This window comes from Balaenoptera ricei, chromosome 19 (assembly GCF_028023285.1).
Source record: "Balaenoptera ricei isolate mBalRic1 chromosome 19, mBalRic1.hap2, whole genome shotgun sequence".
In the NCBI taxonomy this organism is placed as follows: Eukaryota; Metazoa; Chordata; class Mammalia; order Artiodactyla; family Balaenopteridae; genus Balaenoptera; species Balaenoptera ricei.
Window position 1 is genome coordinate 17,132,585 of NC_082657.1, and position 68,550 is coordinate 17,201,134.

At 55.0% G+C, this 68,550-nt stretch overlaps 3 protein-coding genes and 1 non-coding gene across 13 annotated transcripts; 1 reads left to right on the plus strand and 3 right to left on the minus strand.

The window, feature by feature from the left end:
- Nucleotides 1-6,313: 6,313 nt before the first annotated feature.
- Nucleotides 6,314-23,772, minus strand: HPN (hepsin). Of its 3 annotated transcripts, none has more exons than XM_059903557.1 (13): nt 23,612-23,772; nt 22,978-23,047; nt 16,909-17,010; nt 16,779-16,820; nt 11,530-11,659; nt 11,337-11,459; nt 11,149-11,189; nt 10,633-10,798; nt 10,341-10,531; nt 7,545-7,640; nt 7,209-7,351; nt 6,863-7,027; nt 6,314-6,576 (listed from the first exon to the last, which is right to left on the minus strand). In XM_059903557.1, exons 2-13 carry the CDS (start codon nt 22,991-22,993, stop codon nt 6,565-6,567), a joined length of 1,227 nt encoding a protein of 408 aa, XP_059759540.1. In that variant the 5' UTR covers nt 22,994-23,047; nt 23,612-23,772; the 3' UTR covers nt 6,314-6,564. The 3 variants fall into 3 exon arrangements, with proteins under 3 accessions (XP_059759540.1, XP_059759539.1, XP_059759538.1); XM_059903556.1 differs by having other exon boundaries at nt 6,314-6,645; XM_059903555.1 differs by having other exon boundaries at nt 6,314-7,027.
- A 1,494-nt stretch (nt 23,773-25,266) lies between these two features.
- Nucleotides 25,267-35,718, minus strand: SCN1B (sodium voltage-gated channel beta subunit 1). Its single transcript, XM_059905360.1, has 6 exons — nt 35,323-35,718; nt 33,457-33,623; nt 32,551-32,791; nt 26,643-26,784; nt 25,992-26,063; nt 25,267-25,904 (listed from the first exon to the last, which is right to left on the minus strand). Exons 1-5 carry the CDS (start codon nt 35,360-35,362, stop codon nt 25,997-25,999), a joined length of 657 nt encoding a protein of 218 aa, XP_059761343.1. The 5' UTR covers nt 35,363-35,718; the 3' UTR covers nt 25,267-25,904; nt 25,992-25,996.
- LOC132354428 (U6 spliceosomal RNA) lies at nt 30,168-30,274 on the plus strand. Its single transcript, XR_009499294.1, has one exon. It is a non-coding gene; the product is annotated as a U6 spliceosomal RNA (small nuclear RNA).
- Nucleotides 35,719-38,738: 3,020 nt separating the features above from the next.
- Nucleotides 38,739-62,775, minus strand: GRAMD1A (GRAM domain containing 1A). Of its 8 annotated transcripts, XM_059905353.1 has the most exons (20): nt 62,438-62,771; nt 61,319-61,628; nt 52,991-53,201; nt 52,877-52,897; nt 52,314-52,398; nt 52,081-52,184; nt 51,904-51,999; nt 51,064-51,144; nt 47,655-47,767; nt 47,332-47,482; nt 46,601-46,799; nt 45,437-45,580; nt 43,747-43,865; nt 43,512-43,654; nt 42,833-42,936; nt 42,572-42,745; nt 42,395-42,482; nt 41,077-41,184; nt 40,873-40,993; nt 38,739-39,198 (listed from the first exon to the last, which is right to left on the minus strand). In XM_059905353.1, the coding sequence occupies exons 2-20, from the start codon at nt 61,588-61,590 to the stop codon at nt 39,106-39,108; spliced, it is 2,427 nt and encodes an 808-aa protein (XP_059761336.1). In that variant the 5' UTR covers nt 61,591-61,628; nt 62,438-62,771; the 3' UTR covers nt 38,739-39,105. The 8 variants fall into 8 exon arrangements, with proteins under 8 accessions (XP_059761336.1, XP_059761334.1, XP_059761340.1 ...); XM_059905351.1 differs by having other exon boundaries at nt 42,572-42,936; nt 62,438-62,772; XM_059905357.1 differs by lacking the exons at nt 61,319-61,628; nt 62,438-62,771 and adding an exon at nt 57,380-57,505.
- Between the last annotated feature and the right edge of the window lie 5,775 nt (nt 62,776-68,550).

A 68,550-nucleotide genomic window follows, 5' to 3' on the forward strand; every position in this document is an offset into this window, starting at 1 on the left:
ATTTAAATTAATTAATAAATTAAAAATAATAATAATAATGGTTTGGGAGGCATAAAGTTGAAGGGGGACAAAAGCCTGACCAGAGAAGGTTCAAGAGAATGGAAAGACAGCGCCTGGAGGCAGCAAGCACAGACAGCTCTGGTGGGCCTTTGCTATAAAGGGTGTCTAAGAAAGGGGGCAAGAGCTGGCGGGGAGGAGGGACCGAGGGAGGTTTCTTAAGATGGGACATATCAGAGCCTGTTGGAATGTGGTGAGAAGGAGCCAGTAAAAAGAGGCAAACTGATATCGTGGGATTAAATCAGTGGGGCCCAAGCGTCAGCGTCCCCGAGGGCCTGGTTAAAACAGACTGCTGGGCCCACCCAGAGTGGTGGTCTGGGGTGTGACCCAAGAATTTCCACTTCAAACAAGTTTCCAGATGATGCTGCTGGTCTAGGCCCCCTTTGAGAACAACGGATGCAGAAGAGCGAGATCAGGAGCAGTCTCCGGCTGAGATCCAGGAACAGTCACAGAGTGGGGCTTAGCCAGGAGCACAGACCATCTCCCATCACCGCAGCCTGGAAGGCAGAGGGGCTCGGGCAGAGGGGCTCACAGAGGGTTTCTGCCCACGTTTCCCAGTGAAATAGGAAGCGAGATCATCACAGCTGAGAGTGAGGTGATGTGGTCTGAGGGGAGAGGGGGCCAGTAAAGGTAGTGGGGGGCTGGTGAGATGGCCCTTCAAGTTCATGATTCCAGGTAAGAAGGTGGCCCAGAGGTGTTAAGCTGCCTAGGGGTGACTGCAAGGTGGAGAGGGGAGCCTTCTGACGCGGGGTTTGCTTGGTGCGTGGGAGGGAGGGCACAGGAGGGAACCTGACATCTGAGAAGGAAAGGGATGAGGAGGAAGCAGCAGGGTCAGGGGGTTAGTAGGTTGGATGGCCAGTGAAGTGAACCAGTGGCTGGAGTCCGGGAACCAGGGAGTGGGAGCCAGAGTCTGGGCTGTGTAACGAAGAAAGGGGGTGGAGGGGTGTCAGCCTCCCTCCCGCTTCCCCTCCGTCTCTATTTTCTATTTCTCCTTTTCTGCCTCCACCCTCCCAATCCCCGCCCCGCCCCCCATCTATCCTTTTCTTCCTCTTTTGCTCTGTCTCTCTCCAACTGATGGTCTCACTCCCCTTGCCACCTCTCTGTCTTTCCTTCTCCATGTCTCTCCCAGTCTGCGTCTTTCCCTGTCTGTCACCCATTTTCTCTCCCTCCCTGCAGTTTCCCCTGTCTCTCCAACTCTCCCATCTCCCACTTGTTTTTATCTCTCACTCTTTCCCTCTGTCTCTGACTCTCTCCCTCATGGTGTCTCCCACTTGCCCAGGAAGCAGACCCTTCCTCCCTGGGCCTGGGCCAGAGAACCCCAGCCTGGGTCCTTCTCCCCGACCCCCTTCCTCACCTGGGGGCCAAGGGTCCCCCAAAAGAGAACTTGGTCCCAGGTGGCCACGAGCAGGGCGTGCGGGGTGGGAGGGCCATGAGGGAGGCATAGGCCAGGTCTTGGGCCGCCCGCTGCAGCAGTTCAGGCTGGCGGCTCTGCCGGTACCACACGTGGCTCCTGCTCAATGTGGACCCACCCGCCCAGAACGGGGCTGCAAAGGCCTGGCCCATCTCCAGGGGAAATGCCTCAGGCGTGAACAGGGCCCCAGGCTCCCCGAAGGACACCAGCCCATTGGTGCAGACCTGGGCGAAGTGGGGAAGGAAGAGACAGGCAGAAGGGTGTCATCAGGTCAGGGATCAGACGGGGGACGGGACCCAGGACCCAGAAGGAGCAAGGAGCAGATACAGACAGGATGAGGCAGGGGTGGGGTCAGGGTGAAGATGGGGCCCAGGGACCTCTGGTCAGTGGTCAGGGCACTCACACAGGCCGTCCTGAATGTGAACTCAAAGAGTGTAAAGGGCTCCTGCCGCTGCAGCTCCTCCAAGAAGCCGTCACCCTCAGCAGGAAGGGCTTCGTCCCCGTGCTCCAGCCCGTAGGGGCACAGGAGAGAGGCTGGGGACACCGAGACCACTGAGGCTCCCCCAGGCCCGCCAGGGCGGGGCCGTGTCCCTCCAGCACCGCGCATCCCCCCGGATTGGGCCATGTCCCTTCAGTCTCCAAGGTCAGGGTCAGGTCCCCACAGGTCTCCAGGGGAGGCCATGTCCTCTCAGACCCCTAGGACGCTCCCTACCTGCCCCCCAGTCCTGTCTCCTCACCAAGTTGGGAAGCATGTCCAGCCTCACCTCTGAGCTCCTCGCTCCAGGTCACTTGGCTCTGCAGGACTAAGGGGAGGGGGTGTCTGCTAAGGGCTGGGGTCCACCCAACACAGCTGACCCTTTTCCAGAGCCCCCAATCCCACTGACCCACCAGCAGAAGCCAGAGCAGCCCCAAGGTAGCCCCATGGATTGGCTGGCCGCTCTGGCTTATGCCTGGAGCGGAGGTGGGGGCCAAGTAGGGACCTGTAACTCAGCTCCACCAACCCATTGTTCATGGATCCAGGGGGCCTGGGAAGCACCCAGGGATGCTGGTTCTCATCCGGTCTGGCTGAGGCTGGGCCAGGCCTGCAGGTTGGGATGGGGCAAGGAAGGAGAAAGGAGGTGTCCCCAGGGCTTTCCCAGGGGTCAGGGTTGTGTCACAGGCACCCAGGCCCAGGAGGAGCTCCCCACCCCATCAGCAGGCCAGAGCCCGGGTCAAGCAATCCGTAGGTGAAGACCCTGGAGCTCTGCTGAGGCTGGAGGGCTGACGGTGCAGAGCGCCGCTCCTTCCGGGGCCCTGCCGGTTCTCTCCCCAGCAGGTTAAAGATGAACGCACAGCCTCCCCGATCCTAAGGGAGCATGTGCAGGGGGCGTGGTTGAGATGTGCACCTGGGGAGATGAAGGGGCCCAGGGGGACATCTGCAGAGAATGATGGGAGAGTCTGTGGTAGAAACTCATAGTTGGGCATTTGGGAACATGACTGGGGGATGGACCGTCAGAAGGAGAGATCCACCTGGAAAGATGAATAAAGGGCAGGCGACGGGGGCTCAGACCGTGCACGTGTGGAGATCGCTGGGGGCTGCCCTGGCAGAGGAGGTCCAGAATTAGAAAGTGGGGACTCCATCTTCAAAGTGGGGATCCCCAAGCCCCTGCTCTGGCTCCCCAAACCCAAGCTAGTCCTTCACATGGTCAAACCTGGTGGGACAGAGGCCCTGATTGGCAGGCTCCCTCCCACCCAGCATGAATGAGTGGCCCCGTCACCTTCCCCCCACTCTGAGCAATCTTTGGTTAAGGCCTCCCATCTTCATCCCCAGAAGACCCCCAGCATCTGGAAACACAGGTTTCCCTGGGGGCCCAGGGAAATCCTGGGGGGCAGTGTCCAAGCCTGGTCACCTGAGAGGGTGGTCACTCGAGGGGGAGTGGGCAGCTCAGTACCATCTCCTGAGATGTCGTGGTCATGGTCCCGGTCCTACCTTTGCCCCCTCACATGTGCCACCTTGAGCAGATTCACAGCCCTCCTGGCTTGTTGCTATTTTACACCACAAAGTTTGGGACAGTTTGCTATGCACCAGTAGAACTGGGACAGCTGCTTACAAAATAACTGCAGGATTTAAATAGTATTACTTTTTCTGCAGAAACTAAAACCCATTCTCTACTTACAGCACTATTTGAACATTCAGAATAATTATTTCTGAATGCAGATTTCATGGCCATCACAATCATTGTTAATTATGGTGGCGATTTACTTGCAGAATAACCATGGTGGAAAAATAACTGTACATTTCTCCTTCAACTTGACTGGGAGAATGCCAACTTATAAACCACATATGGAGCTTTCCATTCCAAGTTACATCCAGAAGGCTTTCTATATTTGAAAGTGAATATTCAGATATAAACACTCACCATGAATGCAAAGCCTTGCTTGTATTCCTGAGGTGGTTACATAAATTAGATCAGATGGGCCAAATACTTCTGGGTCAGAGATACACAGCAATGACATGGAAGAAAGAGTTTTGATATTTGATCTTTCTGAAGATCAAGATCCTAGCAGAGCTTCAAAGCAATCCTGTGATTGTTATTATTATTTTTCTAATATCTGCATGGCTTCTTGGGGTGGGTGACAAGGTTAGTGGGAGCAGGAGGAGAAACAGGCTCACTGATCCCTGGCCAACAAAGGAGACTGGTGAGCGGCTGTTGAGTGGATCACAATCTCCCAACCCCCTCCCCCCTCCAAGAGCAATAATGTGGGCAGAACCCAGAGTGGTCCCCTGGTCGACATCTTCCCAGTGGACGACCCGTTGGTTTTTAATGTCCAAACTTCCACCGTGTCTCCTAGAATCAGGCTGCAGCCCCTCAGGTCTCCCAGGGCGGGGCCATGCCCTCTTCAGTCCCACCCAGAGCAGGGTCATGTCTACTCAGACTGGCCCCCTCCCTGCCAGGGTGAGCTGTGTCTCCTCGGACCCGCCAGGACACGGTCATATCTGCTCAGAATCCCCAAGGTGGACCATGTTCTTTCAGAGTCCCCAAACTTCATAAAACACACATACAGTACATTTTTCAGCTAACAACAACAAAGGAAAATTTACAGTCCCATCCCCGTAACTCAATACGTTTCTAACAAAGCAATGTGTGGGTCAAGTCTCGAATTATATCTCCAGTATGATGGGTAGAACAGTGCAGCGGCATGCAGACGTTTGGAAAACTGCATGGAGATGTGGGGCTGGGGCGGTCCTGATGGACAAAGTAATGGTGGGGATCACCAAATCCTAAGAGTTTGGTCCAGGGAGGGATGCTTGGAGCATTTTCTAAATGGATAGTCTGTATGTTATTCAAAGGGGCTTTCCTGTGTCTATTTATGTTTTAGGAAATTGCTTGGGGGCTTGTAGCTGATGAGCAACACATTTAATTTTTACCATTGAAAGTCATGGGAGGGACCCCCTGGCAGCCCAGTGGTAAAGACTCTGCGCTTCCAATGCAGGGGGCGTGGGTTCAATCCCTGGTCAGGGAACTAAGGTCCCACATGACCCACACAGCACGGCCAAAAAAAAAAAAAAGAAAGAAAGAAAAGAAAGAGAAAAGAAAGTCATGGGAAACAGGCACCTGGTGGGTGTTTTCCTGCAGAGCATCTGGTGTCCAGCAACACCTGGACAAGGCACCAAAGAAACTCCTTAACTTCCCGTAGTTTAGGGGGCAGTAGTGCCCCCTGGTGGCCATTGGTGTCGCAGCAAGATCTGCAGATGCTCTAGGGAACAGAGTGGGTCCCAGGGGAAACTGAGAACAACCTCCAGCCCAGATGAAAAGATGGTGGTCTCAGGTTGTGTTCACAGGGCCTGGTGCTCCTGCCTCCTCCCTACAGGGCTCTGCTTCCCATGTTTTTGTTTGTTTGTTTGTTTGTTTTTATAAATTTATTTATTTTATTTTTATTTTTGGCTGTGTTGGGTCTTCGTTGCTGCATGTGGGCTTTCTCTAGTTGCGGCGAGCGGGGGCTACTCTTCGTTGCGGTGCGTGGGCTTCCCATTGCAGTGGCTTCTCTTGTTGCGGAGCACAAGCTCTAGGTGTACGGGCTTCAGTAGTTGCGGCTCGCAGGCTCTAGAGCACAGGCTCAGTAGCTGTGGCACACGGGCTTAGTTGCTCCGCGGCGTGTGGGATCTTCCCGGACCAGGGATCGAACCCGTGTCCCCTGCATTGACAGGCGGATTCTTAACCACTGCGCCACCAGGGAAGCCCTGCTTCCCATGTTGATCCACAGTGGATGTCTTTTTTTCACTGGGCATCTACAACCATTTTTTCTGGAAAGAGCAACCCATTTTCCTTTGGAGAACCCCTCACACTCAGGTCATGTAGCTCCTGAGGGTCAAACCTCCTCCTCACCCCATGCACAGGTGCACAGTGATTTGATAAGGGATGAGCATGTGACCCAAATCCGTCCAGGGAGATCCAGGCCTGGGACTTTTTTGCTGTAGCTGATGGGAAAGAAGCATTCTTTTTCCACTGTGGCTGTTAAGTCATCCATGGCATATAAGAGTTTCGGTGGGTTGGGGGGACATCTCTGTCTCTGACTGTAGGGGAGCCTGCTTGGAAATGAAGCTGACACAGAAAAGCAGATGTGAGAGAGGAAGTGAGGCACAGTCCTGATGAAAAATATTCGAGCAGCTGGATCCAGCAGTACCTGAAGCCAGACGCTCCAGAGCATTTCCAGTTAGGTGAACCAATTAAGATATTTTCTCTTAAGCCAGCGGGAACTGGAGGATCATACTCCCTGCCTGATGTCTCCCAGGCCCAATTGCTCTCTTCCATCCCCCCAAAATGTCCTCATTTGCTGCTTACATTTGCAAACTCAGAGACCACATTAATCAAAACCATCTTTATTATTTAAAGAGCATCCTGTCATCAGGGGCACTAGATGGGACTCCCCAGACGACAGAACAATATTTACATGGGGGTCAGAAGGGTGAGGCTCGGGTGGTCCCAGGGCTGAGTGGGCCCGCCACTGTGGAGGACCTTGGAGGGAGGGTATCCTTGGACCTGTGGGCTGGGCCCAAGAAGAAAAATGTTCCATCCCAGGGTGAACCCCATCATGTGGGGCTGGAGCCACCTAGATCAGCTTGGGCCCTGCAGGCGTGCACAGCGAGAAGCCACAGGTCAGAGCTGGGTCACCATGCCGCTGGCTTCGGAGTGAGTCTGGGGAAAGACAACTAGGGGCTTCCAAGGTCTGAGAGGCTTCCCCCAAAGTCCCACAGCTGAACTCCCCTCCCCAGGAGGCCTTTGAAGGTTATCCGTTCCCTAGGGCACCCTCTTCTAAGCCTGAGCGTTGGTTTCTGGAAAACCCTGGCTCCCTTTCCCCCTCAGAGTCCCAAATCCTCCCACCCTCTGGCTCCCATCTGGGCCCAAATTTCACCTTTATGGCCTGGAAGATCCACTCCCGGAAGTCACTGACTTTGGTGTAGACGCCTGGCTTCTGGGCCAGGGCGCAGCCGGTGCCCCAGCTCACGATGCCACACAGCCGCCAACGTGGCGTCCGAGAGATGCTGTCCTCACACACGAAGGGGCCACCGCTGTCGCCCTGGTAGGGGACGGAAGGCCTGGCTGGAAGCCAAGATGGCTGGCCGAGGGGCCCTCCTCGGATGATCGTGGGCTGTGGTCACAGAGCGCCCTGGCCCTGAGGTAGCGAGCCTGACCACCCACTGCCACGTGTCTCCACCCCCGGAGAGGGGGGGCCCGGGCTGCCCCTCATCGTCCCTCACCTGGCAGGCATCAATGCCACCCTCAGGATAGCCGGCACAGAACATCTTGGGTTTGATCTGGTTCCCGTAGAAGTCAGGGCCGTTGCAGACATCACTGCTGATTATGGGGACTCGGGCCTCCTGGAGTACCCCCGCCTGTTGGCCTGGGGGTGTGCAGGCAAGGCTGGCCGAAGCTGGGGAGTGTGCACACCCCGCTTCCTTCCTGGTGCCCACCCGGGCTCCTTAGTGTCCCTACACCCCTGGGCCATGAGGCCTTCAAGCAGGCCAACGGCCCCTCCCCAGCCCGGATCAGAGTCTCCCTTAACAGTGACTTCACAGGCAGAGGACGGAACTCACCGTAGTACTGTGTGTTGCCCCAGCCAGTCACGGTGCAGATCTTGCCGTCCACTAGGGCCTGCCCAGCAGCCGGGAGGCACACGGGCTGGATGTACTCTGTGAGACAGACCACGCTGGTCCCACCCCTGCCGGCCTGCCCCGCCTGGTACAGACCTCAGCCCAGCTGCCCCCGGTGCCCCCGGCCCACCCTTCCCTCTGTTCTTTTACAACAACAACAGCAGAAGTTGCCTTCTACTGAGAGCTCACTATGTACTAGGCACCTTCCTGGGTGAGTTCCTTTAATATCCCATCAGCCCAGGGAGGTAGGAGCTATTAGTACCCCATTTAAAGAGGGGGAAATAAGGCCATGTCATTTGTCCAAAGCCTCAGAATGAGTCAATGAGTCGATGGCAGAGCCAGAATTTGAACCCAGCTTGGCCCAATTTCCAAGCCTGTGTTCTTAACCATGGCCCATGGGGCTGCCCCTGCCTAGAGGGTACCTCTGTGAGAAATTTTACAAGGTACTCTCTTGAGATGCTGGACTTCCACCTGTCAAAAAAATCATCATAATAAACACACCAGTCCACTCTGCCCACAGTAAGAATGGCATCCCGGACACGTGACTCCCTTGTGCAGTGCACAACCCACACCAGTGGTGCTGGCAGCCCTACCTGCTGCCTGCTGGTGACTTCACCTCCCTGAGCTCAGAGCTCTCAGATGCAAAATGGAAAAAATAATCATTTCCCCCCCAGAGGTGTACAGTGAGAAATCGGTGATGCTTTGAATAGCATGCCTGGCTAATAGGAGATGCTCACATAACTAGTAATAGTAAAAAACAACGACAAGAGCAATGATTGTTAATATTAACGAGTGCTGGCATTGCTATAGGCTCTTGACTCAGATTAACCCTTTTCATCATTTCAATAACCCTCGGAAGTCATTTAACAGATGAGGGAAACTGAGGCATGAAGAGGTGAAGCCACGCACCCAAGATCACAGAGCTGGCAAGTACCCGACCCCAAAGCCCATGCTGTTACCCCTCAGCCATGTGTCTCAAACCCAGGCCCCTCCCACCCCATCCACCTGTGCCCCACGGATACCTCCCCACTTCAATCTTTTTAACCCTCTCACTCCATTCACTAAAGAGAAGGGTTTATTTTGTTTTAAAGAGAAACGTATCATTCAATACTCTGTAATGACCTATATGGGAATAGAATCTAAAAAAGAGTGGATATATGTGTGGGTATAACTGACTCACTTTGCTGTACAGCAGAAACTAACACGACATTGTAAAGCAACTATACTCCAATAAAAAAATTAATTTAGAAAAAAGAAAAGAAAAACATGTGTCGCTCCCTTAAATGGAAAACCAGCATCATGGATCATTCAAAAGAAAAATAACCATAAAAATAAGAAAAATGCAAACCAAATAGTACTGACTTCCCTGGCAGCACAGCCAGGGGCTTACAGGCACTGATTCCAGCGCCAGACAGCCTGGGCTCAAACCTTTGCCATTTGCCAGTTGTGGGAATTGGGGGGCATTATGTACCTTCTCTGTGTTGGGACCTTTCCCCTTGTAAAAAAAACAGGATCATAAGAGAACCCACTCTCCCCGGGCTGTTGGGACAATGAAATGAGCGCGTGCTTGGGACATGCTGAGGGCAGCGGCTGCACACAGGAGGAGCGTGCAGGTGTAGAAGTTCATCCTATCATCATTATTGTTGTATTCTTTCGTTATTATTATTACCATCATACTGTTGCCTGCTGAAGGCTCATCATCATCGCTATTTTCACTTCGTTATCATCACCATTACTATTTTTTTTATTTTTATCATTATTATGACTATTCCTACTACAGAGTGGCCTTCTGAAAGCTGAAGCCCACGGCCTGCTCTTAATCCAAAAGGCAGGTGTAGATGAGGCATTAAAGACACATTGGCACCCAAGTGAATCTTTCTCATTGAGAGCAAGGCAATGCTCCAGAGAACTATAACACGGATAACGCCTGACTTTCTGATTTATTCACATACTTAAAATTTTTTCATTTCATTTTTTTTGGGGGTGGAGAGTAACGGCTTTTCTGAGATATAATTCACATACCACACAATTCACCCACTTAAAGTGCACAAGTCAACGTTTTTTAGAGAGGTTTTAGATACAGGTACTAGCCTGCCTGGCAATAGGAAGGTGCAACCACCATCACAGTTGATTTTAGGACATTTTCATCACCCCTTTTACCTATGACCTCCCGACATCTCCATGCCCCACCGCCCCGGGGAACCACTAATCTACTTTCTATCTCTACAGGTTTGCCTGTTCTGGATATTTCATAGGAATGGGATCATATGTGGCTCTTTGGGCCTGACTTCTTTCTTAGCACAATGTTGTCCAGGGTCATCCATTGTGTACCATGAATCAGGACTTCATTCCTTTTGATGGCCTAGTATCATTCCATTGTGTGGATCTAGCGCGTTTGGTTTATCCATGTGTCAGATGGTAGACATCTGGGTTGTTTCCATCTTTTAGAATAATGCTGGTCTGAACACTCGTGCACCAGTTTTGGTGTAGCTATGTGTTTTCATTTCTTTTGGGTACGTACCTAAGAGTGGAATTGCTGGGCCAAATGGTGTTGAACTGCCTGAGGAATCGCCACATGGTTTTCCAAAGTGGCTGTACCAATTGTCCCCGTCTAATGAATGCCCAGTGTGTGCCCCTCAAGATCATCTCCCTCATCACCATGGATTCCTATGCCCCAGCCCCCTCCTCTGTCCTCCTGGCCCCTGGCGTCCCCAGGCCAAGGAGCAGCCCCAGACTTACCTGTGAGGGGCAGGGAGCTGGAGAGGTGGACCAGGGCAATGTCATTACTGTTCTCCTCGCTGTTGGGGTCTCGAAAGGGGAGATAGCCCCCGTGGTAGATTACTGCCTGCACCCCCAGCTGCACGCCATGGGGTGAGGTCTGGGCCACGGCACCGGCAAACACTCGCCATCGGGACAGGACCCGGTTCCGCCTACCAGGGATAGGAGGGGAGGGTGGCAGCCTGCTTGGGCACAGCCTCCCCGACCCTGCCGCTCCCCAGCTGCCCCCCTCAGCGCCGTGGGAGACACTCACTCAGGGAAGCAGTGGGCGGCTGTCAGCACCCAGTCTCTGGAGAGCAGGGACCCCCCACAGAGGTGTGCTCCATCGTAGCGAAGACTGACTTGCCATGGCCACCTGCCCAAGCTGGTGTCCTGGCCGCCCACGATGCGATCGACGGGCAGCTTCCTATGGCCACAGTCTGTGGGAGAGGAGGCAGTCAGGGGCAGTGGGAGGCCTGGACCCCCTGCCTTAGGGGGTCTGAGAGGTCATGCCCCACTCTGGGAAGCGTGAGTGGGCACGATCCTAACCTGAGGAGTCTGAGGGACATGGCTCCGCCCTGGGCGGGGGGTGCATTCTGAGGAGACACAGCCCCATCCTTGGGGACCCAGGGGGACATGGCTCCACCCGGGGGGGAGGGAGATATGAGGAGACACAGCCCCATCCTTGCGGGATCTAAGAGGATAAGGCCTGCCTGGGGGTATCTGACGGGACGTGGCCCTGCCCTCGGGGGGGGGTCTCAGAAGAGGACTCTGAGTTTCAGGGTCTCACCTTGGCAGATGGTAGCCAGGAAACGACCCCTGGGACAGTCGCTGTGGGAGAGACAGGGATGGGGACACAGAGGGAGACAAAAAGAGAGGCCAATTAAGACGCAAGAAAGGCACAGCGGGGAGCACGGGTGTGCGTGCCCGGGGGCGGGGTGCGCCCTGCCTGCCCGCCGCCCTCGCCGCCCTCCTCACCACACGGAGAGGACCTCGAGCAGCCTCCGGGCGTGCAGCAGCCTCCCCTCGTCCACGCAGAAGAAGCCCGACGTGCCGTTGGCGCCCGCCGTCCGCACATCCAGCTCCGAGTGGGCCAGCGCCCTGGGCGGGGCAGGGGTCAGGCCTGCGGCCCCGCCCCCCCAGCCCCCCACCCCCAGGGGCACCCCGGTACCTGAGGAAGCCCATCTCCTCGCAGCTGAGCCCCGCCACCCTGGCGTTGGAGCGCGAGGAGCACAGCAGGCGCCACGTGCCCTCTGTCTGGTCAAACACCGTGAGCCGAGCGTCGGCCGGGCCGACCTGCACTGCAGGGCGACAGGACCGCCGCCTGGGTCGCCTTCCTGCCCGAGCCCTCCCGGCCTCTCCTCCGACCCCGTGGGTCTAGTCCTGAATCCTGGCGGGCCCGATGGCAGCACCCCGGGCCCCCCACATTTGTGACTGCGTCTGGAAGGGCCCATGACTCAAGTTGAACCAAAGATCGGGGTCTCTGGGACTCTGGCTGCCCCGCCAGGGGAAACCAGGGGGCTTCCTCCTACCACCGGGATTCCTAAGCTGGTTGCCCATGAGCTGGAAATCTGGAACTCTGCCAGGAGATTTGGGAAGAGGGAAACTGTTTTAACCAAGCTCCCAGGAGAATGGCATGTGAGGCTGGGTCTGCTTGGGCCCGCCTTTGTCCCCAGAAGGGGAAAAATAAGCCAATGTGGAGGAAAGTCAACAGATTTCTGATAACAGTTTTAAAGTCCCTTGATGGAGTCAGGCTTGAAGAACCCCCAGAACTGTTGCTTAAGTGAGTCAATAATTTCCCTTTTTGTTTAGCCAGTTTCTTAGATTTTCCTTTTGTCTTTTGCAGCCTGAAGACCCTTGACTAATACATCACAGTGCCAAAATATTTAAATAGATTTCCTATAATCTTAAAAAAAAAAAAAAGAGAGAATAGCTATCTTTTTCTGCAGGACTTGTCAGAGCCTTGAATACACACTAAATTGCATGATAATTCTCCAAGCAGAGGATGCACTATTCATTCATTCATTCAACAAGTGTTAACTAGACACATACTCCATGCCCAGTCCTGTGTGGGGTGATGCCGGGGGATGTAAAGATGACCAAGACAGCCCTGGGCTGTGACCTCACCAACCAAAGTCCACCAATGGGAGAGACAGACAGCAGTTAAAAAATCACCCAACCAAACACAGCATCACAAACTTTGAGAAGAGGTAGGGCGGAGATACACAGAAAGGCTGGAGAGAGCTTACGGGGGATTCCTCCTGCCTGGGGCTTACTGTGTCCCCTCAGCCCCTCACAGGCTGCTCCTCACATGGTCAGAGGACCCTTGTCCACACCTAAGCCAGGTCACAGCCCTTAGCCGTATTTATTTACATTTAGCAAACACTCAGTATGTGCCAGGCTCTATTTTGGGCAATGAACAAATCAGACAAAACCCCCAGCTCTGAGGAGCTCAAAGGCCAATAGGTGAGATGCATAACAAACAGGACAGAGAGGTCAAATAGATGGTGTGTCACAAAAGAAGGCGCCAGGGAGATAAATCAAGCTTGACAGAGGCAGGGGAATGCTGGCATTGGGGGGAGGGGAGGTTGCACTTTCCAACAGGTGGGCAGGGAAAGCTGCACTGAGAAGGTGGTATGCAAACAAAGATCTGAAGGAGGTAAGAAGACAGGTAAGGGAACAGAGAACCAGGCCAAAGGAACCGCCAAGTGCAAAGATCCCAAGGTGGTGGCGCGTGGGTGGGAGACACGGGGGATGTTTAAGGAACAGCAAGGAGGCTGGAGCATAGTGAGCTAGGGGAGGGGAGATGGGAGACAAGACTAGATTGACACTAGGACTTCGGCTTTTACCAGGAGTGAGATGCAGCCCGGAGGAGGGCTCTGAGCCAGGAGGGCCCTGATCTGACTCAGGGGTTCACAGGCTCCCTCTGCTGTGTGTGGGGAGCAGATTGTAGGGGCAGATGGGAGCAGGGAGACCACGGAGGAGGCTGTGTGATGGTCCAGGAGGGAGAGGATGGAGGCTGGGCCAGGGTCAGGGCAGCGGGGCGGGGGGGAACAGAGTTTAGATTTAGGATAGATTCTGTGGGTGGAGCCCACAGGGTCTGCTGAGATTGGATGTGGGCGTGAGGGGAAGAGGGTCTGAGGGCAATTCCAGGGTGTTTGGCCTGAGCCGCCAGAAGGATGGAGCTGCCACTGACTGAGATGGGGAAGGTGGGGAGGAGTAAGCTTGGGGAAAGATCGGCTGTGAACTCCTTTTCTCCTGAGCCTCCTGCGTGGCTGGTGTTCTGAGAGCACATTCTGGGAACGTGAATCTGGTGCAAACTCAATTTTTCATCCTGGTAGGAAGAACTTGCTGAGGCCACACCCAAGCTGAGCAGTTTTCCCACAGCCCCACACATCTGGACGAGGGGAGGCAGGACTTCCAGGGAGAACCCTGTCCTGCTGAGGACAGAGAAAGACAGACAGAGGATGTGCACTCAGGCCTGAGTGACTCCAAACCCCAAGCTTTTAACGTTGCCCTAGACAGCCTCTCAAGTGACTTCCCTCCTGAGGGTTAAACAATAATGGCACAGTAATATTAACACTGGCTATGTTTCCTGGGGCTGTCAGTGGGCTGACCCCATGCTATGTGTCATATCTGGGGGGTTCTTTGAATCCCACCACCATCCTGGAAGGTAGAGACCATTTCTATGCCCGTCTTGCAGATGGGGAAACTGAACCTTGGAGAGGCTATACTTGCCCGGGGGAATATCGCTAAGAACCTGCAAAGCCAGGATTTGAACCCAGGCCTGCCTACCTGCATACACCCTGCTCCTTCTGTGGCTCTCACATGGACCCTTACCTGAGCCCACCCTAAATATACTCACCCACAGCCTGGCCTAGGAGCTTCCTGGCTGGCTTGCCTTAGTCATGGCCTCCAGGTGGGGGCCCAGGGATGCCTGGTACCTCTGCTTGGTGGTGCCCGCCACCCGCTGAGTTCCCAGACCAACACTTGGGGTCTGAAACACCAACTGCGGGTGGCAGTGAATTCTTATTTTTAAATGACTTCTCAGTGCTCCAGGAATGTGATTTCCAGAAAGTGTGAGGTTTTAGGAAAAAATTATCACTTTATGGATGGATTTGGAGGGAGGGGGGAGGGAGGGAGGAGGGAATATCAAATGCCCCCTCCAAGTATTTTTAAAACTATATTCTGTGCCACTGTTTCTCACTTTTAAACTCTTTATTCTTATTTGTATTATTTTAAGCAATGCAAAAAGTATGTTCTAGGTCACCTGGTTTGCTCCCCAAATTGTCTGATATATTTAGAGGTGTGAAAATCCCAGAAAAGTGAGGTGAGGATATCATTTCTGGGTTGTTTTTGTTTGTTCATTTTGTAATTTCCCAACGTTTCTGAAAAACTCGAGTATAATGGAAGGGCACGGTGCTGGTGTTGGCCAGAGCCAGGTCTGAATCATGGCCTAATTACTTTCCAGCTGGAGGCCCAGGACAACTTGGTTCATGTAGGCGATCTGTCCTCATGCTTATTCATTAAGCAAAGGTTTCCTGAGCACCTACTATGTGCCAGACACTGTCTGGGGCAGTAAACAAAATGCCCCTGCCCTCCTGAAATTCACCAGGAGTAAATCACGAACTGCGAGTGTGAGGAGGGTTTTACCAGGGGCAGCAGGATGGCTGTGGGGAGTGGCGGGGGGCGGGGGTGGTGGTGGGGGTAGGCGGTGTGGAGCCTGGGGGCAGAAAGGCCCTGCTCAGGAAAGTTACAGCCTGAAGCATGAGACACAAAAGCCCATGTTAACCAAGTTGGCTGAGAGTCAAGTGTTGCACAGATCATTACCTCCTCTAATTCTCACTCCCAGTTTCCAGATGAGGACTCTGAGAACCAGAGAGGGCAGGACAGGTGTGAGCCTCAGCTCAGCAGTGATGGTGCAGGACCCTGAAACCTGCCTCGGGGTGTGAGCGGGAAAGAAGGTGGTGCAGGGAGGGTCCTTCAAGGGCGTGAGAGCTGCCCATGCGCTGGAGCCTGAAGGGCACCGGAAGCAAGCATGAGGTGCAGATTGAGAGGGGCCCACACCCTAGGAGGCTCGGAGCCTGGCTTCTTCCAGCCCAGCGGCAGTAGTGAACTTCCGGCAAGCACATGACCCCTCTGCCCTGCCATTTATTCAACGTGCGGACTTGGACAAGTCAGTTCACGTCACTGGGCCTCAGTTTCCCCATCTGCAAAATGGGGATGATGATAATGGCCCCGACTTCACAGGGCTCTTGTGCAAAGGCTGCAGCCAGGGCCTGGCATGTGTTAGCCGTCACTATGGCAACCCACTTGGCTGTTTCTTGAGAAACAATAGAGTATAGTAGTTCTACACAAGAGCTGGATCCAGGCTGCCTGGTTCCGATCCCAGTGACCTGAGGCAAGTCACTTGGTCTTTCCAAGCCTCATTTCCCCATATTAAAATGGGCTGTGGGGAGGATTTAATGAGTCAATACCTGCAAAGCCCTGAGGCCTGTGCCTGGCACATGTAAATGCTCTCTACGCATCAACTGTGGTAGTTGACCTTGATGGTGGCTTTCCTTGTCTAGATGTTCATTTCTGCTCTTAATGTGAGCTGAGTCCTTTATGGAACTAGATGAGGCTTGTGGGAGTGAAAAATGCATCCCATCACCCAACTTCCCCATTCTTCCTGCTGCCCTGAGCCACAGAACGGCAGCTTGGAGTTGGCATTTGGGAAGATTCATTCATTCCACAATGAGTTTCTCCATCTATTTGTGTGGCCACTCCTTCCCACCTGCATGCAGATACATCTCTACCAGTCAAGTCAAAGAGCTATTCGTGGCCCCATCATTTACCAGCTGCATGTCCTCTCTGGTCCTCACTTTGCACATCTGTAAATGGGGATAATAACAGCAGCTACCTCCAAGGAGAGCTAGAAAAAGGTTGGCTGAATTCATACAGTACCTCTCAAACCTGTTTTGACCACGTTCCGCAATAAGAAACACATTTTTACATTATGATGTAGCCTTGAACGTCTGTTTTCTGGGGTGAACTATGGCATTGCTCTAAGCCTCAGTTTCCCCATCTGTAATATGGAGAGAATAACGGTCCCACCCTCATAAAACCAAAAGAAAACATTAACAGAACTTCTTCTTACTGAGAGAGATGCACTCTGATTTTTTAAATCTATTTCATACTTTTTAAAGTGTGGTTTTCAGCTCACTAATTTCATGATGCACTAACGGATAACACATTTAGAGTCTGAAAAACACTGGGTTAGACAAGTGAAGTGTTTAGAGCAACAATACGAGTGCATGAGCACTACCAGCATTCCTGCAGGCATTCACGCATTCATTCAAAAAAATCCTTTCATTGAGTTCCCACCAGGTACGGGTTTCCTCCAGGGCTCCCCAGAGGGTCTCAGCTCGCTCTACTCACCTGGATACAGCAGCTCCTGATCACTCCTGAGTAGAACGGTCACTGCAGAGAAGGCAGAGGTGAGGGCAGGTAGGCTGGGAACTGCAGGGGGCAGGGGAGGGTAGAGGCGCAGGGGTCCGTCCACTCTCACCAATGGCCCAGGACGCTGCCCCGATGCCTGTCAGAAGCAGCACGGTCCCCACAGTGAGAGCTGCCACCTTGGGTCCAGAGCAGCATGGCACGGTCCGGCCACCTGCAATAGACACCATGCTGGGGCCACTGCCAGGTCTGTCCTCATGGTGGCAGGATCTGAGCACGGGGCCAGCTCTGCCCTGCCCCCAGGCCAACTTAGCACGCCTGAGCCTGCCCTGCCCTGGGCCCAGTTTCCTGGGGTGAACAGTTGGCAGGGCCGTCTCTCCCCTGCGGCGAGGACAACCAGGTGTCCAGCCCCCCAAGGGTTCCAGCTGGGAAGAGCCGCGGCTGGGACAGCTGCCACTCTCCCTGCCTATATTCCTGGCACTTAAGGGATTTCTCTTCCCCAATGACGCTGCGCTTCTGTATTTCCTTTATCACATTGTGCCGTCTTTTCTTGAACGTCTCACTTCTGCTAACTTTCCCAGAGGTTCTTGGAGCCTCTTGGGGGCTGTGACCCCTGACCTTTGCCCTCTTGGCAACTCTCTTCCCTGCTGTTTGGCATTTCCTCACTGCCTCACTTCTCTCTGCTATACCAGAACCTCCGCCCCTGGGAACCCCCCAAAACCAGACCTCCCCCAAAGGACCCAGCTCCAAGGTCAAATTTGCCCCTGGAGGTTGAAAACCTACATTTGGAAATTTGCCAGCCTCACTTAAAAATACTGGCCTTGGACTTCCCTGGTGGTCCAGTGGTTAAGACTCCGCACTTCCACTGCAGGGGGTACAGGTTCGATCCCTGGTCTGGGAACTAAGATCCTGCATGCCGCGTGGCGCGGCCAAAAAATATATATATATTGACCTTACCCATTCCTATGTGGGACCTTGGGCAGGCGGTGTCACCTTTGAGCCTCAGCTTCCTCATCTATTTAATGGGCATTCACCTAGCACACACCTCTAAGTATAATGTTTTAAAGTTCTTTTAAATAATAATAATAATAATAAAAACCATACTCTTATCACATGTTTTATGTGCCAAACACTGCTCTGAACGCATTAACTTATTCAGTCCTTATCTAAGTTATGATTCCAATTTTTCAGACAGGGAAAACTGAGGCTCAGAGAAGTGGAGTCACCTGCCCAAGGTGACTCAGCCAGGAAGAGGCAGTGCCGAGTCCTGAACCCTGGGCAGATTTGGCACTGGGGTCCAAGCGTATAACCACTAAGCCATGCCACCCCTCCCTGTGCTATAGTGGCTGGCATATAGCAAGTTCTCAATAAATGCTTTTATTTATTTATTTATTTTTCGTTTTTTATTGGTCAATAAATGCCTTTAAATCATTAGAGCTGTGTGGTCCTGGGCAACTCCCTTCACCTCTCTGGGCCTCAGTTTTCTCATCAGTAAAATGGGACTTTATTCATTCATTGTCCTATTGAGCATCCACTGTGTACCTGGAACCATTCTAGGCTCTGGAGACACATCCCAAAACAAGACATATGAGATGCTGGTTCTCATGGAGCTCATATTCTCAATGAGTGTGTAAAGTGAGGGGAAAACCAAAACAAGTAAACAAGTAAATGAACTTGATAATTTCCAGATCGTGGCAAAGTCTATGAAGAAAATGATGTGGGTTGGGGGTGGCAGTGTTCCATGGGGTGTCCAGGAAGGGCCTCCCCAAGAAGTGACTTTTGAGTGGAGACCTGAGGGGTGAGACCAGCCAAGCAAAGACCACTCATGGAAGGGCACAGTGGGCAGAGGGCACAGCACAGGCAAAGTCCTTGAGGCAAGAATAAGCACGGTGGGTTAGAGGGCAAGAGAGGCCACTGATGTGGCCAGAATGGCATGAGCTTAGGGAAGGCAGTAGGGCCAAGGCTTGGGCCAGCTGGGGAGGGCTGGCAGCCCCCGGAGAAGAGGGTTTTTATTCCCTGTGCAACAGGGGCCCTGGGGCTGAAGAGCCAACCCTTTTGCTAGGGACCGGGAGGACCAAAGGGAAAAGGCCACTGAAAGCTTTTGCTGGGCCTGGCATGCACCCGACTGCCCTTGGCATCTGCAAGGCCCTCCCAGGGCTGCAGGACCTCCCAGCTTTGCCATCTGTGTCGTGGCAGTACGGCTGATGGGCACAGGGCCAGGCCAGCACCCGGAATGGAGCAGGGAGCGGTCCAGCACCTTCCTGGGATGGCTATTGTCTGAGTGTCTTAAGAATTTGAGAGCCCAGCCATTCCCGTCAAGGTGCTCCTCCCTCCAAAGAGGCCCCAGTGGACCAGGCCAGCCCAGCCCCGGCTGGCTGACCCCTTCTTGTCTCCCTGAGGAGAGAGGTCCCCACCTCCACCCCCAACCATCTTCCTGGTTCCAGTGGGAGGTCTTGGCTCCCCTAGCCGTCAGGCTCGTCCTGGTTCCTTTGTGTTCAGATGTGCCTGCAGAGCTTTGGGCCACTCAGAGCCCAGCCCAGAGGTTTTGGCACGTCTGCTGGGGCAGGAAGCATTGCCACCCCGTGTCTCTTAAGGTGAGAGGCAAACCCTGCTTTCATGCCTTCTGGTTCAGGGGACTTCGGGCAACCCCCAAACAGGTGCCTCTGGTGGGACAGGAAGCATCGTCACTCTGGGTCCCTGGCGTGAGAGGCATTCTCACTGCGAATCTTCGCTGAGGCAGGAAAGCGTCCTCACTGTGTGAGAGGCCGCAGCAGCCTTGCGTGATCCCTCAGGGGCGAAAGGGCTCGGTAAGCCAGGACCCCCGAGCTTCCCCCTGAGGCTCTGCTCTCTGTTCCTCCAAGGGCGCTAGGCTGCCCTTGTCTTCTCACAGGACAGTTCTTCTGTCCCCACCATTTGGCTGCAAAACCCTCCCAAGTGACATCTTTGGCTCCTTGTCTCTAAAACTCCGTTCAATCTACAGCTCCGTGTCTGTTTTCATTGTACACAACTCCAACTTCCTGAACGGAAGTCTCCCTCCGTCTCATTTCTGGGACACCGCCCGTGCCTGATTCTGATTCTCTCCCTACTTCTCCATCTCCTCCACACACTCCCTGAAATCTGGGGTCCCCAGGGCGGCCATGGCCTCCTCCCCCTCATGCCTCCCCACTCCCGTCTGTCTTACCCACCTCCACAGCCTGTGTCCCTTTTCTGTCCCCAGCCCTGGACTCTCCTTTGTCCTAGATCGGGGGTCCTGCAGTCTCTTAGATGCCTCCCACTTGAATCCCCAAGGTCCTTCACACCTCCCAGGTCCCATACTGGCCTCAATGTCTCCCCAGATCCCCAGGTCCCGTCTCAGAGGCCCTCATCCTCAGGACTGTCCCTCATCTGCAGGACGCCTCCCTCCCACCACAGCTACAGGCCTCCTGAGTGTCTCCTGCCCACTCTCTCCTTCCCTGCTCCCACCCCATCCAACCCCTGGGCTCAGTCTCTCCTTCTGGCCCAGCCTCCACATGGAACCCCAGGGGATCTTCCTAAACACCAAATCCAACCTGTCCCTACCCTCCATGACACCCCAATGCTCCCCAGGACAGAGTCTAAAGCCCTCAGTCCGTGGTGCCAGCCCCTCTAGGATGTAAGCATGGCTATTAGAGATTTGGGGGTTGAACATGCTTTCCTAAATTCCCACACAGCCATATGGGTCCTTATCAGACAACTGATAAGAGGTTCCAAAAAGCAACCAAAACGACAGGACTTATAAAACAAAGAATACCCACCAGCGCCATCTTGTGGAGAGACCCGGCACTGCCCAGTCATGGGCCAGCTTCTCACCAAAAAGAGTCCTAATGGATCTCAATCACCCTCCCAGCTCCATTTCCAACTTTACCAACAGAAATACCAAATTAGCTACGTGCCACTGCACACCCGGCAGATTGTCACCCCAGCTGTTAGCCTTGCTCTTCCCTCTGCCTGGCACACCTACCTACTCCCTCCTCATCCTGAGTGTCAACTCAGATATCACCTCCTCTGATTCTAAGTCTCCAGGGAGCACCGAGAACCTCGCCTTGGGTGCACTTCAACAGCAGAATGGGGCTTCCCTGGTGGTGCAGTGGTTAAGAATCCACCTGCCAATGCAGGGGACACAGGTTCCATCCCTGGTCCGGGAAGATCCCACGTGCCGCGGAGTAACTAAGCCCGTGCACCACAACTACTGAGCCTGAGCTCAAGAGCCCGTGAGCCACAACTACTGAGCCCGTGTGCCACAACTACTGAAGCCCGCACGCTTACAGACCATGCTCCACAACAAGAGAAGCCACCGCAACAAAGAGTAGCCCCCACTCGCTGCAACTAGAGAAAGCTCGCGCGCAGCAACGAAGACCCAACGCAGCCAAAAATAAATAAATAAATAGATAGCTAGATTTATTTATTTATTTTTTTAAAACCCAGCAGAATGGTAACACAAACATTAGCACAACTGCAGCCACAATGGTTCTCAGAAGCTACACCGACCTTAGCCCTGTCCTAACCCCATCCTGCAGTTTCCTAAAATCCTTGCAACTGTTAATGAGGAAGGTGTCATTATCACCATCCCCAATTTACAGATGAGGAAAGGAGGCCCAGAGAGGTGCAGCCACCTACCCGGGGTCACCCAGCAAGTAACCACAACACCAGAACTTTTCAGCATTCGTGTCTAGGTTTGAAACGACAGCCGGACTCCCCTCAAAGGCCAGGCCCGAGCTGCCTGGGGATGCACTTAAGCCCACTGTGCCTCGGTTCTCTCTGTCCCCAGGCCAGTCTCTGGCCATCCTTCAGCACATGCCCTGCTTTTCGTCCCTGGTTCATTCACCCATAGGCCCCAGGCCTGGTGAGATCCCTTCAGTGGGCTCCAGGAAGGAATGGTTCCAAAGGTGCAGGGCTCTGCTGCCCACCTGCTCAGCAAGGGCACAGCACCTTCTCCCGAGCCACTGGGAGCCTGGATTTACTCTGGGCCACAGCTGAATGATTTGGGCTCTGATTCGCTAGCTGTGCTGAGACCGAAAGAGGCAGTGATCTACACCCATCATTTCAGCCAACACATTCAGTGCTTCCTGCCTATCACGGCATGTAAATCCTCACACCATCCTCTGAGGTGGGCACTAGTACCGTCTCCATTTTACAGAGGAAGAAACGAGGCCCAGAGAGGGTAAGTCGCCTGCCCAGGGCCTCACAGCTAGAAAGTGATACTGCCTGGGACCAAACCCAGCTAGCCTGGTTCCAGGAAGAAGAGAGGGAGTCAGGCCCAGCTGGGGAGCGTGGAAAGGAAAGGCCACCCCTAACTGGGCCCTTCCAGCTGGCTCCCGAGTGTGGACGAGGGTAAGAAGGAGCCAGGGTGTCTGGAGCCCCTGCCAGGGGCTTCCATGAGCCCTCGAGTGCCCGCCACTCCGAGGATGTGGTTTCTCCCCACCACCCCTGGAGCAGTTTCTCTGTTGTCTCTCCCCTTTCCATCCATCCGGACCGAGTCCAAAGTCCTCCCTCTGCTGTTTTGCCCACAGTGTGAGGAGGTGGGAGGAATGTCTGGAATCGGTGGGGGTCTTGGGTCCCAGGACTCCAAGTTGGCCGACCTCTTCCACGACAGCTCTGGTGCACCGCATCTGTCTTACACGCTGAGCCCCATGCTGGTGCCTTGTGTGTGTTCCGTGCTCCCAACAACCTCACGTAGGTAGGTAGGTAGGTAGGTAGCATTAGAATCCATGCTTGACCCAGGGGGGAAATGAAGCCCAGAGAAACGACGACACTTTCACAAGATGGCACAGCAAAAAAGTGGCAGAAGCCAATTCGAATGCAAGCCTGTGTATTTGACTCCAGAGTCTGTGTCCTTAACTGTGATAGCTAGTCTCCCCGCCTTGGCCCCAAGTAGAGGACAGGTCCAGGGGTAGCTGAGAGACCACTGGGGGATGAGGGGAAACTGAAGCAAGGGGCCAGGAAGGTCATATGGGGTGGCAGGGAGGCAGGTGGTGGCACAGCCCCACAGAAAATTTGGTTAATAGTTAATCAGGTGGAAGAGGCTTCAGAAGCGGGTGGGGACGGGCCCCAGGAGGGGTGCCAGAGAGAGGGGGCTCCAAGTGGGTGGAGGGTTGGGAAGAAAGCACAGAAGGAAGGGCGCCAGGCAGAGCCAAAGTTGGGGCTCAGGGAAAGGGGGACTCACCCTCCTTCTCCGCCATGTCACGGCCTCTAGTTAATGATTCCCCGGCTGACCTCCTGGGCCGGGGCGGGACCTGTGGGGAGATGAACGGGGGGAGGCAGGGCCTGGGGGAGCCCAGGCCAGCCCCTGTGTCCCCAGTCCCAGGCGCCCATCCAGGGAGGCTGAGGGTCTGGGCCCCGGCCAGAGCACGCCGTGATCACGGACACAGACTGGGCTGGGTTCAAGGATGGGGTCAGTGTGTGACCAGCAGCCAGGGGGATGCCTGGATTTGTAGGCCTGGGGGACCCCATGCCTGGGCCTGGGTGAGGAGGAGACTAGGGGTCTGAACTCCTGGGTCTGAGGGAGGAGAGCTGGGGCCTCAACTCCTGGGTCCTGAGGAAAGAGAGGTTTGGGGGCCAGTTCTCCTTCGGAGGAGGGGCACAGGGGCCTGGACTCCTGGGTCTGAGGGAGGAGGAGACTGGGGCCGATCTTGGAGTCTGAAGAAGAGGGGGCTGGAACTCTGAGGTCCTCGGGGAGAAGCCTGACAGCCCACTCTCCGGGTCCCTGGGAGCCCTTCTACTGGGAGCGGAGCATTAGGGCGGGTGTGGGTGAGGGGGCCCACGTCCTGGGGACTGGAACTGAGGACCCTGGTCCTTACCCTGGGGTCCGGCAGGTGGGGGCGGAGCTGAGAGATGGTGCCGGTTTAGGGTCAGTCTCCAGGCCTGGGCAGGAGCATGGTGGGCCCTCAGCAGCGGCGGCCCCAGAGGCAGCGGCGGCGGCGGCGGGTGGCGTGGGGCCTGCTAGGCCTGGCTGCCTCACCTGAGGAGGAGGGGGCTGGGCAAGAGGCGGGGGAAGGGGCGGGGAGGGGCCGGGCAAAGGGATTGGCAGCGCTGGAGGCCACCTGGCTGGTGGGACGGGGTTTGCAGGGGCTGGACCAGGCCGGCCCAGCAACCTGCCTCCGGCCTGGAGGGGGCTCAGGTGTGCCAGTCTGAGGGGACGAGGAGCTGGGACTGGCTTGGCCTGAGGGCCGGGGTTCTGCGGAGACAGGGCAGGCTGGGGGGTGCTTACGAGGACCAAAGGAAGGAGCTACGAATTGGAGGGACACAGAGGGACGGCACCCGCTGCCCCAAGCCCACCCTGCCCCGGCCTCTTCGCCTGCCTCCTGCCCAGCCCCCGCCCTGCCCCAGCTCAGGCCGAACCCCGCCCCTGTCTACCCCTGCCCCTTCCAGCACCCTCTGCCCAGCCCCAGGCCCACCACTGCCCCTGCCATTTCCTGCACCTGTTGCCCAACTCCTGAACAAGGCGGTCCCAGTTCCAGGCCGGCCTCAGCCCAGCCCGTGCCCCAGACTCCTCCCGCACCCCAACTCCTGCTCCAGCCTCTGCCCCTTCCAGTGTCCCCAGCCCAGCCCCAGTCCCGACGCCTGCCCCGCACCTTGCTCTCCCTCCCCACCCCACCCCCGCCCTTGCTCTCCCCACCCCACCCCCTCCACCCAGCTGCTTTCCTACAAGTCACGGGGGCTGGTTTGCTTTGGCAGCCTCTCTGCCGCCAGCAGCAATGACCTCTGGAGCTGGGAAGTCCTAGACGGGAGCGCGGTGGCGGGGGGGATGGGGACCTGGCCCGGAAAAGGCAGCACTGAGTGCTGAGGCCCAGGCCAAGTGGCCGGAAGCGTCCAGAGGCAGATACACACTGTCCCGCATCAGACACTCTTGGCCAGCAGCCAAGAGTCATCCACGTCAGACCCCAGGGCCAGATAAACACCCAGACACACAAGGATCACCAGCAGACACCTGCCTGTGGACAGCCATATGCCCTCAGACACAGTCAGACCACAGCTGCTCACCCTAGATGCGCCGTCCCCGTACAATCGGACCCACCCGCTCACCCCTCGCACCCCCTGCACTCAGAGCCACAGCCTCCCACAGGGGGCCACACTGGTGCAGCCTTGGCACTGCCCAGCCCCTAGCCTCTCCTCCTCTCTCTCTATTCATGGCCCTCTCTCTCCTTCCCTCATCACGCCCCCCTGACACCGGCTACCAGTCTGCTTCCTTGGCTCCTGCTGGCTCCCTCGAAACTCTTGGTCCCCGCTGAGCTAATGACTCCCCAGACCCCAACACGTTAATCAAGTATCAAGTGGCTGCACCCGCTGAGCCTTCAGGCAGGCGCTGAGCCTGAGACACTGCCACCAGCTTATCCCCGAATGTGTGTGGAGAGGCCCTGCTGCCTGCCCTGGAGGGCGGGTCCCCAGGAACACTGAGGCTCCTGGATCTGGAGGGGGTGTAGAAGGTGACTGGGCTCACGAGAGAGACTATGAATCAAGTCCAAGAATCTTTATTTCATGAACAAAACTACTTGTGTAAAGAGAGACAAGGCAGAATGGGCCCCTTTCGAAGTGGCCACAATCCAAGGCTGGTGAGAGAGGGCGGGTTGGGCTGGGGCGAGAGTGCATCACAGGGAGAGGAGACCCCACGTCCAGCCAGAGGAAGCAGGAGGGGAAATGTCACTGGGGGTCAGAGTGGGTTCCAGAACCCCCTGCCCCAAGCTGTTCCAGCCCATCATAACCCTCACCGGGCGGGGAGGGGGCAGAGAGGGGCTGGGCCCCAGTAGTGCGTGTCCAAAGCGGCCAATGTGTGCAAATCAGCAAGAAAGAGGGGTGCGGAGCCGCTGCCCCCACCTCACCGCCCCCCTCCCAAACAGGCAGCAGAAGCAGGGATGGGGGCAGCGGCAGTATTGCTTTACCCATCATGCACGGCACGGGCGGGTGATGGGGCAGGAGGAAGAAGGCTGGATTAGGGGTGTGAGCCAAGCCCCCTGCCCCCTCCCACCTTGGAGGCTCCGTTGGCAGGACTTTGAGGCTTGTGGAGGCCCAGGAATGGCCAACCCCCATTGGGGGCAGGCTGTGCCCGGATGTTCCCCGTTAGGGCTGGCTCTTCCTTGAGGCGGAGCCCAGGGCCTAAAGATGAGGGAGAGACAGGGCATCAGGCACCTAATGGCTGACACCTCCCAGGCCCTCCAGCCCCTGCCCGCCCAGCCACCTTACCGGGGCTATTCGGCCACCTGGACGCCCGTACAGTTCTCTTTGCTTTCTGAGGTGATGGCCAGGTATTCCGAGCTGTGGGGGCAAAGGTCAGGGGTACAGCAACCCCGCCGTCAGTCTGGCCCACCCCCCGGAGGCCAAGGAGGGTTGAGGTCTCTGTCCCAGGTGCATAGGGCTCCAGTCGGAGAGAAGAGGGGGCTGGCTGGCTGGATCCCAGGGATCCAAAGGATGCCCAGGCTGGGGCTTGGAGTCCTGAATGTGAGGGAGGAGGTATCTGGGGGGTTAGACTCCTGGGTTCTAGCGGGGAAAGAGGTTGAGGGCCTGGAGTCTGAGTCTGAGGGAGCAGGGACTGGGGGGGTTCAGATTCCTGGGTCCTGGGGGGAAAAAGGGCTAGGGCCTGGAGTCCTGTATCTTTGGGGCAGAGGATGCTGGGCCTGAACCCTGGGTCCTGACAGAAGTGGGGGCTGAGAGTCTGAGCGGGGAGGGGCTGCGACCTCATCCCATCTCTGACACCAAATGGTCCCCTCTGGGGAGGACTGGCAGATGGCGCCCTGGGCTGCTCCCCTGCCCACCTCCCCGCTCAGCTCACGCTCCCCTCCGGGAAGCGCTGGCTGTCCTGGGCCGCCTCTCCCCCTCCTCAGCGACCCCACTCACGCGTTCTCTTGTGCAGCAGCCTCCGTGGCAGCGGCGATCTTCTTGTAGCAGTAAACCATCTCTGCCACGAGCCATATGGTCAACACCACGATGAGCAAGTACATCATGATCTCAGACACGATGGACGCCATGTCTCTGTTGGCTGCAGGGGCCAGGCAGGGTCAGGTGGCAGCCTGAGTGTGCCTTGAGCTTGCTGTGCAAGCTTGGGCAAGTGGCTTGACCTCCCTGGTCCTGGTCTGCAAATGAGGCCAGGCTGCTTCCCTAGAGTCATCGTTGTTACTGTGATTCTCAATAACCAGCCTTGGATGGGCTTTGGGATCGCCCTCAACCTGCCTCCCTGTGTAACTCGAGGGTGCCTCTGTGTCATTCAGGTGGTTGTAGGTGCCCAAGAGCTGTAGCTCTACAAGGAGAAGACTCAGGTTCAAATCCTGGCTCTACCACTTGCCAGCTGTGTGACCTTGGACAAGTGACTCAACCTCTCTGGGTCTCAGTTTCCCCATCTATAAAGAGTCGAGGGCTTCCCTGGTGGTGCAGTCGTTAAGAATCCACCTGCCAGGGGCTTCCCTGGTGGCGCAGTGGTTGAGAATCTGCCTGCTAATGCAGGGGACACGGGTTCGAGACCTGATCTGGGAAGATCCCACATGCTGCGGAGCAACTGGGCCCGTTGAGCCACAATTACTGAGCCTGTGCGTCTGGAGCCTGTGCTTCGCAACAAGAGAGGCCGCGATAGTGAGAGGCCCGCGTACCGCGATGAAGAGTGGCCCCCGCTTGCCGCAACTAGAGAAAGCCCTCGCACAGAAACGAAGACCCAACACAGTCATAAAAAAATAAATAAATAAATAAAATTTAAAAAAAAAAAAAAAAAAAAGAATCCACCTGCCAATACAGGGGACACGGGTTCAATCCCTGGTGCAGGAAGATCCCACATGACGCGGAGCAACTAAGCCCACGTGCCGCAACTACTGAGTCTGCAATCTAGAGCCCACGAGCCACAACTACTGAAGCCCATGCACCTAGAGCCTGTGCTCCACAATGAAAGAAGCCACTGCAACGAGAAGCCCGCACACCGCAACGAAGAGTAGCCCCCGCTCACCACAACTAGAGAAAGCCTGAGCGCAGCAACGAAGACCCCACGCAACCAAAAATAAGTAAATAAAATAAAATCCCCAAATAAAAATAACAACAACAAAAAAATAATTTAAAAAATAGTTGATAATCACAATATCTCTTTCATGGGAGTGTTGTGAGAATTAAACAAGCTCTAAAAATCCTTAGAATAGTACTTGACATATACAAAGCATTTGGTACATGTTTACTATTATTAATACTATTACTGTTATTATTGGGGCAGTACAGCACAGTAGTTAAGAGCAGGGGCTCTGCGGCCAGACTGTCAGGGTTCAATTATCTCTGCCTCTTACTAGCTGTGTGACCTCAGGCAAAAGACTCCACCTCTCTGGGCCTCTATCCTCCTTCTGTAAAATAAGGATGATAATACTCATGCCTTCTCACAGGTTGCTGGGAAGAGAAAACAAGTTAACATCTGTAACATGCGTGGATGTGCCCACAGTCAGCACTGTGTAAGTGTTGGCTATTCGCTGACGTTTTCTGGAAACCCTCTATCCTTTCCGCAGCCCTGGCTCTTGCCAACACCAGCTTCCTTTCATTGAGCCTAAATTTAAACTGTAAAGGGAGCGCGTTCAGCCAGGGGACCAGAGCGGAAGGCCACTGTGGCGTCCTCGGCCGGATTTCACAGGTGTCCACTCCGCATCCCTGGCCCCCTCCTTCTGGATGGTCAGGATCTCGTTTTCCCCACTGTTCCCACGTGGTCTTCCTCCCCTGGGAGTGGGCACTTTCTGCTGCTACACCCGGTGCAGATGGCACCAATGCTTTCTGGACCACAGGGAAGGGGGGTGCAGGGCTGGATGCTTCTCCCCTGCTTCCCTGCAGGAGGAGCTGGGGACAGGGTTCCACACCTCAACTGTTTGTTTGTTCGTTCTTTCACTCCAAAGATACCATGAATGCGTCCCATGCAGTGAACGCACGCTCTCAGCCAGGCTCTGTGCTAAATTCTTTATCTGAGCATCTCTCTGACTCTTTGAAACAACCCCAAGGATAGAGACAGTCCAGGATTCCCACGTCAGCTGACCTCCGGAAGCACACTGAGTTGAATATATGTTGGATAAAGATCAATCATCGGAATTCTCACCCCTGCCCCTGGAACTCAATGCCCAAACGGATTTAGGTAATCTGGTATCTCCTGCTCTCCCAATCAGATTAGGACCGTGACAGGTATGGCTCTGTAGCCCATTTGCAGGACAAGGTCACTGAGGCCCAGAGAGGGCAAAGTGCTGGGCAAGGATGCACAGCCAGGACTGCACTCAGAGCCAGGATTCAACCCTAAGTGTAACCGACTGTAGGGTCCGAGCTCTTATCTGCTCTGGAAAGCTTCCCCAGCCAAAGAGAGACTTGGAAATGGCTGGGATATGTCCAGTGCCATCTCCATGGACCCACACAGACATCTCAGGAGGTGGGACTCCTCCACTTTACAGATGAGGAACTGAGGCAGAGGGGTCACACTGAGGGGCAGAGGCACCTTCTCTAGGGAGACCTCTGATTTCTTCAAAAACCCCCCAATCTTCTGAGAGTTTCACCTGCCTGCCCACACAGGCAGCCCCCAGATCTGAAGCCCAGCCTGCACCTTTGCAGGCCGGATGTCTCGCCAGCCTCAGCGACTGCTTCACCTCAACACCTGCTCCCTTCATACTGGGTGTGTCCAAATAGAATTAGCCCGCTTGTCCCCAGCTGCCAGCCCCATCCCTGGTGGGGGACCCCCAGGTGCTTCCTACCATCTTCTGCACCCCTGCCAGGTCAGTGAAGGTCTCACCACCAGCGCCCACTGCCCCTCATTTGGAAATGACTCAGTTCATTGCTGAGGGATCATTACCAGGAGGCAATACAGACTGATGGGTAATGTTGAAACTGCAGTAAGACGGTGGATTACAATAAAAAAGAATATAGCAAGGCCAGTGATGCTAACAATGCAATAGTATCATGGGGAATGAAAGAAATACTGTAGAGTGATATGTAATGTTCAAAATAGCAACGCTGGGGCTTCCCTGGTGGCGCAGTAGTTAAGAATCCGCCTGCCAATGCAGGGGACACGGGTTCGAGCCCTGGCCTGGGAAGACCCCACATGCCATGGAGCAACTAAGCCCGTGCGCCACAACTACTGAGCCTGCGCTCTAGAGCCCGCGAGCCACAACTACTGAGCCCACGTGCCACAACTACTGAAACCCGTGCGCCTAGAGCCCGTGCTCCGCAGCAAGAGAAGCCACTGCAATGAGAAGCCCATGCACCACAACGAAGAGTAGCCCCTGCCTGCCACAACTAGAGGAAGCCCGTGCATGGCAATGAAGACCCAACGCAGCCAAAAATAAATAAATAAATAAATAAATAAATAAATAAATAAATAAATTTATAAAATAAAATACACTTAAAAATAATATATCAATGCTACAGTATGTTGTCACTTTGGCAGTACATGTACTAAAACTGGAATGACACAGAGAAGATTAGCATGGCCCCTGTGCAAGGATGACACGCAAATTCATGAAGTGTTCCATATTTTTTGGCGGCCGTAATAACTAATGACAAATTCATGGCTAGTGATATATAAAATAAAATTTTCTTTAAAAAAATACTACAGTATGATTGGTGATGATGAATATATACCAAGTAAAAATTTTAAATACTACAATATGATTGATAATATTTTAGAATACTATAGCATGGTGGCTAATGATAAAAATGTGATAATATGGTTGATAACATTAAAAATACTCTGGTATGATGGATTATGATAAAAAGTTATACGTTTGGTAATGTGAAACAGTATAGCATATAATATAATATAAAATACTACACTACAGTGAGTAATGTTAAAAAAGCAGTACCATAATGTGGTGGATAAAAAATACTGGGGTATGGTGGAGGATGCAGAAAATACAGGCTCTGGGAAGATAACAGAAAGAGTTCTACATGACGTAAATATAAGAACACAGGCTCCGGGGGACTTCCCTGGTGGTCCAGTGGTTAAGACTCTGTGCTCCCAATGCAGGGGGCCCGGGTTCCATCCCTGGTCAGGGAACTAGATCCCTCATGCCACAACTAAGAGCCCGCATGCCGCAACTAAAAAAAAAGAACCCATATGCCGCAACGAAGATCCTGCATGCCGCAGCGAAGATCCTGCACGCAGCAACGAAGATCCCACGTGCCACAACTAAGACCCAGCACAGCCAAATAAATAAATAAATATTTTTTAAAAAAAAAAAAGAACACAGGCTCTGGGAGGCAGTATAATGTGGTAGATAACGTTAAAAAACAGAGACTCTACTAGGTCACGGGTGTGCGTGAGCCCAGCCTCCACCGTGCAGGTGAGGACGGCATTGTGAGCAAGGGCTGAGCCGCAAGGTGGAAAGAACCTGGGTGCCTGAAGGGCATCGTGGAGCCTCCCCACCGCCTGACCCTTCACCTCAACACAGATTTGAGAGACAGGACTGACAGAGATTTTGTTAAGCCACAGTATTTGGGGTGTCTGTGTTACAGCTGTCCCCCCAACTCACGCGGGCAGGGCTCCATCATCTACATCCATGGGCGACTGCCCACCCAGCATAGTGACCTATGCCAAAGAGTCGCTCAGACGTGTCTCCTGAATTGAATTCTGCTGGATCACTTTGATAATACACTTAAAAATGCTAATTATCAAAAGAAACCCACAGGCTCTGGCTGACAGAGTATAGTGAATCATGCCAAGAACAGAAACAACAGTCACACGGGCTTGGCTGGGTTCAAATCCAGGTCCCAGCTCTGCAACCTTGGCCATGTAATCTTACCTCCCTGAGCCTCGATTTCCCCATCTGTAAAATGGGGATAGGAAGAGCCTCTACCCACAGGGTGGGTGGGAGGATTCAATGATGGACTCCATGTAAGGCGCTGAAACCAGCACCCCTCTCAGGGAAGGGTGGGCCAATGCACGTTGCCCGTGATGATGTGTGTGCACTGGCAGGCCCCTCGGGACTCACTTGCCCTGCTCTTTGGTGGCCCAAGGCCTGGGATACCTCCCTGACTCTCTAAGCCAATGGGCCATAGGGCCCTGGAAAATTCCAATTTACACCCAATCAGAAGATAGCTCAGGAAAGGGGTTCAAGGCAGCTGAAGCCAAAATGATGAAATGGTTCAACAACACCTTAGATCTTTGCTGCTCGGTGTGGGCCCAGACCTGCAGCCTTGGCCTCGCCTGAGAGCTTATTAGAGATGAAATCCTGGGCCCAACCCAGATCTGCTAAGTCAGGATTGACACATCAGCAAGACTGCCAAGTGGTTCGTGCACACAGTAAAATACGAGGAGCATCGCTCTAGGTGACACTCTCCTATCTCCTGCCCCACGTGACAGAGGGAGGCAGGGCTGAGGCTACTTGAAAATCAGACGCACCACCACCATTGCCCCCGTGTGCTGAGGCCCTGCTGTGACAGACACGCCAGCAACGGACACCCAGCATCTCGCTCAATCCTCACCACCTCCCTGGGACATAAGAATGGTTCCAGCAACACCAGGAGAGGCAGATACTATTATCATCCTGTTTGCTACAGGACGATCCTTCGGCTCAGAGACAGGGAGGCACCCGCCTGGAGGTCACACAGCGCAGGTGGCAGAGCTGAGTTATGCACCCAGCACTTCCACGGGACAGGCCCGCTGTGACCTCCCCGTGGCTGAAGGGAAATGGAGGCCGGAGCTGGACTCCAGGAAGGAGGTGCTGCTCCCCGCCCCCGCTGCCCAGGCGCGGAGCCAACCCGTCCCCTACTCGCCATCTGTCCCTCCATCTGGCTGCCCGTGGGCCGGACTCACCTTTGTTCACCACCTCAAGGTGGATCTTTTTGACGACGCTGGTGTTGTGCTCGTAGTTGTCGAAGAAGAGCAGGCGGTACACGTGGCACTCGTAGTCGCCCGAGTGGTTGTAGGTGACGTTGGTGATGAAGATGGACAGGTCCTGCAGGTCCTTGGTGCCCCGGCTGCCATTCCACACCACGCGGCCCTCAAAGCGCTCATCCTCCTCCAGCTGCAGCACCTCGTTCTCATAGCGCAGGATCTGGGGGCAGGGGGGGCGGGGTCACCGCTGGGCCACGTCCCCCACCAAGACCTCTATTCTGTCCCAGGCCCTGACACACACACATGCTGACACACGCGTTCCTCAGCTATCCTCCCGAGCCCCCATGCGGCTTTCCTGGCCTGCATTCTCTACCATTCTTCCCCGGCCCCCAGACACGCTCCGCAAGCAGGGAGAGAGGCAGCCTGATGCCGGCTGCTGTAGACCCCAATTCTCCAGCAGGCCCTCAAAGTTTATGGCCCCCCTCATACGTAATTCAAAATACACATAGCAAAGAGGAGGTCAAAAAAGTTCTGTTTCCTTCTATGACGACCATCTGAGACATTTTTGCTCATACTAAATAATGGCAATGACATTGATTTTGTGCCAACCATGTGCCAGGTGCAGGAACTCAATCAATCCTCATGCAAACCTCAGAACTAGAGACCACCTGCCCCCCATCTTTACAGAGGTGGAAACGGAGGTTCAGAGAGGCTCAATGACTTGCCCAAGGTCACCAGTCGGTCATGGTGGAGCTGGAATTTGGATCCAGGTCATCAGTAATAGCACATTATTGCAAACAACCAACCAACCCCTACCGGAACCCTGCCCCCGCCAACTCCCACACAGACGCCCACCCTCCACAACCCTGCCAGGCTCCCACACACCTTGACAAACTCCTCTGTGCCCTTCTGGCGGAAGGTCCACTCCGTGAAGGTCTCGGCAGTGGTCTCGCTGCGGCGCTTGCAGGAGATGCACAGAATTTTGAAGGTCATCCCGTACACGGCCTCGGTCTCTGAGTCCACCTCCACACAGCCTCCCCAGGCTGAGGACACTGCGGGGACAGCAGGCTCAGGTCGAGCCAGGGCACCCATCACCCTTGGCAATGCCAGGCTCGCTGGCTGTTAGTTCTCGGGCCCCTCGGAAACCATCTGTTTTCCCTCAATAATGATCAGGAATGGCCAGAACCAGATGCTGAGCCTGGCCCTGCCACCTGCTACGTGCCCTTGGCAAGTCCCTCATCCTCTCTGAGCCTCGGTTTCCCTCTGTGAATGGTGAGGGAATCGATCGTCTTTGCTTCTGGAGGTTGCTGGGCAGGTTCTTTAGGGTAGGTAAGGTCGCAAGGGGCCTGGCACACAGGACACCCCCAATCAACAGGGCTGTTACTGTGGTCAGTAGCTCAGAGTCTTTGCTACGCAAGTACCCCTTCTTCAGAAGCCCACGTGCCCAAAATACTGCAGCGTGTAGGTGGTGGGACCAGATTTCCAGCTGTGTTAGAAGTTCAAGGTGGCAGTGTCAGTTCTACCATTATTGCTCTGTTAAGACCAGCCAGCCCCAGAGAAATGGGTTGGGAGAAGGCAAGGCTTGAGAAGGAGGTGGGCACGGGAACCAGGGCAAACCCACACTCCAGCCCTGCTCCCCAGTCCCATAAGTTCCTGTCGTCCACCCCCGCCCCCAACTTCTGCCTCAGCCTCCTCTGCTCCCAGGCTCCTCACTTCCTGAAGCCAATCCCACCTCCTACTAGCTTCTCAAAACACTCTGAGCGCTTTCCTGCCCCAGGGCCTTTTCACCCTCACCGGATTTCAGTCCCTTTGAGTCCCTCCTCCACATTCTTACCTGCCACCTCCTTCCTGCTCACTAGCTAATGCTATGTCTCTCCAGCTCCGGGGCTTTTCCTTTGTCCCTGATTCTTTCCGCTGTTAATCTTGGGGTTTTCTGCCCTCCTCCTCTGCTGTCTCTTTCCATCTCCCTGAGCGCCTCTGTCTTTGTCTCCCCCTCTTTCTCTCTCTTAGGGGTCTCTCTAAAGGTCCCACCACTTTGTGTCCTTTTCCCAGGCTCAGACACGCTCTCCCGGCCTCTCGCTCTCTCACTCCACCTCTCCCTGTCCTTTTTAAACTCCATCTCTTTCTGTGTCTACCTGTGTCTCCATCTCTTTCTGCGTCTACCTGTGTCTCCATCTCTTTCTGCCTCGCTCAAGTTTTTCCTCTCTCCACCGCTCAGATTCTTAACTCTCTCTCCTCAATCTCTCTCTCTCAGGCACACTCTGCATCCCTCTCTCTTGGCTCCCCCCTTACTTCCATCTCCCCAGTCTCCCAGCGGAGCGCTCAGGAGTTCTTCTGTGTCTCTCGCCCCTTCCTTCCGTCTCCATCTCTCCCAGTCTCTCCGTCTCTCCGTCCCAATCTCCGGGCGCCGCCTCCACCCCTGCCCCAACCCCCACCTCCCGCGGCTGTGGGTGTCACATTGCAGCCTGCGGGGCTCCGGGAGCAGCTGACTCCGCGTTTCCTCGCCCCCGGCTGGGCGCCCGCAGCCACCAACCTATGCCAGCCCGGCCCCCGCCCGCTCGCGCCCACCCGCACCTCCGCGCCCTCCGGAACCCCGCTGCCCGCGCGCACAACTTCTGAAGAGGACTTAGCCGGGCCGGGGGATGGGGTGAGGGCGGCCCTCGCCCGCGGCCGGGAGTCCAGCGCGCGAATCCCGCCGCCCGGCCAGTGCTCCGGCTGTGCCCCCCGCCACGCGCGCCCCAGTGCACTCACCCAGTGCCGCGCCGACCACGAAGGCCAGCAGCTTCCCCATGGCTGCTATGCGCACGCTGCGCCCCCCTCCCGGGCCGCCGGTATTAACAGCGGGGCGAGAGGCGGCGGGACCCGGCGGCGGTCAGAATGTCCCCGGGAGCGCGCGGGCGCAGCAGCTGCGGCTCTGGGACCGGCGAGGGGGGGAGGAGGGGGGGCGCGGCCCCCCCGCTCCGGTTACCGCCGGGGGCCCAGCCCCGGAGCCCGGTGTCCGGGCATCCCCGCCGCCGCGCGGGCGGCGGCCGCTGCTCGGGCTGTTGCGCTGGCGCGCGCAGCCGAACACATTCGCCAGGTGCGCGGACCCCGGCCCCGCTCCAGCTCGGGCGCGCCTGGGCGCGGGCCGCGGTCTCCTGCGCACTGCAGCGGCGGCGGCGGCGGCCACGGGAGGGAGGAGGGAGAGGGAGGGGGCGGGATGAATCACCGCGGGGGGAGGGCGCGGCTGCCCAGCCTTTGCCGCAGCGGCCCGGGAGTCACCCGCTGCACCGGCCTCTCCCGGTGGCGCAGGGACCGCGGCTTCGGGCGTGGGGCGCGTGGTCTGGTTGTCCGACCCCGCCAGACTCCGGGGAGCCCCAGTGTTGGAGTCTGGGAGAGGTCACCCTCAGAGTTACAAGAGGGTTTGGAGAGCGGTTTGAGGGCAGGGCTTCGGACTTCAAATTATGGAGGTCATCCCCATGGGATCTCGAGGGGAACTTGGCTGGGACCTCCAAGTGACCGCCCCCTCAGACCCCTGGCACTCCGGCCTGGAGGTCACTGTGTGGGAACCCAAGTGGGCACGGGGGGGTGTCAGGCTAGGGCTACCCATAATACTCCAGGCCCCTCTCAAGCAGGATGGGCACCCTGGATCCAAACCAGAAAGTCGGCTCTGGGGATTTGAGGTGCCATGTTTCAAGAGGAAGGCCCTTCAAGACCCCGCTACCCTCTTTGTCTCTGAGGTCATCTTCTACTCCCCTCTCCCGGCCACTCCCCGCTGCTGTCCAGGCCCCTGCTGTTCCCAATACACCAATATCATTCCCACCTCAGAGCCTTCACCCTTGCTCACCTCTGCTTGGGCCACTCTTCCCTTAGGTAACCAAAGGGCTCACTTCCTCTCCTCCGGCAACTGTCGGCTCTAATGTCACCTTCATCAGGCCCTCTGTCCACTCAGGACAAGCTGCCTCCGCAGTCCCTTACTTGACCTCCTTTACTAGTTTTTTTTTTTCTACAGCAGTTGTCACTACCTGACATTATACTCTTCTTTATATAGTTTTTCTCCATTCACTGCTTGTCCCTCCAACCCTGGAAAACAAGCTCCCCCAGGGTGAGGACACTGTCTGTCCTGTGCACCACTGCGTCTCCAGCACCTTCCACTGTGCCTGTCACATTGTAGGTGCTCAATAAATATTCGTCAAATGAATAAATAACCACCAAGCACAGAGCCCTTCTGGTATGCTGGATTCACTTCTACCTCCCTAAACATTTATTGCACTTCTATTATTAATCCGCATTTTACAGACAGGGAAACTGAGGCTGAGAGGGCCACTCCCTTGCCTAGGGTCATGCAGCTGGTTTCAGGTGGATCTGGAATCCTGCCAGGCAATGGCAGGGGGCTTGTCTGCTAAATGGAGAGGATGAGGGGGGAGGCTGCATCAAGACCAGGGTGGGAGACTTCTGGCTGAGGGTTGCTCCTCAGGTCCTGACCTCCAGTTCTGGGTGGGGTAAAGTTCCAGAATCTCCCCACTGCAGCCTTGCCAGGCGAGAAGAACCAAGGGTGGGGCTGGCCCAGGGCAGAGGGAGAGCAAGCCAGGGACACCAAGCCAGGAACACCAGATACCTTTGTGATCTGGGCCTTTGTGCCAGCACCTCCTAGGCTGTGAAATTCCCCTGCAAAAAATAACTCTTGCTGTTCTGTTCCCTCCCCTCTGATCGGGGGTGGCAGGCAGAAGCAGTGAGGACAGGTCGTAGGCACCAGGCAGGGGCACCTAGTGACAGCTCTACAGACTGATGTTGGCTGAGCACCTACTATGGGCTTGGTGCTGTTCTAAGCACTTTACTAATATTAACTCATTTAATTCTTCCTACAAGATGGGTGTTACCATTATGCCCATTTTACAGGTGTGGGAAACTGAGGCTCAGGATGGGTAACTTGCCAGGATGGGTAACTTGCCATGGTCACATAGCTAGAGGTTAGAGGAGGCTGGCTCTGCCCTTTGTCACCTGTGGTCCATCCTGCCCCATGCAGCCCCTCCTCCAGTCCTCTGCCCCAAGCCATCAATTAAGATTCTTACAGCCTGACTGTGACTTGTCAAAGGTCTCTCTTTACCCCTCCTCACTCACTCTGGAACCAGAACAGGGTTTGAGTGAGACAAACCTAGGTTCTACCTGGACCGAGACCTTGCCTCTAGGCCCATTTCCACATGGGTAAGATGGGGTCCAGATGGCCACAACCTGGACGGGCTGGTATGGGGTCCTGAAGGGGGCCCTTGTATCTAAATGTGGAGACACCAGGGGCTAGGCCTTGCCTCCCTGCTGAATGGCCCCAGGCATGTAACCATTTGTTTGTCTTCATCTCATGGAATAACCGTGAGAATTAAATGAACATCAGACCGTGGCACAGAGCCTGGTACATACTTGGTCCCCACTACATGACTTACTTTTTTCTCCCCTCAATTTTTCTGCCATAATAGTAACATTTATTGAATACTTACTCTGCGCAGACCCTGTTATAAGCAGCCACCTTTATTAACTCCTTGAAACCTTATAAAGCGGTTCTCAAAGTGGGGTCCCTGGACAGTCAGCATCACCTGGGAACTTGCTGGAAGCGCAGGATCTCAGCAGGCTCACCCCAGACGTGCCGAGTCGGAAACTGAGGGTGGGGTCTGGCATTCTGCTTTTTAAAGAGCCCTCCAGGAGATTCTGATGCAGCTAAAGTTCGAGAACGACTCACTTCTAACAACCCTGGGAGACAGGTGCTATTCTTTTTTTTTTTGCAGCACGGCATGCAGGATCTCAGTTCCCTGACCAGGGATCAAACCCACACCCCCTGCAGTGGAAGCACAGAGTCCTAACCACTGGGCCGCCAGGGAAGTCCCCAACAGGTGCTATTCTTATGCTCACTGTACAGAAGAAGAAACCGAAGCAGAGAGAGGTTGACCTGCTCCAGGTGACATGCCCACTAAGTATCAGAGGTAGGACTGAACCAAACCACCAGCCACCAGTCTGTCCTCACAGCCCCCACACTGCACCCCTGATGGTGCAAAGCTTGTGAAAGATGCTCAGGAATTCCAGGTCGCGTCACTGATTGTGGCCCCAGAAAATGGACGGTACGCCCCTCCTACCACAGCGGGATCTGAGTGCAACGGGAGGCTCCCACCCACTCCCAGGGCCCCGCAGGCACAGCCACAGCCATTTCCAACCCTTTATTGGGGCTCTGTCAGCCCCAAATAAATATAATACATTAAACCCAGAGCTGAGGGAATCGTGCACCCCGGGAGGTGCCCCCCATAACCCCAGCCGAGCACAATAAGTTAGTGGGGGGGCCTGCCGAAGGCCGGGCCAGTGCCCTGGCGGGGCAGGCGGTGGCAGCTGGACTCACACACGCTGGTCTAAAGTGCATCTCGGTTCCGTGGTCCCCGTGTCTGCGCGGCCCCTGGCTGGGCCACTGGGAGGGGTGGGCGGGAGGTCCCCGGCGCTCACACCGAGCCAGCAGTGGCCACCGAGCCTCTGTGTCCATCTGTCCATTTGGGGGGATGGCCGAGTGGCCAGGTATCCTCAGGAGAAGCTGTCGTCGGACCGTGGCTGGGAGTCGAAGGGAGGGTCTGAGATGGTGATGCCTTGATGCAGCTTCTCCAGCGAGAACTTCATCTGGGGGAAGAGGTGGGCAGGGTGGGGGATGAGTGCTGGGAGGGGTGATGCATCCCCCAACATGCTGCAGCTGAGGAGCTGGGGAAGGTCCAGAGAGGCCAAGGTCAGCCTGTGCCTCTGCACCCCAGCCATTCTGCACCCAGTTTTACTTCTCATAGGCAGCAGGTGGAAGGGGCCCAGGTGGCCTGGGTTCAAGTCCTGGCTCTGCTACTTACTGGGTAACCTTGGGCAAGTCCCTTAACTGTCCCAGGTCCCTCAGCTGAAACGTGGGTCAGTAACATACCTGCTTCACAGGATTAATTCAGGGATCTGACACGTGAACGCCTAGGACCTGGCACACAGGAGGTGCTGGATACACGTTAGCTATTCTTATTCCCTGCCATGCGACCTTGGGAATGCCTCTACCTCAACTTTCCTGTCTATTAGATGGGGGGTAACAAGAGCACCCCCCTTGGAGGCTGGCCATGAGAAACAAATCAGTTGGTCATTTCAGTTCTTAGAACAGCCCGGCTCAATTGGTGTCTGCTGTTAGTATTAATTTGTGCAGTCAATCCCATGCCCTCGGCAGTTTGAGAGAGGAAAATAATCAGAAGTGAACTGAGGATGGGAAGGTCCTGACCTCCCTCTCTCTGAGCGACGGGACCCTAGCCTCAGTGATCCCTCTCCCCTGTCCTGCACAGCCCTTTCCTGCATGAGCATCTCCCTCTGAGCATGATTTCAGGGTGCAATGAGGCCCCTAAAGGTGGGCCTCAGCATTACGGTCCATAGTGACCAGGAATGATTTTCACCATCACCCAGCAACGTGGGCTCTGATGCCCTTGGGCACCCAGCCAATGCCAGATGCTCCCCAGCACCTGGCGTCTGTGCTGACGCCTCCCCCCACCACATTTACTGAGCACCCGCTTTGCGGGATCGCATTTAACAACAGTGAATGCAGGTGAGGTGTTTGCATGAGCTGGGCACTACTCAGATGCTAACTCCTTTAATCCTCACAGCAGCCTTTGAGGTAACATCGATTATCATCCCATTTACAGAGGAGGAAGCCAAGGCCCCAGTGGTGAAGTCACTTGCCCGAGGTCACAGGTCAGAATTTGAACGTGGCCGTCTGAATAGATGCTGCCAGCGAATTACAGTGGTTGTCTGGGCAACCCCTTCTGGAGATGAGATCCCAATAACCTTTGGAGAACCTCTTTCCCACCCTCACGTGACCCCTTAGTCACCTCACAGGCGGGGAGGGGTTCAGGGACCAAGCCTCACCTATCCCTGGCCACTATGACTGGTTCAGGGATGGGAATGTGACCCCAGTATCCAGTAAGAATGAGCTCTTTCCTTTGGATGTTATCCTGGAACTGTAGGTACCATATTGGTCATCCTAGGATGCCCCAAACAAAGGCAACCCTGGGGGTGGGCAGAGTCAAGAGATGGTAAGAGAGACTGATTCTTACTACTATTGAGTGGCTGGATCCAGCCATGCCTGAAGTCAGACATCCCTGGACTTTTTTCCCAGGATGAGAACCAATAAGTTCTTTCTTCCATCCCACTGATTTTTCCAGCAACCCTGGGAGGTAGGGACTATGAACGGCTTCCTCATTTAACAGAGAAGGAAAGTGAGGCCCAGATGCATATGCCGCATCTTGGGATTTGAATGCAGGATCCCACAGCCCAGAGCCGCACCTCGTCCAGGAGCTCCACAGAAGCCCGCAGGATCTGCCTCCACTTGTGCACCTCGACGCTGTGGAACTGCTTCTGCAGGGCCAGGATCTCCGCCCACTCCGTGGCCGTCTGGGGGAACTTGCTGTGGGGGATACAGGGCCTGAGTGGGGTCTGGGCCTCCCCCGACCTGCCCAAGCTCCCAGCTCCCTGGGGCTACCCACTCACCCCTTGGCCAGGGCCAGACTGTGCCAGGACTCGAAAGTGTGGGCTGTCCTCTCCAGGGACCAGAGGCGGTAAAAGAGGAGGACGTTGAGGGCAATGAGGACGATGAGGCTGGGGGGAGGGGTCAGAGGTCAGGAGTCAGGATACCAACGTTCCCACAAGTGGGGGGTCACCCACGTGACCACACCTTGAAGGGGTGCCACGATTAGCCCTCTTTTCAGAGGAGGAAACTAAGACTCAGACAGGGTGAGTGACATGCCTAGGGTCACACAGTCCATAAGCAGCAGTCAGGGTTCAAACCCAGGCCTGTCTGATGCCCGAGCCCTCAACTGCTACTCCAGGCCACCTTGCTGGGGGAGCTGGGGGCACGGAGTGAGGACGAGGGGCTGAAGCTGAGGGTGAGACACAGGTGAGGGGAGGGCAGGACGCAGGACCCTACCTCACACAGATCCTGAGGAGGCAGAGAGGGGGAGACAAAGAGATGAGAGCCGCCAGCCGGTCCTGGCCAGCCCCCGACCCCGGCAGCCCGGAGCTGAGCGCACCGCACAGCCCCTCACTGGACTGCTGTTATTGGCAAACTGAGGCCCAGAGAGGCTGAACGTGTGGCCAATCTCTCGCTGCCCAGGTTCTGCGGGGAGCACGGATCTCATGTCCATTTCCTCAGAGCTCCCTGCCCCTAGCCCCGGCCTCTGTGCATGTGGGTCTCCCCGCCTAATCCCCGTGGGGTCTCAGCTCAGAGTCCTCTGCTTTCCTGGGAAGCCTTCCCTGACGGCCTGGAACCTGTCCAGCCTGGAGGAAGCCTTCAGTGGCCTCCGAAGGCTTCCCTGTCCCCTCTGCCCATGTTTCCTCCATCACCACCCCATCCCTCTGGTCTGGTGCCAGGTCTGTCTTCCCCCAGGGCTGCTGGTTGCTACTGTGTCCCTCGCATCACACAGCTCAGGGCTGGGCACAGAAAACCTGAACGAAGTGTAAGTGACATTGCTCTTTTTGCACACCTCTCCTGGTTCACCTAATTCCGGCTCCCTTGGGGGCCTGCTCCTCCAGCCCCGGGGGCGAGGTCAGGCCCCTCTGACCCCCCCAGAGCCCCGAGGCTTCCCTCTCCCTGCAGGGACGACCTCGCCATGGCAGACTGAGCTGCACACCATGTGAGGAGCCCTGCTGGGTGCATCTCAAACATCGCCTCCTTTAACCCTTGCTATGGAGTGGGGAGCCCGTGCTCTCACGTAAGCAGAGACCCAGAGAGGCCAAGCACTTGCCCAAGCTCACACAGCCAGGGTGCAGATCCAGGCCGGTCTGACCCCCAAGCCCAGCCCCTACTCACACAATGCTGATGAGAACCAGGGCGCTGGGGATGCCTGCCCCGGGGCCCTGGTCCACGGACGGTTCCGAGAAGCGGGAGCTGAGGGAGCCTGCGGGGGAGCAACTCGGAGTCAGACAGACTCACCCCACCCGGACCCCCAGCTCCTCCCCCGCCCCCCCCAGGCCTGACGGAACTCACCTGAGGGGTGCATGCCAGCCCGGGCACAGGGGTCAGGGTCCGGGTGCTGCGGCCCGTCACCGTGGCCCCTCCAGCTCAGGGGCCGTTTCCGCCTGCGCAGGCCGGACAGCAGCCCGCGTGCATCCTTCCCGCCTTCCTCCAGAGACAGCTTCTCGGCCTTGGCGAGCTCTCGCTCTGCAGACACGAGAGAGGGCCCTGCATGTCTGCACCCGGCCAGGCCCCGACCCTGTCTGTGGCCCTGGCCGGACCCCTGTCCCCTACCCAGGTGGTGGAAGTAATCTTCGATGCCGCTCCACGAGTTCTTCTCAATGAGAGACTTCACAAGGCTCCAGGGCTGCTTCCGATAGCGGATCTCGGAGGACACTCTGGGGTCGGGGAAGGGGTGAGGGGGTCAGGGTCTGACTCCAGCCTTGCTGTCCCATTCCCGGGGGCAGCCTTCCCTCCCCCGATTCAGAGAGGGCCTCTTGTCACCCACAGACAAAACAGACACCCCCCAAGGGTTCCCTGTGATCCCCACTCGCCACCCCACTCAGCCCGGAGCCCCTTCTCTGTCCACACCCACTACCTTGGCAGGTCTCCCGCCGTCGGTGCTGCCCCAGCACTGCCCACCCAGACTGCCATCCTAGCCTACACGTCACCCTCGAACCCCTTCCATCTTGCTGCTGCGTCCAACTCCACACGGGCTTCTGAGAGACATCTCGGCAAGTCCCAAGCTGAGCTCCGATCTTCCCCCAAACCTGCCCCTCCCCACCTTCCCCTCCCAGTCAATGGCGGCTCCATCCTTCTGGTGGCTCAGGCCAAACACCTCGGGGTGGTCCTGACTTCTGCTCGCCTGCCGCGGTGGCAACCAACATTCTGCAGCTGACTCGGGGTGCGGAGACGGGGGCAGGGGGCCTGGGACCATCAGGGGGTCAGGTGGAGGGGCCGGGCCACTGCTCACCGGAGGCGGGCCTTGTTCCGGGCAAGGCCCAGGATGCAGTAGCGGTGGGCAGTGTAGAAGTAGTCTTGGTAAGGGATGCCCTGCGTCAGCACCTCCGAGTCCACCACACACCCGCCCGCCTGCGGGCCGCGCCGGAACAGCGTCTGCGGGGCCGAGGGAGGATCAGGGAGTCAGCGCCATGCCCCCCACCCTGGCCCCCGGCCGCCCCACCCGCTGGCCCCCCTGCCTGGCACACCTGTGTCTCCACCACAGAGGCGCTCTTGGGCCCCAGCGGGTTGCTGATGGGAACGGTGTAGGTCAGCACTCGGCGCTGGTGGCACTTGCTGTCCCCGCTCCAGGGGCTCAAGGTCACGTCTGGAGGATGGAGGGGCAGAATGAAGACACCATTCTCCAGTCCTTTGCCCACAGGCTGTAGGAGACTCAGCCTTTCTGGAAGGTTCCAGTTCCCTGGGGACTTGCCCCCAAACCTGCGCCTCCTCCCTGCCCCCACCGCGGCGTCTGCCCCATCTTCCCTCTGGACGCCTAAAACTTCAGATGCTGATGATCCTCGGAGCTGGGGCCTCTCTCCTGCCTACACTTCTCAGCCCTCCTGGGCCACCTCCTCCACTAGTGCAGCCCCAGTCTCCTCTCCTTACCAGTCCTGGCTTCTCCCATGAGCCTCAGACCTAGGGTCCTGCGACCTCTTGAACACCTTCCCCTGGAAGTCCCCAGGGCCCCTCACACCCACTGGCCTCCGCATCTCCTCAAACACATCCCTCCTCGCCCCACTGCCCTCCAGGCTTCCCGCAGAGCCCTGAGCCTCGTCCTGGACACTCCCTCCCCGTCTGTTCACTGGCCGCCCGAGCACTGTCCTAGTTCAGCCCGTCCTCGTCTGTCCAGGGCCCCTCTTCAGCCTCCCCCTGAGCTCCTGGCCTCAGTCTCCACCTCTGGTCCAGCGGTAGCTTCTTAAAGCCAAGCCTGACCCTGTCCCTTATCTGTCTACAGCACTCCATGGCTCCCCGGTACTGCCAGACAGAGTCTGAGCTCCTCCGTCGGACGTGCCAGTCCCTCCAGGATCTAAGCATAGTCTCGGGGGACTCGAGTGCCCCCAACACAAGGCATAGTCTTACTCATTCTGCAGGGGATTCTACGTGGTTCATTTTCATCGATACAGAAAAAAGAAACAGAGCAAACTACCATCTGAGTAGGCCCTCCCCAACTTGAATCTCTTTTGCAGCCTCCCGAGCTCCCTGCTAGCTAGTCCCCTGGTCAGCCCTTCTACCTCCCCTGGTGCGGTGGCTTCCCCTCTCCACACCTGGCCACAGAGGCCCAGCCGCAGGGGGCTTCTCCCAGTGCCAGCCTCCAGCCTCAGGATCTTTGCAGGTACCCTGCTGGCCTCCTGGATTCCTCTCTCCCACCTCCTCCACTTTCCCTAAGAAAGTTCCTCCTTCAGGCCTTAGTTTCCATTTCACATCCTTCCAGCAGCCTTTCCTAATACCCCCCAGATCACAGCCACCTCTCTGACATACACACTTATCTGCGTGACCATCTGTTTACTGCTGTTCTCACTAGATTCTGGAATTCATCTGTCCTGGTCTCTGCACGGGCCTGACAGAGTGCTCATTAACTCGTATGTATTAAATGCTTACTATCTGCTACTGTTCTAGGCACTTTTCTAGTATTAACTCGTTTAGTTCTCATGAGACCCTGACAAGGCAGGTAACTAGTATCACACCCGCGTCACACAGAAGAAACCGAGGCACAGAGAGGGTCCGCACCTGGCCCATGGCCGCTCAGCTAGTAAGAGGCGGAGCCCCTCTGGTCTCACAGACGTTGCTTTTCACTCCCCAGCCTGCCACACCTGACCTGCACAGCGGTGCCTGCCCGTCTCCTGGCCTGCTCCTCCTCACCCCCTCCCGTGTACCCTGGTCACCTCGGCCCCTGACCTGTGAACTTGCACTGCTGCAGGAAGCCCTGCAGGAAGGGCGAGTCTGAGAAGAGCATCTGCTGGAGCCGCTCGGCACCCACGTGGAAGACGGAGTTGATGAGGAGACGACCGGAGAGGTCGGGAAGGAGGGCCGCCAGGTCGGCTGGGCGACAGAGAAGGACAGGGGATGAGGCTGGCTGCGTCCCTCGGTTTCCCTCTGAGTGACCGCTCCTCCCCCGTCCCGGGCCTTGTGGGGTGTCTGGGCAGCCCCATCCTCCTGGACCAGAGCGGACACAGACACGGAGCTACTCAGCCCCCTCCACCACAGGATGGCTTTAGGGTGGGCGTGTGCCCCAAGCCCAGGCAATCAGAGCTACCTCCGTGGGTTCAAGGCGGAGCACACACCTAGGCTCACGCACCTGCAGTCCCAGTGACGACAGGGGTGGGCCTGCTCATTAGCTTGAGCTTTCGGCCCCAGTGATTGGTTCAGGGGTGGGTGGATGGGGGTGTGTGTGTGTCCCAAGCCAGGCCATCAGCCACAGTGATGGGCTCAGGGGTGGGCTTGCTCTCCAGTCAGAGCCAACCCTAGAGCTTTTGGTGCAGCCACTGGGAAAAGCATGCTTTCTCTCTGCTAGGCTTGTCTGGGGCAGGGCTGGGGCTCTTTCTGCCACAAGAGTAGAAGCTATCTGAGAATAAAGTTGGCATAGAGCAAATGGAAATGATGATGATGATGGTAACGATGATGATGATGATATAATAACAGCCAACACTAACTGGCCCAAACACTTTACCTGCATTAAGACATTTAATTCTCTCAGTGACAACACTATGAAGTGGGTAGTATTATCGCTAACCCCTGGTGAGGAAAAATTTTAGATGAGGAAAATGAGGCTCAGAGAGGTTGAATAATTTGCCCAAGTCACACAGCTACGAAGCAGTGTGGCCAGGATTTGAGCCCCAGCAATCTGGCTTCAGAGTCTATACTCCTATCCAGCCTACTAAGCTGCCTGCAAAGCAGAGCTAAATACGGACAGATTTCTAACAACACCGTTTAAACGCCTTATCTTATCTGCCTACCCCGTGGACTTTTCAGTCCCATGAGCCAGCGAATCCCCTGGTGCAGCCCGTGTGAGTGAGGTTTGTCACGTGTAACCAAGGCAAACGCATTGGCCACCTGCCTCACCTTCCTCCCCCGTGGATGACGAGGAGTTACTCGTGTCCGTCAATAGCTCCTCACTGGGCAGCAGATCCAAGGGGCCCAGGGAGGCGGGCCCGTCCGGTGGGGTGGGCTCTGAGCTCGGGGGTTCAGCCACCGGGGTCACTGTCTGGCCGGAGGAGGCGTCTGGCTGGCTGTCTGTCTGCTCCTCCTTGTCCTCCTCTGCCTGCAGAGAACAGCTTAATCCAGCCTTGTCCCAGCCTAAGGGCCCCTTGTGTACCCACATCTATCAGAAGGCTTCCAGACTGTAGGAAAAATGCTGGGGAGGTCATGTGCAGCTCACAGCTGAGCTACGAGGGGCCCTGGGGCCACCCAGACGAGGACTCCTCTCGGCCTCTCAGCCAGGCCTGTCTTGGATGCTTGGGCCATGAGCTTTCTTATGCCTGTCCTGTCCATGCCTTCTCTGTCTGTATCCAACCTCATCCAGCCAGCCAGCCCTCTCTTAGCTCTTCTGTCTCTCCCGCTTCCCATCTATCTACCTGTCCCATCTTTGCCTGTCTCTCTCTTTCCCTACCTGTGCCTAGTTTCCTTGCCCATCTTCCCAGCTCCATCCCATCCCTCCATCCATCCCCTCACTTACCCCTCCATCCACCTCTTCTCTGTCCATTCCCTCCCTGTCCCCCTCAATCTGTCAGTCTGTCCCTCTCTCTCCCCGACACCACCCAGCACCCTCCTCGCTCCTCCACGCGCCTGCTCACCCCGTGGTCTGCGTCACTGCTGGCCCGGGAAAGGCTGGGGGTGATGCGGCCACGGCGCGAACCTGCCGGGCTTGGCTCCTGGCTGTGGTCAGCTGCCCCTGACGAGGTGATGTCGCTCAGGGCGATTACATCTCCCACTTCCTTGGGGCCCCTACACAGAAAGAGAGGGAGTGAGACCACTGTATCTTTGAGACCCCACACACCCTCCTGGCCTCCCAGACTTTGTACCCCCGCCTCAGTCCACCCAGGACTCCAGGAGCTCTGCATGCAGCCCCTGCTGTCTCCTCCCGACCCCCGGAGCCAGCCTCCAGCCACCGACTCACCCTAGACCATTCAGCTGCAAGGGGCAGACATAGTCTTCATCCTCGCTGGTGAGGCCCAGCTCTGAGCCGTAGCACTGATGCACCAGGTGCCAGAGCTCTCGGGGACTCAGCGTCTGGGCAGGCAGGACGTTACGTTGGCCTCCACCTTTTCAGGGCCAGAGCCCTTCCACCCACGCCCACCAGCCCTCAGCCTCAGCAGTTCCCCTGGTGTCCACAAGGGGGAGCATGACCTCCCATCCCAGACCTCTCCCAATCTCACTCCGCACCCCATCGCATAGGAGCCAGTGTGCTCAGGAACTCTCCCTTAGGTCCTCACAATACTTCCACAGCTACAGGTTAAATTTCCCAGTTTTACAGAGAATATGAGGCCCAGGGTGGAGAACTCGTGCTTGAGGTCAACTCTGGGGTTCAAACCCAGCCAGACTCCAGAGCCAATGCTCCCACCTGCCATGCTGTCCTGCCCCCAACTACTTTCCCAGGTGTCCTCAGAAGCTACCCATGGCTGGAGTGGCTGGATGACGCTGATGAGATACTACTAGTAATAATAGTAGCAGTAGCAGCAGCTGACATCCACTGAGTTGTTACCATGTGCCAGGCATTCTTCTAACCGTTTATGCATGCTAACTCAACAAGTCTTCAAAACCATTCTGTAAAGTAGGTGCTAATATTGTCATCATTTTAAGATAATGACGCTGAGGCACAGAGGTGGGTAATGTCATCTAATTAGGAAGTGGCAGTGTTGAGATGTGATCCCAGGGGGCTGGTCTAGCCCTGGAGCTAACCACTGGACTGCACTGCCTCCCACGAGCTGACATTTCCAAGTTCTTATTCTAGGCCCAGCTCAGTTGCTGTGAAGGAGGGATGGTCCCCATCTGACCAATGGGGTTCAGTGACTCGCACTCGGTGATGGGGCTGAACTCCATCCCCAGCAGTCTGGCTGCCCTTGCCCTCCTTGGAGACTTTGACACTGCACTGTCCCTCCCTCGGGCTCCTGCTCCAGTGCTCTCGCCCCTGAGGATGGCCATAGCTGGAGCTGCCCCTGAAGACAGGAAGTGAGTGCAGCCCTGCTGGAGGAGTGGGTTTGGGCCTTCTGAGGTGCTACAAGTCAGCAGTAGCAGACACTGTGTGATGCCTACCTGACATCTATCCACCCTCCCTTCCTGCCAGCAGAACCCTGATTTGTTTGGGGTGAAAATCTTCCCCAGCCCCAGGGAATTATAACTGGCTTATATCAACTCATTTTTCCTTTGCCACATACCCAGCTTCCTGTGCAACCAAGGGTGATTATGTGACCAAGTTTTAGCCAAAGAAATACAAGGAAAAGTCTGCTAAAGGAGACTTTCCCTTCCGGATAAAGGAATGCCCACTTTCCATCCATCCCTTTCTTCTTTCATGTTTGGGACACTTAACTGAGGGCATGACATCTGGAGCTGTAGCAGCCACCTGCAACCATGAGGCAACAAGCATGTGGACAAAACTTCAATATGCAGAAGGACGATGGTGTGGAATAATGGACAAGAGCTTGGGTCCTTGATGACATAGGGAGCCCTCAAATCTACGCTGGATTGCCTGCCTCCAGACCTCTTGTTACATGGGCATCAGTATGATTAAGTGGACTCCAGAGCCTGACTGTAATGGGTCAGAATCCCAGCTCTGCCACAGAAAAGCATATGTGTCCATGGGCAAGGCTTTCCCTCTGTGCTTCAGTGGTAAAATAAAGATACTAATCACACTGCCTTGAAGGGTGGCTGTGATGATTAAATAAGTTAATTCATGGAGAGCTCAGAACAGTTCCTCGCACCCAATAGCTCTGTTAAGTGTTTGCTATTATTATTACCATCTGAAGTAATTCAGTATCTGTTTGTTTAAACCATTGTCTGGTTGGGTTTTCAGCTACTTGCAGCTGAATGCATGCTACATAAACTCATGCAACCACAGTGGGCATTCCAGGAGAGCCCACTCAGGGCTGGCCCATAATAGACTATCAGAATGTGAAAAGTAAAAGTCTGAAATCCCTTACTCAAAATCTTTGGGGTAAGACTTGATTCAAAATTAAGAAATTTGGGGATTTAAGAAAGATAATACACTGCCTATACTATAATACAGCACTACATATATCTGTATTATATTTAGGATCCAGTAAGTAGTGTATACCAGAGGTTCTCAAAGCGTGGTCCAAGGATTTCTGGGCATCCCCTAGACGCTTTTAGGGAACCCATGAGGGCAAAATTATTTTCATAAGTATGATAAGTGTTACTAGTAGTATATCACTTGCCTTTTTCACTTTTATTCTCTCATGAGTGTACAGTGGAGTTTTCCAGAGACTATGTGATGTTATCATTGTTCTGGTGGCTAATGTAATGCGTGTTTGTGTATCTTGTGTTTAAAAATTTCCCAGTTTCGGGACTTCCCTGGTGGTCCAGTGGTTAAGACTCCGTGCTTCCACTGCAGGGGGGGCGCGGGTTCGATCCCTGGTTGGGGAACTAAGATGCCACATGCCACGCAGCGAGGCCAAAAAATTAAAGAAAAAAAAAAGACGCATTGAAAACTTACTCTCTGTGGGAGGCCGTCCCACTGACCCACTGCACCACTACCTCTCCCAAGTCTGCCCTTCTTCTGTTCCTTTCTCAAACTTTGAACACTTTAAAAAAAATTTTCCCAGTTTCAATGTCTAATACAGTATATACTGATAGATATACTCTACTTAAACAGAAGCTCTTTGGAGTCTATAATTATTTTAAAGAGTGTAAAGGATTCCTGAAACTACACAGTTTGAGAATCACTGGTATATTCTGTACTGGATACTATAATATTACACTGAATCACAACTATATTTAAGATTTACCCCAGTCATTCACGTTATTATTTTTTGGTCCTGAAACATATGAAAAGTCCCATTAATTGAGATAAATACAGACCTGTGTTATACAAGAAGCACACGTGGTGTTTTAAGTTTAAATTAATTAAAACTGAAATTAAATTAAAAATGCAGATCCTCAGTCACACTAGCCACGTTTCAAGAGTTCAACAGGCACGTGTGGCCAGTGGCTACCATACCAACAGCACAGCACAAAACTCTGTTAGACAGTGCTGATAGCGACTGTAAACCACGTCAGCTCAAGTCAGGTTTTGCTTTACCCATAACCTCCCCATCTTCGGAGCATTTTTGATTTGCAGGTGGTGACTAAGGGGTTGTGAGTACGCATTTCTCATGGGCAGGGTGTGGCACTGGAGCCCGTGGCGGCCCCCTGCGGGGGGCCTATGGAAGAGCTGCAGGCACATTGGGTCTGGTGCCCATGGAGAAGAGCTGGAGGGGTCCTCCAATTCCCCGAGTCCTGGCTTCCCTGGCTTCATGGTCCCCCCCCAACCTTCCCCCTAGCCCCCCTGCCCAGGATTCGCCCAGGCCCACCTTTTCAAGCAGTGCGTTCTGCCAGAGGCGGAAGATGAGGAGGAAGCAGCGATCTCGGGCCCCAAAGGAGGTGAAGAAATGCTGCAGAAGAGAGAGGGGTGTGAGCCCTGGAGGAGAGACAAGGCTGGAGGGAGGAGGAAGCTCCACCCGCTGCACCCTGTTCCCAGCTCTCCATGCTGATGTATGTATTCATTCATCCGTTCACTCATTCCACAGAATATCTGTCCTGTGCCCAGCCCAGCACTGGATGACCCTGGAGTCACCGCGATGAGGAGATGGCCCCCGGCCCTGGCCCCAGGGCTCACAGTCCAGGGCGGGAGACAGGTTCAGCCCAGACTGGCTGGGCTGCTTGGGGGAAGCCCAAGGCACATTCCCAGTCTCCTATGGCTGCAGTGGGTGGCCAACAGATCCCCTTTTGGCCAAGAAAACACAAAGGGAAGTCTGCTTGAAGTCTTCCCGCCCCACTTCCTTCTCCAGTCCCGTCTGGGCCACTGGTGTGAGGCAGCCCTCCTGGACCCTGAGGCAACAATCATGATACATGGAGCATCAGGGAAGGCTTCCCGGTGGAGGAGGCCTCTGAGCTGATAGAATTTTTCTGTTAATACTATCCCGGAGCAGCTGTGTCAGGGGACAGACTGCAGGGCCTGAGACAGGAGCAGGTGCAGGAGTCCGGGTAGTCAGAGACTACAGGAGACCAGGCTGGGGCCGGGAGAATAAAGAGAAAGGGAAGATGAGAGAAGCTGGGTGCTGAGTCAACAGGGCTCTGGGTGGTGGGGAGGACAGAGGAGCCGGTGAAGATCGGGGACCCCGGGGCCCCTGTCTGCTGGTCCTCTCGCTCACCTTCTCATTCTCCGTGCAGATCTGGATGGCGTTGGGGATCAGCTTGGCCGTCTTTTCCTTCTTCAGACACGTCACTTCCTTCAACTGGATGGAAATCTGAGGACAAAAGACAGGTCAGAAGGGGCCAGGGCCCTGCCCGCCCTGGGGCCCCTCCTCGTCCCAGGTCGGTCAGCTCACTGTTGTCTCCCAGCGGAAGATGTTGCTGTAGAAGCAGATCCAGTTCTCGGAGAGATAGAGGCGGCCCTGGAGGAGGATCTCGCGCTGCAAGGCACAGGAGTAATCTGAGGCGGCCGAGGGGAGAGACGGGCAGACACCCGAGTCACACGGCTGTCCTGGCCGCTGGGCCGGCGCATGCGGGAGGGTCGGGAGGGCAGAGCTGGGAGCCCCGGGTCTGGCTGGCAGGGACTCACCCACAATGAGGCGTTCGGCTTCAGGGAGCTTGCTGAACAGTTTCCGGAAGTCCTCGTTCCGCTGCTTGTACGTGGGGCTCAGCATCTGGGGGAAGTTTGGGAGGTGAGAACCAGGACAGGGGGCCACACCCCTAATTCTGTCCCCCAAAGCGCCCAGCACCCCTCAGTCTCCTCAGCCTGGGAGGAGCCTCTCTGAGGCTTCAGTGTCTAGCTCACTTCTGGCTCCTACCGCCTGTAACACACGAGTAACCATAACGACAGCCATTTACTGATTGCTCCCTAAGCCAGGTCCTGTACCACGTACCCACCAGTATCACTGACTCTCAGTGAATGTTCCCCTCAGTCTAGAAAGGTCAGAACTGTTTCTCAAGGAGAGAGAAACCCAGAGAGGTTAAGCAACTCACTCAAGGTCACAGAACATGTAAGTAGCAGCATAGGATGTGACCCCCAGGTCGGCTGACCCCAGCACCCACTCCGTGACTACTGCAGCCAGGGGCCCCTGGCCCAGCACCTGTCCCCCTCCCTCTCATCCCTCCAGCAAGGCCCCCTGCCCCGATACTTACACTGTACCAGCTCTGCATCTTCTGTAAGAGAAAGGAATGGAGTCAGAATGAGCCTCTGGATGCCGCTGCCCTCCCACCCCTCCCCCCACCCCACCTGGGCTTGCACCAACCGACCTTGCTGTTGCGGATGAAGTTCCGGCTGCCCAGGCTCTGGGTGCTGGGTGTCCCGGGCACCCCACCCTTCTCTGAGGAGCTATCTGACCCCTTCTCCACCATGGTGCCCGGTTCTGGCTCAGGTGGGGGTCGGCTTGGCGGCAAGAGCTGAAGCCGCTTACGGAGAGATGGGGAGCTGCTTGGCGTGCTCCGGCCAGAGTGCGGGGTGGTGCTGGGGGGGACAGGAAGAGGGGCATTGTGGGGAAAAACAGGCTGGGGTGGGGGGACAGGCCAGCTTGGGGGGGGGGGCCCCACCCATCAGCCCATTGATCTCCTCCCACCCACCCTGCTCCACTTCCTAGCCGTGTGACCCAGAGCAGGCCCCCTAGCTCCCCGGGCCTCGGTCAGTTCATCTGTAATCCAAGGGTGAGAAATGCATGTCCTCTTCTAGTTGTCTGCAGGGTTAAACAAATCAGTACATGTAAAGGGCTTCTAACAGAGCCTGGCACATAGTGAGCTCTCAGTAATGCCTGCTGGTCTTAAAATTAACTTATTAATTCATTCATACAATAAATATTTATTGAACAACCACTTTCCACTCAGTGGCTTGAGCTAAAAACCTAAGCGTCTCCTTCTTTCCTACTCACTCCTCATCTTTACTCTATTAGCAAGTCCCACATGCTCCAGCTCTAAAATCTATTTCCATTATTTCTATTTTGCCCACTTACCCCTGCTCCAGTGCCCTGGCCCAGCCTCCACGCTCTCCCCTCCTGGACATCTCAGTAGTCTCCTCCCTGGTCAGGTCAGGGACCTCCTGGCTGAGTCCTCCCCCCGTCTGCATTTGACTCCAGGTGAAGGCAAGGTCCTCACCGCCTCTGCTCAGGGGCCAATCCTCCAAGATACCGTCCCTCGCCCCTCCATGGAAACCACATCCCCCTCTCCCAAGCCCCTCCCTCTTCATCTCTCTCCTCAGCACTTCTCCCGAGTTTCAAATCCTCCCACACCAGGAGGTGCACTTCACAGGGGAAGGGGGTTTTGTTCCCAGCTGCACCCCATTGCCTAGAACGAGGCCTGGCGCACAGCAGGTGCTCCGCAAGCTTCTGCCCCTGTGGACTGAATAAGTGATTGACCCCCCCATGCCCCCCACCCTCCAAACTTGGATTCCACCAAGTGTACCACTTGCCCAACCCTCCGCAGGCTGAGGCTGCTGCAGATCTCAGCTGGACCACTTCCCTGTGACCTTGGGCAAGTGTCTGAACCTTTCTGTGCCTCAGTTTCTTCTTGAGTATAATAGGAATAAGAGCAGTATCTACCTCCCAGGGTTGTCTGGAGGACATACGTACATAAAGCCCACCACCTGGAACGTGCTCTGGTTTATTAGGGACCGTCAGACTAAAATGGAGCACGCAGCCCTGCCGCCACCCCAGAGCACGTGCTGCCGAGGTGCCACGCTGACCCCTGCACAAACACCTCAGCCTGGTATTTGGAGCCCAAACTGACGCCAACTCCAGTCAGTCACCCTCTACGTGGACACGGAGCACCCGCCCTGCACCAGGCACTGGGGACACAAAAGTGGGCAAGACAGATGCAACACCTGCCCGCAGGGACCTGACATTCTGATGGGGGAACAGAGACGATCAGTGAGAGAACGCGTAAATAAGGATGATGGTCTCAGACACTGGTCAGTGCTGTGAGGCAGCGCTGCTCACAGGGGCAGCGCCAGCAGTGCCTGGAAGCTGTCAGAAATGCAGAGTCTGGAACCTACCGCAGACCTCCTGAATCAAGAAGTGTGGGTGGGGCCCAGGAGACGCTAATGCACGTTCAAGGTTGAGGACCACGGAGGTAAGGAGGACTAAGTGGGTTGGTGTGCAGGGCGCACTTGAGCTGAGCCCAAAGGACAAGGAGCAGACCTGGCAAAGGGCCGGGGAAGACTGTTTTAGGGGGCAGGAACAGTGAGTTCCGGCACAGGACTGAGTCTGGCAGGTCTGAGGAGGAGCGAGGTGGCCAGTGGGGCTGGGGAAGGAGGACAGGAGGCCACAGGTCCACCTGCAGGCCCTCTGGGCCCTGAGCAGGTGTTCGGGCTTCACCCTGACGGCCCTGGTGAGCTCGGGAAGGGTTTAAGGGAGGGGTGACCACGTTCCTCCCCTGTGTCATCTTCCTGCCTCTCGTCATCTTCCTGCCTCTCGAGCCCAAAATGCAGACCCCTCCTCCACCTCTCCTACTCTCCTGCAGCCTCAGGTCTAAGGGAGGGCACCTGCAGACAAGTCCAACACACACAGACAGGGCACAGCCTGCGCCCCCAGATCTTGCTCCTTGGCAGGGCAAAGAGGAAGTGCTCAAGCCTGACAGCCCGGAGGCTGCCCAACCAGGCAGGGTGCAGCAGAGGGAAGGGAGGAGCCCGACACGGTGACATGGCTCAGGGACTTGGAAGAGAATGGGGTTTTGTCACTGCAAACACCTCACCTCCGGTTTCCCAGGCCTAAAGACGCCAACAACTCCCTCTGGTCAGAGAGGGGCAGAGGCCTACACAGGTGTGCACAAAAGGGAACCTCGACGTGGCTCACACACAGCCACTGTCACAGGCAAACTGCAGTTCCCCACAGTTGTAAGAAGTCTCCCCTACCCCTCACCTCCCATACACCCTGCAGTAGCATCACAGGTATATTACAGTCACACACAAAGCCACAGAGTCCCAGCACAATCACACACAAGGATGCTACAGCCACACACAAAGTCCCAGAAGTTACACACGCATGCGCGTGCATGCACGCACAACACACACGCAGCTGCAGAGGGTCACAGAAACAGAAAACCATGCAAAGTCCCAGGTACATTCACATATACGGGCACAAGAAAGTCTCAGAGGAGACTTGAAAGCAAGTAACATTCCCACAGTTACAGAGAGAGCCACACAGTGAAAGAACAGTCACAGAGGACCCCAGCTAACACGTGCACAACCCAGGTAAATGAAGTCTAGGGTCAGCTCAGCTCTCACGGCGTTCCCCATCTGGAGGGGAAGCCAGAGCAAAGACCTGCTCTTACGTGGCAAGGGATGGACATGTCAGCTGCTGTCGCTGACTGACAGAGAGCCCTGACACTCACACAGCCATGAAGGACTTGGGAAAAATGCAGCCCCGGGAGGTCGTGGACACATCTCGACAACACAGTGGCCAGGTACTGAAATCATGCGTGGGACATGCTTTATAAACTGTAACAGGGGAACAACATCAGTTACTATGATTGCTCCGGAGAGTCAAGGGTACACCCAAGGTCTCAGGAGGGAGGGTCCCAGGCTCACTATAAGCCACAAGGGGTCTCTCTCTCACTCACACAAAGCCCCAGAGGGTCCCAGCTGCTCACATGGAAGCCCAGGCACGTACAACAGTGTCATAAAGGGACTCACACAGGAACTTTCACACAAAGATGGAACCAGAAATAGATAAAAGGTACAACCCCAGAGGGTTTCAGTCATCCTCACCGAGCCCCAGACACACAATAATGTCACACATGGACACACACAAGTGACTTACATTTGCACACAGAGCTAACAGGTTCAGAGGCAAATTATAAGCACACACAGAGGCAGAGGGTCATAGCAGCAAACAAAGAGCCCCTGACACATGCACACACACACTACAAAGTCACAACTGAACACACAGGCAACTTACAGTGACACTTGGAACCACAGATGGTATCCCAGATAAATTCACACACACGCACACAGCCAAGGATGATCACAGCTGTCTGCACACTAGGAACACAAACACGCATACACACTTCCAAGACACCTACAATGCATAATCTAAAATACTCTGGGCCCAGACAGAGAGTAGCTCAATTCCGTGCCCACGACCCCAGAGGATCTCACGCACGCGGTCTGCCGGCCGGCCACGCAGCAGCCCCCATCCGAGCAGCCCCGGGACCAGCAACAGATCAGAACGGCGGGAGGGGGCCCAGACCGGGAGAGGCTGCTCCCGGGCTTGCCCCGGTCTCCGGGGCCTGGGGGCCCGGCCGGAGGGGGCTCGTCTGCGTCCTGCCTAGACCGCAGGCCCGAAGACCCGGGTCAGCCTCGCGCCCACCCCTCGCCTCCCAGGCAGCGGCGAAGGAGGCCCGGGGCGCTCCCGGCAGGCCGCGGTCCCCCCCCCTCCCCCCGGGATGAGGCCGGGTCCCCCAGCCAAAGCCCCGCCAAGCCAACGAACCGGCCCCGGGGGCCTCCCCGCCGTCAGGGCCCATCCCCGAGCGCACCCCTGGGCCCCCAACGCCTCCCTCCCCTCCCCCTGGCCGGCCCCCGGTGCACAAGCTCCCGGACCTCGGCTGCGGCCGCGCCACCCCCAGCCGAGCCCGCGGAGCCCCCTCCCCCCCACCCCCGACCTCCTCCCGAACTTCCCCCGCCCCCGCCGCGGTCCTCACTCGAACATGGATGCGGAGCGGCGGGCGCGCCCAGCCGCAGGGCAGGGCCGGGCCCGGCTGAGCGTCCCCGCTGGGCAGCCGCCTCGCCTTCTTCGGCCGCCGCCAGCACCCGACCCCGCCGCCCGCCGCCCGCCGCCCGCCGCCCGCCGCCCGCCGCCCGCACAAAAGGCCGGGGCCGCGGGAGGTAGCCGCAGCGTCAGCTCCCCCCCTTCCTGGCCCCGCCCCGTCGCGTCACAGCACCGCCCCCCGCCCGCGGGAGGGAGAGGGGAGGGACCAGCCGAGGCGGGGAGGGACCAGCCGAGGCGGGGAGGGGAGGGGAGGGGAGGGGAGACGGGGAGGGGCGGCGGGGCCTAGATGGAGAGAGTCAGATACTTGGAGGGAGAAAGGGGCCGCAGGGAGGCGGGAGAGCAGGAAATGAGAGCGAGAGGGAGACCCACGGGGGGCTGGCCAAGGCGAGGGAGGGACGGCGGGGACAGAGCGAGGCCACAGGGAGAGAGACGCGAGAGGGAGAATTAGAGAGGGAGGGACGGGGCGCTGGGGCAGGAAAAGCGGGACAGAGATGGAGAGGGGCGGCTGGGACGCCAGAGCACGGAGAGAGCAAGAGAGAGGAAGAAAAACAGACAGAGGCTCTAAGGAGAGAGGCAGAGAAATGGACCGGGGAGGGGGAAAGACAGAAAGAGAAAAACACAGACTTGATTAAAACACGACACCGCCATGGCAGCTAGAGGCTTGGGCACAGGCCCAACCCGCTCCCCTGGTACCGGGAAAGGGGTCCTCGGCTCCAGTGAGGCCCCAGGCTGGGGGCTCTCCGCACCACCCCCCCCCCCACACACACACACACCCGGGGCGGAACCTGAGAGGTGGGGCGGAGCTGGGGGTGGGATGGAGATTCGGGGAAACGGAGGAGTTGCGGCTGTGGGTACGCAGCTGGCGGGAAGCGGGTGGGGCCCGAGGCCGCCTGCCTCTCCGCGTTTCTGAGCCCCCGCTGTCGGCCCCCGGAGGGCCCAGGGCCTTGGGCTCTGGGGACCCCTCTTGGTCCCAGCCCGCGTCAGCCAGCCCGAGTTAGAATCCAGCCTCCCTGGCGCTTATCTGACTTCAAGCAAGTCACCTAGTCTTGGGGATCCCACTAACTCTGTGGTCAGGACTTTCCCACAGGACAGTGGGGGGGGGGGGGACTTCCCTTTTACAGAAGGGGAAGCCCGGCCTCAAAGATGGGAAGTGACTCGCCGAGGTCACTGTTGTTGGACGCAACCCTCCCGTGACGCCATAACCTGTGCCTGTCTCTGCAGCGGCTGCCTGAGCTATCAGCTGCCTGAGTCTATCGGTGTCCTGGACCCCTTGTCCGAGAACACAGATATGGGAGTCCCACCTCGCAGCTCCTGGCCACGGGCGCCCCAGCACAGAGACTTGCTCCCCGCTCCTCTCTAGGACAGGCTATTCCTAGCTGTTGAAAAAAACTCCATTCCCATGCCTCTCCCACCCTACACCCCCTCCCTCCAAAAAGACCCACTGTCTTCTCCATTTTGGTGGATGGCAGGCCCCAAACTTCAGCTTTTCTTGACCCCTCTCTTTCCCTCACACTCACATCCAGTCTCTCAGCAGACCCTGTGGGCTCCACCCACAAAATCTATCCAGAATCTAAACTCGGCTCCTCCACTGCCCCCACCCTGGCCCAGCCTCCATGCTCTCCCTCCTGGACCATCACACAGCCTCCTCCCTGGTCTCCCTGCTCCCATCCGCCCTTACAGTCTGCTCCCCACACACAGCCAGAGGGAGCCTGTGAACTGGTGTCGGGTCAGGGCCCTCGGGGCTTGGAGCCCTCCCGGAGCCCCACCTCTCAGTCCTGCTGAAAGCGAAGTCCTCCCCTTGTTGCCCAAGACTCCACTCTTACTTCTTCTCTGGCTCCCCCTTGCTCACAGCCTTAGCTACCCAGCCTCCCTGCTGTTCCTCTAACTCCCCAGACACATTCCTGCCCCCAGGCCTTTGCACTTGCTTTGCCTCTGCAGGGAAGCTCTTCCCCCCTTCTTCCCGTGACTGCCTCTCACGGTCAGATCTCAGGGTCAGATCTCAGCCAGGCCTTCCCTCCACCACCTCCCTCTGTCTCACTGTTCTCTTTCTTTGTATTTCTCTTTGCCTGTTTCTTCTTTTGAAATACTTTAAAATTTTTAATTAGGGAATATTTATTTCAAACAGGAAAAATACAAGAGTCATCTTGGTCCCTACCAAGCATATATGACATCAATAGATGTGGACATTTTGCCATTTTTGCTTCAGATCCTTTTTCTTTTTCTAAAAGAAATAAATGATTACACTTACAGTTACCAACTCCCCATCCCTCCTTTTTCTGTTCCTGCCCCCCAACGTACCCACTGCCCTGAAGTTGGTGTGTGTTCTTTCTGTACATCTTTCTATCCTTTTTCTACATCAAGATGCATCCTCTAACAATATATCCTATTATTCAATGTCTTCCAAAAAGATACACAATTAGGCTCCTACTGTATCATTTTGCAACCATCATTGTTTCTGAGACTTCTCCACGTTGATACACAGAGCCCTACCTCATAAACTTTAACTCTTATCGAATGTTCATTGTTGAAAGAAACCACAATGGACATTTCTATTCAAGGCCAATGTAGTTCTTTCCTCTTTCCTCCTATAGCCTTGAACCTCCCTGTTCCTGTCTCCTTGTGCCAGAGGTAGTGTTTCTTTGCAGAAGTTTTGTTTAAACTTTTTTTTTTTCCCCAAGAGTTGCAGCAGGAAATACCTTTTACATTGGTCTCCAAGTACACACTTAAAAATATGGTCAGCCCTCTGTATCTGCAAATTCCACATCTGTGGATTCAACCAATCAAGGGTCAAAAAAAAAAATTTTTTTTTAAATTCCGGGAGGGGTACACTTGAAACTAACACAACATTGTGAATTAACTACACTTCGATTTTTTTAAATTGGTACATAATATATTAGTTTCAGGTGTACAAAATAATAATTTAATATTTGTATAAAAAAATTGGGGGGCTGGGGAGGGATAAATTAGGAGTTGGGATTAATACTATATATAAAATAGATAAACAGCAAGGACCTACTGTATACCACAGGGAACAATATTCAATATCTTGTAATAACCTGTAATGGAAAAGAATCTGAAAGAGAATAGATATATATGTGTATGTATAACTGAATCACTTTGCTGTACACCTGAAACTAACACAACATTGTAAATCAACTATACTTCAATAAAAAAAAAAATTCCAGGAAGCAAAACTTGAATTTGCTGGCTGGCAACTGTTTACATAGTATTTACAACCATTTACATAGCATTTACACTGCATTAGGTTTTATAAGTAATCAAGAGGTAATTTAAAGTATACAGGAGAATGTGAGTAGGTAATATGCAAATACTACACCATTTTATATAAGAGATTTGAGCATCTGCAAAGTTTGGTATCTGCAGGGGTCTTGGAATACCCCCATGGATACCGGGGACAGCTGTATATGTAATGTCACAAAATTTGTAGGAAGCCACACTTGTTCACTGCCTCATACAGTGTGTTCTTTTCTTTTTTTTTTTTTAACACTGTTATTGTCGATTCTCTCCTGATTCTATTTGGGAAAAAGTGTTGATTGCTGTGTAGCAATTGCAGCAGCCCGTAAATGGGTCACGACCCAGAGTTTGAAAAACACCAGGCGGTCAAAAGAGAATGTTCGCCTCTGGTCTTAGTAAGCAGTGCTCAGCTGAGCTCAGTTGGCTATCCCAACACATATTCCCAGCTGCAATTTTTATCTGCATCTATTTCACAGCTTCCAGTCAGGCCCCTGTGGGGCTAAGGCCACATTCTAACTGACCTTCAGCTCCCCACCTGGAGTGCCAGCCACAGGGAACCCACCCTGTGGGTCCTGAGAGAGAGAACCCCTTTCCCATCCCACCACCCAAGTCTGACCTGTCCTGGGGCGAACTCTCCAGGTCTGGGGTCGTCGGCAGCTGCAGGCGCTGGGGAGGTGGGGTGCAGGGGGGTGACTCCCCATCGCTGGCTGGCGTTATCTGAATGGAGGGCACCTCTGGGAGCCTCCAGGGCTTAGGGGCCAGGTCCTGGGCCCTGCCACCGTGTGGCTGCTGGCTCTGCCACTCGGCTGGGGGGACAGGTGAGTCCTGGGCACCGCCGTCCTGGGTCAGCAGGGGTGCGCAAGGCAGCAGGGGCAGGAACTCAGCCATGGGGAGAGCCCTGCCTGCCCGGTTGGGGGTCTTGGTCTCTGGGGGAGAAAGAAGAGGTGAAGAGGTGAAGGGGAGAGTTCCCATGCAAACCCTGCCCCTCCCCCCTCCCCCTGCTGCTCCTCCGAGAGGAGGGGTGAGCTTGAGCTTCAGAGCACAGTGTGGGGGTCAGAGAGGTCTGGGTGGGATTCCCACCTCTGCCAACATCCTCCTTGTCGACCCTGAACCTCAGGTTCCTCTCTGGAAATTGGAGATCCTGATAGCGACATCCTAGAGTGGCCGGGCAGTGTCAGGGCGCTCTGACAAGTGTAGGGCCCAGCCCAGGGCCCGGACCACAACAAGCGGTCAGTGAACTCTGTTCATGCCCCTAGACTGGGGTTTATTTTTTCTGAGAATTCACCAAGGCCAAGCCCTGGGTGAATATATACCCACCACCCCAGCACCCTTCCCCACACACAGAGCCAGGAAGGAGCCAGGCCTGAGTGGGCCCTAGAGGCCCTTGGGCCTGAGTAACGGCTGATCAAGCGGAAAAGAGGCAGAATCCAGGATTTCCCTTCCCTGTTTGCTCAGCAATTGCCCCTCCCAAGACACACAAAGCGAGGGAACCAGGCCAGTTCCTGCGGTTGTGATTATGATCCTGGAGGCCTCGTGGGTCTGGGGAGATGAGATTAGTGTCTGTCTGTCCTCACAGCAGTACGTGGCAAGGGCTTCTTGGCACCCAGCTGCTGGGGATAGAGGGAAGGAGGACCCGTGGGACCCAGAGAGGGTTTCCCCTGGTTTGGGAAGACCCTGACCTTCACAGGCCAGGCCTGGACCCCAGAGTCCTTCCCAGACACCCCAATGCCCCTACCTTATGGCTTCCTCCTCCTTCCGTCCTCACAGGGTTTGCTCCGACTTCCAGGGTGAGGGCAGGTGACCAGGCCCTTTTCTCCCCCCAAGGAGTCCTGGCTGGGCCAGAAGAGTCATGACCGTGTCAGGCGGAATAGCGTGTCCAGCTGGAGTCATGTTCCCCTCTGGCCAGCTGTTCCCGGGAGAAGGGCGGGGTGCCGGTGGGGGCATTCGTATCTCAGAAGAGGCCCTTCCCTCTTGACTGCCCGTGGAGCCAGGGGCTGGCCTCACCCTAGGCCTCTACTGCTCCATGTCTCCTGTTGGCGACAGCCAGCATGATGTCCCTGCTGCCCCCACTTCTCCCCCAGGACTGCTCCTCCGAGCCCAGACACCGCCCCCAGGTGGCCAAATCTGAGACTCTGTCCAGTCGTCTTCCCGTCCTGCTCCTAGAGGCGGGAACCTGGGAGACCCCTCTTCTTTCTGGTGGGTTCTCTTGGCCTCAAGGGCATCCCACGGACAGCTCCACCTCACTTCTGTGTACAGCTCTGTCTTCTCCACCTGATCTGTAAAAGCTGGCATTCCCCATGGCTTAGCTCTTTTCCAATTTTATTATGTAATAATAGACACACGCTAAAGGACGTCTGCATCCTACTTGTGAGTTACCAAGTTTAACAGTAAAGTGAACCCCATAATCCCCCACACCCGATGTGACGGCCAGCACGTCACTGTGAGTGCCCCTGTGATTGCCTTATCCCACCCCTGCCTCCCTTCCAAAGGCCTCCATCACCCCTCATTTGTCAGTTATCATTCCTTCACGTCTTTTAATTGCTTTTTTGAAATCAGATGGGTATGCATTCCTAACCATTACAATTTTTAGCTTTACTTGCTTTTGAGCTTTAAAAAATGGAGTCATTCCATGTGTCATTTTCTGTGACTGGCTTTTCTCACTCAACATTATTTCTAAGATTCATCCCTAGGGGAGCAGGTAGTTACACTTCATCTATTTTTGCTGCTGCACAATATTCCTTTGTGAAATTAACACCACAATTTACTTATCCATTTTTCTTGCCCATAGATACTGGGTTGTTTCCTGCTCTCTGCTCTGATGGGCCGTGGAGCTGCCCGGAATGTTCCTGGATGTGCTTCTTGTGTAACTCCTGGGTTAGCCGGCGTCCCCCTGATTGACCGGCCGTCTGTGCCTCACCTGTGCTGCTCTGTCTCTAAGTGCCCAGGCTGGTTCTGTGGATCTGCGTAACTCTGAGTCTGTACGATATCTCCTCAATTACTTTATCTTTAAAGTAAGTCTTGATATCTGGTGAAGCAAGTCCTTCTGTGTTGTTCCTGTTCTACCAGCGTCAGCGTGTCGAGTTCCAAGGGGGAAAAATCAACAATGGGAGTTTCACTGTTACGCTCTAACCAACAACTGATATCTTTACAATACTGAGTTTTCCAAAACGTCCACATGGGGTCACACTCCATGTATTTAGGTATGTGTTAATGTCCTCTCTGAGTGTTTAGGTTTGTTTTTTTTTTTTAAGTAGTGGCAAAATGCACATAACATAAAAGTTACTGTCTCTACCTTTTTAAGTGTACAGTTCAGGAGCGTTAAGTTCATTCATTGTTCCTCAGCCGCCACCACCATGTGCTAAGTTACTTTGGAAAAATAATGTTTCTTACCAAGTTCTTTCATATCTTTTCTTAGATTTGTTTTCCCTTTGGTATTTTATGTTTTCAAAAAGCTTTTTGTGACAGATAATACACACAAGAAAAGGCATAAAATGTAAATAGCTTAATATATAATCATAAAAGGAACTCCCATAGACCCTCCGCCAGATGCCACCAAGTGACACTTCCCAGCCAAACCCTCCTCCCCTCCAAAGACAGGTACACTCCGACTTCTATGTTAATCCCTTCCTTTGCTTTTCTTTAGTGTTTTACTACCTGAGCATATGTTTCCCGACACCCCAGTTTAGTTTTGCCTGCTTCTGAACTTCATAGAAATAGAGTAACACACTTTGAAGTCTTTTGTATTTGGCTTTTTCCCTTTAACATTCTGTTTGTGAATCATCCACTTTATTGTGTGTGGCTGAAACTTCTTCATTTTTAATGTCGTATAGTAGTCCACTGCTGAAATAAATTGTAGATAAATACCACTATGTACTTATTGGCTATGTCGATGGATATTTGAGGGCTTCCCAGTTTGGACTGTTGAAAATAGTGCTACCGTGAACATTCTTTTACATGTGTCTTTGTGTTCCTTCTGTCACACATCAAGTATCTATCTATCCATCCATCTACCCATCCATCCACCCATCTATCCATCCATCCATGGGTGTTTCACAGCTTCATTTGTCTATCCCTGTGCAAAACCACACTATCCTAGTTATACATACCTAATTACCATATGTATAAACACAGATATAAACAGGTATATATTTTATACATATATACACATATGTATAATATATATGTGTGTCGTTTCGTAACTAGTCTTGATATCTGGGATGGAAAGTCTTCCCACTTTGCTCTTCTTTTTTTTTGTTTGTTTGTTTTCAAAGATTGATTGATTGATTGATTGATTGCTATGTTGGGTCTTCGTTTCTGTGCGAGGGCTTTCTCTAGTTGTGGCAAGCGGGGGCCACTCTTCATCACGGTGCGCGGGTCTCTCACTATCGCGGCCTCTCTTGTTGCGGAGCACAGGCTCCAGACGCGCAGGCTCAGTAGCTGTGGCTCATGGGCCTAGTTGCTCCGTGGCATGTGGGATCTTCCCAGACCAGGGCTCGAACCCGTGTCCCCTGCATTGGCAGGCAGATTCTCAACCACTGTGCCACCAGGGAAGCCCCCACTTTGCTCTTCTTCAGGATTCTCTTGGCTTTTCATGTTAGAGGCTTTCCTCAAATGTTCATGATCCTTGGTCCATATTTAGAAGTGGGACCCAGCCTGTGGTTTAACAACTGAGGCAGCAGAGGAAGACAGAAATAAGAAAATATTTTGCAGAAAAACCTTAAGAGTTCTATTTAGGACAACTTGTTGGTGATGCCTGTGCATGCTCCAGATGGAGAGGTCCAGTGGGCAGCTGGCAAACAGAGGTCAGGGAGTCCCCAGCATGTTGATGTGATCACCCCACCCCCAAGATGCCTGGAATCAAGATGTCCCTCCCCTCCCCTGGCATATCTTTTCCCAGAATCCACCCTTCTCTTCCTGCACAAGATTACCGTCTTCAGGAAACATCGAGCTTGACTCAGATTCTCTCTTAGGGGCTGAGTGATGTGGGGGACCTGGGCTTACAGCCAGTGTTGTCTTTACCTTTTCTGATCTCGGCTTTTGCAGACAGATCTCTGAGGGAAGTTCATGGCTGGCCTCAGGACTGTGGAGAGAAGGAAACTCTTTAGCACTTAATGTCCTTGGAAACACAGGAAGGGCTGGTGTGTGGAAATGAAATCTCAAACAGAGCAGGGCTACCTAAGAACACCGCACGTGAGGCTCCCACGTGAAGGTTCCCATGTTCCCCCATCGGAAAAGCTCTGTGGGTTGAAAACCACCTGCCTCTTATTCCATTATTTCTGCCTTTCCCTCATTCAGGAGAGTAGCAGGGTCATGAAACTCCCACTGGAGTCTCCTCCCAGCTGGGGTAGGATGGTGAGTTGAGGGGGTCCTGATTGTGTGCCATTTCTGAAGCATTTTTCCACATGGAGAGTTGATGCACAGAGAGAGTCAGTGCTACTTCCATCCTCCACTCCTGTGTGGGTGCTCAAGAGAGCGCGGGCTTGTGTATTTCTGACAAATAATAAGCAATAATGAGATATTTGCGCTCCCCAGATACTTCAAGATTTCCCGACTGTTATCTATCTGTTTCCAATGAACTGTGCCTTCTGGTTTCTTCTCTGAGTGTATTCACGTGGTCTGGTAAGTTTTGACTTCTTACCTAATCTCACCCACACTCTCTGTAGATGCAAGGTTTCTTCCCCCAAGTGTGTCTGATTTTAACAAATCCCTTCCCACACCCTCCACCCTGGAAAGTCCCAAATTGCCTGGTGTCCTCCCCTTCAATTCTTTGCTTGCATATTGAGAGTTCTGCCTTTGGGCTAGACTGAACTCCATTTCTACAAAACAGGTGCTAACTCGCTGTCTGTGGGGCAAGCTGGACAGTGCCTCCCAGCCACCCTCTCTCTGCCTTGACCTCCCACACCGTATCATTGGGGCATCTGTTTCTCTTGAACTTCTGCTTCATCTCTTCAACATCTCGGGTTGAATTGTTGGCGCTGCTGCTCTCAGAGCAAAGGCACCCAGTCCAAGACCATTTCCTGCCCTTAAACTTGGGACTATCTGGGGAGGAGGCGTAGTGTACCTTGAGTTCCCAAGGAATCAGCACCTTGACAAGGACAAGGTAGGAGGGATGAAGATGGATTTTTTACATTTTGTCAACTAGAGCGTTAAGGACTGAGCCTCCCAAGGGTTTCTTTCATCTACCCAGCTTCCTTCCTAGCACCTATTTTTCTGTTCTGTCTTCTAATTTTATAAACTTTATTCTCACCCTAAAAACTAGAAGGAGGGACCCGAGACATAGTCTAAGAAAGGATGGCCTGTTCTAAAACCTAACCGCATTTTTTCTCCATTTGGGCTAATTTCTACAAGGATTTCTCAGGACCAAACACAAGATTTTCTGTAGAAAATAACTGTTTTAGACATAGAAAGCAAACTAATGGTTACCAAAGGGGAAAGGAGGGATATATTAGGAATTTGGGATTAACATATACACACTACTATATATAAAATAGATAAACGACAAGGACCTACTGGGACTTCCCTGGTAGCGCAGTGGTTCAGAATCCGCCTGCCAATGCAGGGGACACAGGTTCGAGCCCTGGTCCAAGAAGATTCCACATACCATGGAGCAACTAAGCCCGTGCGCCACAACTACTGAGCCTGCGCTCTAAGAGCCCACGAGCCACAACTACTGAGCCCGTGTGCCACAACTACTGAAGCCCGCATGCCTAGAGCCTGTGCTCTGCAATGAGAAGCCCACGCACCGCAATGAAGAGTAGCCCCTGCTCACCATAGCTAGAGAAAGCCTGCGTGCAGCAGCAAACCTGCCAATCCTGAGTGTCCACCAGCAGTAGCCGCTCTCCCGCCATCACCTGGCCCTCATGAGCCCCTAAGTACGGGACCAGAAGTGAACAGAAGGCCTACGGCACCAACACTGATTCTTGGTGCCAAGGGCAGAGTGGGGCTGAGCAGGACCCATGTCTTGGCCACAGCACCACCCTGGACAGGCACTGCAGCCCTTGGATGGCCAGGTCTCCAGGAAGAAAGTGGGAGATGGTGGAAGGAGAGCAAGGGGAGAAAGTCAAGGGTAGCTTATCAGGGAGGGGTGGGCCTGGGCTGTGGGGCCTCAGAGCATCCTGATGGGGCAGAAACACGGGATGAAGCCAGAGCACAACCTTTCACATCCTTCCTACACTTCAATTGTTTGCAAGAGGAGGGTTGTTTGGGGACCCAGGAAGGAGAAGTGTTTCTACCCCAGGGGAGAAAGGACACTTGACAGAAGGAAGGGGAGCAGGAAGGCCTTTATTGAAAGGGTCAGTATCTGGAGGCTTATTGAATTCTTCAAAGAAATTTACAGCATTTCATTTGAGCGGGAAATACGTCCAGACTTTAACATCTTTTTCCTGTACCATAGAGAGCACTGATAAGAGAGTTGGTCATTATTTGAGAAGATAAAACCAGCTCCCTTTCATGGTGCCGGCAGTACTTCTACCGACATCATTCTTCACGGCTCTTGGTTCAGAGGTTAGAACCGCACCCCACCACCCCACCTCAGACTCACGGCTGGATTAATCTTCTGCATCTGCTTCTTCCGTTTCTCAGATTTAACTTCGCAGATCTTCTCACTTCATTTGTGATTCATTCATTCCACAAATATTTTGTTAAAGTGCTAGAGACACAATGAGGAATAAGTTCTTTGCATTGAAGAATCATACAATGAAATCATCATCATTACTGCTAGCACATCCTGAGAATTTACTCCACACCTGCTGAATCTTCTATCAAAAAAGAGAAGTCACATAACTTCGTGGAGATTAGGTAGGAGATAAACCAAAAATTCCAGAATGACAAAACAAACCCTCCACTTGG

What these genes read in the sequence shown, in the direction of transcription:
- HPN (XM_059903555.1), bottom strand. An exon ending in CTCGAGGTCCTCTCCGTGTG is followed by an intron (nt 11,190 to 11,336) that starts GTGAGGAGGGCG and finishes TCTCTCCCACAG; the next exon opens with CGACTGTCCCAGGGGTCGTT. An exon ending in CCTGGCTACCATCTGCCAAG is followed by an intron (nt 10,799 to 11,148) that starts GTGAGACCCTGA and finishes CCTCTCCCACAG; the next exon opens with ACTGTGGCCATAGGAAGCTG.
- SCN1B (XM_059905360.1), bottom strand. Translation starts at nt 35,362, where the DNA reads ATGGGGAAGCTGCTGGCCTTCGTGGTCGGCGCGGCACTGG. An exon ending in CCTTGAGGTGGTGAACAAAG is followed by an intron (nt 26,785 to 32,550) that starts GTGAGTCCGGCC and finishes TGGCCCCTGCAG; the next exon opens with CCAACAGAGACATGGCGTCC. An exon ending in GCTGCTGCACAAGAGAACGC is followed by an intron (nt 26,064 to 26,642) that starts GTGAGTGGGGTC and finishes TTGCCCCCACAG; the next exon opens with CTCGGAATACCTGGCCATCA.
- GRAMD1A (XM_059905351.1), bottom strand. Translation starts at nt 61,590, where the DNA reads ATGGCTGAGTTCCTGCCCCTGCTGCCTTGCGCACCCCTGCTGACCCAG. An exon ending in AGATGCAGAGCTGGTACAGT is followed by an intron (nt 52,399 to 52,876) that starts GTAAGTATCGGG and finishes AACTTCCCCCAG; the next exon opens with ATGCTGAGCCCCACGTACAA. An exon ending in CGGAACAAGGCCCGCCTCCG is followed by an intron (nt 42,937 to 43,511) that starts GTGAGCAGTGGC and finishes CCCCGACCCCAG; the next exon opens with AGTGTCCTCCGAGATCCGCT.